Here is a 70,998-nt window from a genome sequence, read left to right as displayed (position 1 = left end):
GGCACCGCCGGCGGACTCTAAGAACCTCTCGGGCTTGAACTTGTCCGCCTCATCCCAGACGCTCGCGTCGTGAGTGATGGCCCACATGTTGACCATGGCAGTTGTCTGAGCGGGAATGAGCATCCCGTTGCTGAGCTGGACGTCGGCTGTGGAAAGGCGGGCCCATGAGAGAAGCGGACCCGGCGGGTGAACCCGAAGCGTTTCCTTTACCACAGCCTGGAGATACGGAAGGTTTGCCACGTCAGCGTCCGTTACGCTCCTTGCATTTCCCACGACAGAGTCGAGCTCCTCCTGCAGTTTGGCTTGCACGTCTTGGTTTAAAACAAGCTCCGCCATCGTCCATTCAGTTAAGAGCGCCGTAGTGTCAGTACCACGGAAAATCATCTCCTGCACAAAAGAAAAAACAAAGAACCCCAAATAAGTAAGTGATATTACGACAATGCCATCTTTGAAAAGAAAGCAGTGTCATGGTAGAAAACGAACCCATAAAACAGCAACCATATCATCCTCCTCGAGCTTTTCTTCGCCTTCGAGACCGAGTAACACATCGACGAAATCTGCATTATCAGCCATCTTACTATCAGAGCCCTTGGCCTTGTGGTCATCGATAATCCCCCTCACCAGCTTCCTGACACGAGGCACGAGGGCGGCGCACCGCGCGTTGATGCGATACGGGTCGTATACGTAGCTCAGCCACGGCAGGAAATCAGACCAGTTGAAAGCCCCCAGTAGCTCGAATCCTTCCTTAACCATTTCCTTCAGCTCCCGCGCCTCGATGCTATCGTGCGACGCGTCGTACCTCTTCCCAAATACGCTCCCCATGATATTGTTTAGAGCCGCTGCCTGGAGGTGCTTCCTCAGCCCCACGAACCCACGCGCGGACTGCTCGTTCGCCACGCCTGAAAGCATGGCAGCGCAGTCTAGTTGGCGGCCAGTCTCGTGGGCTGAAATGCGCCTGGGAGCGAAGAGGTGGGAGGATGCGATCCTCCGGAGGAGGCGCCAGTAGGTCCCGTTCGGCGCGAAACCGATGGCGCGGCTGAACATGAGCTTCTTAGCCGACTGCTTGAGAGGGCGGTCAGCAAAATAAGGGGACGTGAGGATCTCTTTGGCGGTTTGAGGATCGGATGCCACGACAACAGGCGTGGAGCCGAGGCTGAAAGCCATGAGCTGAGTCGCGGCTCTGCTGGTAGCCATGGATGCAAGGGTGCGGTGAGCCAAGCCACGGCTGAGATCGAAGAGACTACCGATGATAGGTAGACCACGGGGACCGGGTATGGAAACACGGCCCCTTTGGTTCCTCCCGTTTTTCCAAGCAATACCCCCGACGGCAAAAGCCCATGTGATTAGGGCGAGGGACAGAAAGGTAATTATCACAGACAGCAGCACAAAGCCATCGCACAAGCTCTTGGTGCCTATGAAGGCTGGGAGTGTAAAAACCCACCAGCTTGTGTCCTTCGAACCCATACCCAATTCCATCGAATGATAAAGCCGAGAGAGAGAGAGAGAGAGAGAGAGAGAGAGAGAGAGAGAGAGGGAGAGGGATGGAGGTGAGGTGAGGAGAGGTGAGGCGGAGTGCGGTTTTTATAGTGGGTTGCCGATTCTTTGTTAACCGTGTAACACGTGAGTAAGTGTTGCCGTGACCATGAGGCCCACAGCTTGATGTAGTATTGCACATCCAAGCCGTCCATCACTTTTTCCAGAACATTTTATGAAGGCTTTAGAAAATTGAAGTAGATCCCAATCTAAAGTGCACCACACAATGGGGATTGAAATCTTACCATTGAAAACTACGTGGGGCTGTAAAAGTTTTCGATGAAGCCATCATAAGTGTGTGTTTCCCTGGCCCTCGGCCAACCTTGATGTATGTGTTTTAAATCTGCACCATCCATCAATTTTTCCAGCTTGTATCAGGCTATGGACCCAAAAAGATGTGGATCCAAATCTGAAGTGAACCATACAGCAGTGACTGAACGTCCACGATTAAAAATTTCTCGGGATTACATAAGTTTTCAATGAGGCTGATATTTTCCCAACATATAAGTCTATGTTATGTTATCAACGAGGAAAAAAAAACATTACACGTTATCAAATGGTTTGAAGGGAAGAAAACATTAGAATGGGCCCTTCGATGATTTTAAGGGTAGATGTTTGATCACCTTTCATGGTGGATGTTCGATCACCACGATTTCCTCTAAGTATTGTCCACCTCAACTTGGATTGACTCATTTTTGAGCTCATGGCTAAAATAAGCCAGTAAAATGGATGAACGGTGTAGATAAAACGCGTGCATCATGGTAGGGCCCACAGAACCCACCTCTTCCGACCTCGCTCTAGAGGTGTTACAATCGAATCCGAGTCCATTGAGCGCCAACAGACAATCCCTAGCCGTTTGATCTCTAAATTGATAATCATATAACGTTCATGCATTTATGATACCGGATCAGACTCTGTGGAAAGGAAGAAAAACTATGGTCCATGTCTGTGGCCCATCTACGGTGGAGCTAACCTCTTTAAAGAAGTGGGTCCCACTCCCACGCTCATCTACGTGGCCCGGCTGCTGGGGAAGCGGACTGGTTGCAGATTTCGCGGGAAATCTTCGTCCAACACCACCAGTATCGCTTGACCGGAATACGTGGGACCCCTTGACTTATGTGTTCTATCTACGCCGTCCATCTGTTTTTACAAGTTTATTTTCGAGCACAAGCCCACAATTTAAGCATATCCAAAGCTTAAAGCAGACCATATCACAGGAAACGAGGGATAATAGTGTCAACCGTTGAAACCTTTCAACAGTATCGTTATATTTATTTGCTATCTAAGGCCACTTGGAACGGGAACGGGATGAAGCGCAATCACAAATATTAGCTTGATTCAAAACTTTTATGTACCTCCATTAGTTTTTATCAGTGGGAATCTAATCTTTACTATTTTACTAGTGTATGGTCCACTTAGACTCTCCGTGAACTTCATTTTTACCTCATCCTTAAAATGAGTCAAAAGAAAAGATAGGTAGATAGCTTGGATAAAACAGATACATGTCTCAATAAGCCTCACAAAGATGGTAACAAGGGATATTGGTGCCTCCACCGCCTCACCCAACATGGTGCGGCCCTTACACAGTGGTGACTACTTTATTTATGCATTCTATTTCCATGCTGTTCATCTATTTTGCCGATCATTTTAAGGTAAGAGATCAAAAATAAATTATATCCAAATGACAGGTGGACTATATAGGAAATAGTGGAAATTAAAAGCCACACCATTAGAACTTCCTAAAGCCTATGGTACGATTTTCGTAAATTTTATTTGCCATCCAATTTGTTAATAAGATAATATAAACTGGCATTCATAATCTTTATTTACCAATATCCAACTTGTCATAAGGTCACATAAACTTGTATTAAGAAAAAGAAATAAATCAGCTAGATCTAAAACTTTTGTGGCCCCAAGAAGTTTTTAATAGTTAATTACAATTGTGTTTTCTATGGTTTGGCCAACGTGAGATTTGGATTTATTATATTTTTGTGCTCAATCCATTTATTCATATGAAAAAAGGATGGATGGCAATGATATAGAATACATACATAAAGGTGGGCCCCAATGTAAGCACCGCACATAATTCGCTCTCACAGTCTTACTTGCAATATCACAATTTGAAAATGCATATGTGGCATATAAGTAGTCAATTAGACTGCCCAAATTATGGTAATCAGTCTATACATTGAAACAACAATTATGTTTATTTAATTATCTGGAATATCAGATTGGTGGACATTTAATCAAAGGTTATGATTGTTCAACCGATCAGAAATTGGGATTGTGACTTGGCTGCATTGCTTTTGCATCGTTTAATCAGTTTTATTTGAGTTAATGCATGTAACGCAGAGAATCTATGAGTGCAACTTTGGTACTCTGGCAGAGCCTATGGATGATAAGCGGGCGCTTATTTATAAATTACATATGCGGCAAAAAAGTAATTGAAGCTACACTGTCTAAATTTTGGGTCTCAGTTTATAGGTCCTGTGAACCGGACGCGGATTGCGTCCTACCCCTGCCCGGTAATCCGTCCGGGCAGAGCTCTGTGGGGCCCATCGTGATGTAAGTATTTAATCCATGCCGTTGATCATTTTTCTCAGATCATTTTAAGATATGGAGGCAAAAATTAAGCAGGTCCACAACTCCAGTGGACCACACCAAAGGAAGCTGCAGTGATAATGACATCCACCGTTGAAACCTTTTTAAGGGCCACCGTGATGTTTTTTTACCATCCACCTATTCATAAGGTCATGCGGACGTGGATGAAGTGAAAACACAAATATCAGCTTGATCTGAAACTTCTCCGGCTCCCAAAAAGTTTTTAATGGTGGACGTTCAATCCCTACTTTGTGGTCCACGTAAGATCTGTACCTGCCTCATTTTTTGTTTCATATCTTAAAATGATCTGAGAAAAATGATTAACGGCATGGATAAAACATTTACATCACGGTGGGCCCCACAGAGCCCTGCCCGGACGAATTACTGTCCGGGCGGGGGTAGGACGCAATCCGCGTCCCCTGTGAACCAAAATCTACCCCTATTTGATAATCTGGCCATAGGATTTGCTATCATTTATCGGACGGTTAAAAATAAACAAATGCCCACGAATCAGAGGATAGGATTCTTCAACCAATCTATTTTTTGGATTGTAACTCATATACGTTGGGTTCCGCGGTATAGTCGGTTTAGTTCGAGTCAACATCTGCCAACGGTACAAAATCATAGTTCCTGCGTATCAAACGTCATAATGTGCCAGAGTATCAAATAACTTTGAAGGGGAGTTCCACGTGGATCGAGGGGACAGAGACGGGGAAAGGATGGTGTTTCACGTTGAGGTGGCGCATGCAATCGTAATGAATGAATCCATAGATTTCTGCAGAGAAAACAGCGAGCGAGGGAGAGTTTCCATCAATATTTTATGAGAGAGAGAGAGAGAGAGAGAGAGAGAGAGAGCGACGTGAGTGTGTTATAGGCGAGGAAGAAGGATGGAAAACGCTTATTGCTGATTAAGTAACGTATTAGGATGGGAGCTTTTACGGCTTTAACGTCAGAGAGAGAGAGAGAGAGAGAGAGAGAGAGCTTTTACGGTTTTAATGTCAGAGAGAGAGAGAGAGGAGTAATTACCATTAAGACGGGTACGCCTTTTGGTGTTCTCTGTCACCGTTCCAGTGGTGGGCCTCACCATTTGATGATCAGAGCCATTGCTATCGAATGTGGACATTTTGACTGTCCTTTTCTTTTTTCCTTTTTAGTTTATTCATTAACAAGAGAAATGCCATTTATTGCCAATGTGCACACGTGTCGTATCTGGGCAACTCAACCAGAGGGCACCACTTTCAACCCTTTCATCGGCCAAAACTATAGACAATTTTAAGACAAGATAACCAACGGTCTCTATTCACTAAGGCATGGCCAATCGATGGTGGAGGATTCACATACACCCAACACAAACATCTCCAAAAGAACCCTTGTGCTCCTCACGTGCATAGACCCAGTCTTCTTATTATTCAAAAAGGGTTAAAGAGACCTACCTAACAGTAGAAAGGCAAGCCAAAGTAGCTATGCTTGGAAAGTTCCGCAAAGCTGCAACCCAAGGCCATAGGCAGTTGTTGGCTGGGTTGTACCTAGCTGTGGTAAAAAGAAAGAGAGAGAGAGAAGGAGACGCTTTGTATTTTATCACTTAGTTGTATTAGTTCAAGTAATCATTGAGAAAGGTGTGAAATCCCTTCTCAAGGTAGAATTTCCATGAATAATTAAGGGCTTGTTCAAGGTGGTGAATCCTCACCTTCTGTACTGAATTTCAAAGAAGCTTCCAATCCGGAAAAAAACACTTGTTTGGTTTATTCAAATTATTCCGAGCTAAAGCAAAACTACAATAAAAAGCTATTCGAATATTATTTACATGTATCCATTATAGCTAGTTTCGATGGGAAATGTACGGATTGCAAGACCTCGCCCCCGCGAAAAAACGACATATGTACCTGTTAGCTAGATGTGGGTCAGTAGTGAAAAGCAAAGATTTTTTTAAGTGAAGTAACGCTTTCACCGTTTTTACAGTAAATCCATATCTTATTGGCGCACATGGTGCTTCTTTATTAGGCCACATCAAGGCCGCATGAAGATTCCTGCAACCACCAGTTGCAGGAAATCTGAGTTCATTTGGATGCAACATTTCAAGAACTAGCTTTCTCCGTAAGAAGAAATGATTTAGTTGGCTAAGCATATAAAAACCTTCTCATGCACCTAGTTGGATTTGGACATTGGCATCCATTTTACCTATTTGGACTTTCTATTAGCTACAATCCATTCATTTAGCCAATTAGATCCTTTCTCCTCCATAAAAACCTGGTTTCTTTACAAGATCTTGGTTGCATAAATCTCACTTGTATAAAGCTCAGTTTTAAAGTGCTTGGACGTTACAATTAAAATGAGAATTTTTGAACACTCATGTTTAAATCACATGCTTGGGTGATTGTTAAAGAGTTAAGATAAAAACGATAGCCATGATTTGCTCGGTGTAAACCATTGTTATGTCATGTCCCACGATGGATGTACAAAGAAGAATAAGAAAGAAACTAGTCCCACGTGATCATCACGTGGGCTAAACTGGTAAAATGACAACATGAATAATTTAAAGGAAATCAGCCAATGATTCACATTCTATGTGCATGCGTGCCCTGCCTGATCATCACAATCTATGAGCTTTTTGAATCCTGGTTATGTTTCCACAATCCACAATTCATACGATGGAACTCACTGTAGATGGAGGAGATCGCAAAAAATAAAAAAAATAAAAAATAAAAGAAAATCTTTAATTGAACTATTCAAACCGTTAATCATTTAAATCTTTTTCTTACAAAGTTAGCCTTGGCCCAGCCCAACCATGCATGCCAAGGCTTAGGGGACTAGGGCAGAGTATCAAATTTTTTCTAAATTGATATTTGGAACCTGTTTGTATCACCCAAACAGAGATTTTGAACCTAGATCAGGCCGAATGAGCCTGATTTCAGATCTGGACGTTTTTGTTACTGGGTTCAGCTAGATGACACGTTGGATCGGTCCAACCCATTTGCATCACTAAATTTTTTTCTGTAATTATTTTTGTTTATTCATATTTCTTTTTATAATTTTGGATGAAAGGTTCTATCATAGCGCCAAAAGCAACAAACCAACTGCTTACTAGTTTTTAAGGACGAAAGCAGCGCTAATGATTTTTGAAGCATGGTAGAGCACATCCCTCTCATTATCATCATCATCACCACCATCACCATCATCATCATCACCACTCATAATCCACATCATCATTCATGATCCACACATCATTATCATGGTCCTATAGCTTCTGTTAAACTTTAAATACACAATATTCATTCAATGAGCAATGTGGATTGCCATCTGGTCTGCATCCGGCCCATCCTATTTATTGAATCTCTCCATCCAAGTGAGTCTTTGGTGATCCATCTAGAACGTCCGATTTGTGGCCCAGTTATTAGACGTGCCATAGCCATCAAAACTGGCGTCTGTTCGAAAGTTTAAAACCGCCCAATCTATCACCTATCTTTTTGATGGTCAAGAAAAATATAGACCCAAGATTTACAGTAGGCAATAACTTCAAACGGTTAGAAACATCTGGTTCCTGCAATTTTTTTATCCCCTTTTTTCAGGACATCAATCCATAAAGTGTGAATCAATTAGTCAGCTGGGATGACATCAATACACATGGAGTTTCGATAGTTCCACATATAACATTACTTTTATTTCCTTTCATATTCTGAATTTGAATATTCAAAGGACATAAGAAAATATTCTAATTAAGGTTATAAGTATTTTAAAAACTTATAGTGTGACTAGTGTCCAATGTATAGCTCAGATCTTACTCATAAAAAGTCATCAAACATATTGTATTCTATTTGTCATAGTGTTTGGCCAATTTTACCTTTATAATAGTAATATGTGACTGTAGCAAACATAAAGTTGAGATTTCACCCATGGAGCACCATGGCCAATGATATATTATAAGCTTTTTAGTTTTCTTCAAGTGTTGTTTTTGTATTTTTAATTCTTTCATGTGTACTCATATCTCTTCCTCTTTGTATGTAGCCCACATGAAGTCATTTATTAGGATGCATAAGTAAAAAAATAATAATTTGTAGGGCCCACAATGATGACCACATAACATCCACCTTTTACCTTTGTTTTGATGCATCGTGCTATCATGTCAACCCAAAAATAACATTGGTAGACTTGGGTCATAACACAAGAAATAGTGAAAATGGGTCCTTCACAATTAAAATCAATTTACAAGTTGTCTCTCTAATGTAATCCATACCTTTCAATTTATCTCTCATCGATTTTTCTCTCCCCTCCTCTCTCCACATGTGCCTGGCATGTGCCATACCTCCTGTAGCTTTAGAAGGCACTTTATCTAGGAAAATAACACTAGCAACACAAAAATCCTCAATGGAATAGGAAGGGCATGGGAAAAAATCTACCCACTCATGCAAGTTGCACAGCAATATTTCTCATATGCCTGAGCATTTGCACTCAATGCGTTTTCTTTTTCCCACATTCAAACATTGCATGCATATGTTTGCAACCATTTGCGCACACGTCATGCACCTTATATATATAATTATTAAAGTCACCACAGACCGACTGAGAACAATAGCACAGAAAATAACTTTTTAAGTAAATATAGGTTTTTAATTTTAGTTATTTGATACTCCAGCAGCACATGATGCCTGATATGCAGGCATGTGTAACAGATTAACTCAAATTGAAATGACTAAACTATAGAACCCGCTGTTGCAAACTCATGGTCATGTTGCCAAAATCAGATAGCTTGAGCATTCCTAACCTGAGATTGGGGGATGCTTGTTCGTTGAAAGCTGTTGGATATTTTTCATTTTCTATCAATCCAATAATCAAATAAATGCAATTTTTATTTACAATATACATCTATACCAGGACTGATAATTTGGACAGTTTAATTTGAATTACTTGCACACAACCTATGTAGGTTCTTGGCTTGTTCTAGTTTGGGGTTGAATTTTCACTTACGGTGGGAAAAAAAATGAAAAGAAATTTCTTATGCAGGCTTGTGTATTAAAGCTCACAAGCACTATATTTCTTGAAACACTACAGCAATAAGGAATAGTCAAATCAACAAACAATCAACACTCCCAATTCCACCATGCCCATTAATCCAAGGTTACAATCATCCAAACCAACTGATTTTGAAGCTATGCCGCATTCCTGATTTGAAGACTCGGATAGAACTGAGTTAAATGAGATTTGGTATTACCCAACACGGTCCAAAATGACAACTTACCCTCAACTCAGTCTTTTAATCATGCTTGTATGCTTATAAACCGTATCCTATGAGAAACAACCACTTGCTCTAAAAGCTCCAGCCAATACTCCAGCACTCTACTTAGAGTATCAAACAACTCCTCGGAATTAGGCGTTTCAATGGGCGGGCCCTGGGGTTGGCTTCCGTTGTATTTTGAACTGTTGGGGTCAGGCCTGACAGGCCATCCCTATTCAAAATTGTGATTTTACCGGGCCTGAGCCCTGCCCATTGATAGACCTACCTAGAATGAGTTTGTGACAGGTGGGGACCGGTTCTGCTACAGGACTGTTCCAGCCAAGGTCGACCCTATCATTGAGGCTAAAATGGAGCATAACTTGGAACTATGATGGATGGGCCGGCCCAAGCCAAGTTTGCAAAGCTAAAAGGAAATTTGTAGTAGCAATGTACTTAATACTGGTAGGCTCAGATGGGAGATTTTGCAGAGTGCACGCACGCATCCACACACATTATTTCAATCTAGGGGTGGGAATGGAACCCGCATGGGCTTGGTCCAGGTCAGTCCCAGTACGACCCAGTTATTAGACAGGCTTCTGTCAGACCATTTTCTAGAACCTAGAGCTAAAAACATAGGGAACAGGTCTGCTTTCAGTCTCCAGTCAGTCAGGCCTTGATAGAGATCTTGAAAAATCTAGACCTGTTCAGGCCCATGATTAACTCACTCTCTCTATCTTATTGTGGCTGACCCGGGCCCGAAACTGGATAGGAGAATCCAAACCCAGCCCGCAATGTAAAACGTAGGGCCGTGATGATTGTGCATTGCCCAGGCCCGAGACCAGGCACCCACTTTCATGCAGCATCAGGGCATATTTCTCATAACCCCTCTAGTGGTCCAGGTGGATTTCATATAAACATTACAGTGGGCTCACTAGAGCCATGGATCACCCCTCACATTAATAATATCCATGCAAACCTATGATGAATCAAATATGAATGATTTTTCAAATCAAGAAATTTAAAGTTTCATCCCACTTAGTACCATCTAATTTCATGTGCAAACACTCCCTAATGGGCTGGGCTGAGGCAGACTTTTGCTGGGATGTTGCAGATGGTCTTAATATCCATGGGGCCTGATAGTTCAGCCTAAGTCCGGCCCAAAAGCCTGATAGGCTAGGCCATTCACAAATCACAGCCCATCTTAAAAATGAGACAAATGGACAACTCAATCCCGTGCTGCACGAAACGGTCGGGATGGAGACAGACACCCGAGCCTTTCCTGGTCTGATGTTCATATACCAAAAGATCACCCGTATAAGAAGGCTTCAATGGTTGGCATTCAATTACTACTGTTTCTTGTGGTGTGGCCCACTTGACTCTTTCATCTGCCTTTTTTTCTTGCCTATCACTCTTAACTTGAGCGGGCTAAACTGATGGACGGAGTGAATTTCACTTGGACGATTGCCTTCCCTCCCTAATAAACCATTCATGGATCTGGTTATACGATAGGTGAATCTAGACCATCCATCTTGCCACGCCTTAGTACGGATGGGTAAATGTCACACACATCGTTCTACTCCTATGAGTCTATTTGTGGGCACGGTCCAGATTCGCTCTGGAAATGTCAATTACTGAGATGCCAGAATTATTCAATCAGAATGGTTTTTGTATCACGAGACATCCATGATATGTTACCACAAATTGGACGGTCCATGTTCACCGATCTTTACAGCTACGTGCAATGTACAGTCGCAACAAACCATGACCTATCCGTCGCGCAACTTACCCAGAGTCGCCCTTGCTTGCTATCCGCTCCCTGGCACAGATATTTCCGGAGAAAAAAACGTCCGATATTTTCCACTATTCGTAAAACAATGGCAGAAAATCCGATCCGTTTTGGGATTATCGGATGCGCCGAGATAGCAAGAAAGGGGAAGCGTATTGGCCGGTGTACCATACAGCAGCTATATAGCTGCTGTAGGTACGTGTCGTGCGAAGACGAGCACTAACGCTCCTCGAGCTCCGAGTTGTACGAACGGTTCAAAGGAGATCAAAGTTACATGGGCTCCACGGTGATGTATTTATTATATCTACACCGTTCATCTATTTTTAGATATCATTTGAGAGCATTATCCAAAAAATGAATCATATCCAAAGATCATCTGGAACACACTATAAATAACAGCAGAGATTATGATTTTCACTGTTAAAAAAATTTTAGGCCCACCATAGCGTTTATTTTACATCCAATCTGATAATAAGGTCAAAAAGACCTGAGTTAAGAGTTGCATATTGATCCAAAACTTTTTAACGGATCAAAAAGATCTGAGTTAAGAGGATAAACAAATTTCATATTGATCCAAAACATCCGTGACCCAAAAAAGGGTTTCAATGGTAGACGTTCAATCTCCCACTGGTTTTTGTAGTGTGGTCCACTGGATAGTTAGATCTGTCTTATTTTTTTTTCTTAAGCCTTAAGACGAGCTCGCCAAATGGATGGGCGGTTTGGATATAACATATACCTCGTGATCAGACCCACATAACTTGCTGACGTCAATACAGCAGCTATGTAGCTGGTGTCAGGTGCACCAGCCACTCTGCTTCCCAAGAAAGGTAGCAAGAGCCATAACTCTCGCTCCCAACTCCACCCTCTCCGCCGTCGACAGCCGTTCGATCGACAAGGCCAGGTGATTTGCGGCCCAGAACGGGTTTCCGGACTCCGTCAAGATCTACGGTAGCTATGACGCGGTACTCGACGATCCGTCCGTCGACGCCGTGTACGCGCCTCTCCTGACCAGCCTGCACGTGCGGTGGGCGGTGTCGGCAGCTGAGAGGAAGAAGCACGTGCTGCTGGAAAAGCCGACGGCCCTGAACGTGGCGGATCTGGACCTGATATTGGATGCTTGCTGGTCGAGTGGGATCCAGTTCATGGATGGCACGATGTGGATGCACCACCCGAGGACACAGATGATGGAGGAGGCGCTCTCCGACACAACGCGTTTCGGGCAGCTCAGATCGGTAATAAATTCTAAATTTTCGCCTCACGTGGCACACACGTAATAGATCCGGACCGTTTATCTGCTGTGAAATACTCTGGATTGAGATCCTTCCTAAAATACACCAGACATTTGATCCTGGCCACTGATTGGATAATTTATGGCGATCGGGCGGTCAGAAAAAATCGATGCAATGGTCAAGATAAGTGTTACAAAGATCATCTAACGGCTGATTCATATTTTGTCTCTGGTAATGGTGTCCTCTATGGGTCGGCTCCAATAGTATTGAGTTTGGACTGTGTTGTGTGCCTTCAACTAGTATGTGAGGATGAAGAAACGAATAAGGGAAAAGTGCAATGCCCTTTATCCTCGGCTCGTATAACTTTAAGAAAGCGCTGCCAAGTGAAGGGATTGAACAAAGAGGCCAACGCCGCAAGATAGCCACAATGACTACTCATTTCAATCCCTTGATACACGAGCCCGAAGCGCTCGTGTCCCTTATCAAGAAATGCGGGTCCCTCAGGGAACTGAAGCCCATCCAGGCCCACATGGTACGGACTGGTCTGGACCATGACCCTTTTCTCACAAGCAAGCTCATCGAGTCCACGGCCATCACCCTAACCGGCCACGTTTCCCATGCCCAGCTCATCTTCTCCAGGGCCCACCAACCAAACACCTTCATGTGGAACACCATGATCAGGGGTCACTCTCTCACCGATGCTCCACTTAACTCCCTCTCTCTATACCAGCGTATGCACTCGAGTGGGGCTCAAATCAACAGCTACACGCTCGCGTTTGTGCTCAAAGCGTGCTGCCGCTTGCTGAGGTTGGAAGAAGGGAGGCAGATCCATGGGCAGATCACGAAGATGGGCCACGATTCTGAAGTGCCCATGATCAACGGCCTGATTCGGTTGTATGTGAGCTGCGGGCGCGTCGATTCTGCGAGGCAGGTGTTTGATGTAATGGCTGAGAGAGATTCCAATTCGTGGAGCGTCCTGATTGCTGGGTACGCGCAGAATGGTGGCCCACATGAGGCGCTTGCTCTTTTTAGGGAAATGCAGATCTCAGACGTTGATATTGATGGGTTCACCCTAGCCAGCGTTGTGGGCGTTTGTGGGGAGTTGGGGGCCTTGGACTTGGGCAAATGGGTGCATTCTTACATTGATAGGAAGGGCGTGGAAATAGATGTTGTTTTGGGGAATGCTCTGGTGGACATGTACGCGAAATGTGGGCTATTGGATAAGGCCCATAGGGTTTTTCAACGGATGGATGAGAAGGATGTTTTTGTGTGGTCCACCATGATCGGAGGGTATGCCATACATGGGTATGGCAAGAAAGCTCTGCAAGTGTTTGCAGACATGATAAGTGCCAACGTAAGGCCCACTTGTGTCACATTCACCAGCGTGTTGTGTGCATGCAGCCACTCGGGACTGATTGACGAGGGCCGCCGATGCTTTGACAGCATGCGGTCCGAGTACAGGATCGAGCCCCAGATCGAGCACTATGGTTGCATGGTCGATCTCTTCTGCCGGGCGGGCTGCATCAACGAAGCGCATGACTTCATTTCTAGCATGCCGATCGAGCCAAACGCGGTGCTGTGGCGAACATTGCTTAGTGCTTGCAAGGCCCGTGGCCACACAGAGCTTGGAGCCTACATAAGCAGGAAGCTGCTTGAGCTTGATCCTAAGAGTGGCGAGAATTACGTGCTGGTTTCTAACATATATGCTTCGCTTGGGAGATGGTCTAGTGTAAGTAAGATTAGGACTTTGATGAAGAATAGGAAGGTGAAGAGAAGGCATGCTTGGAGCTCTATAGAGGTGAATTTCACACTCCATGAATTTGTGATGGGAGACGACTCACACCCAGAAAGCAATGAGATATATAGGATGGTGGATAGGATGGCCAGGAGGTTGAGAGAGGCAGGACACGTTGCAGCCACTACTGATGTGTTGCATGACATTGATGAAGAGGAGAAGGAGCATGTGCTGGGTCTCCATAGCGAGCGATTGGCCATTGCATATGGGCTTCTTCGGACGTGCAAAGGATCACCCATTCGGGTTGTGAAGAATCTTCGAGTGTGCAGCGACTGCCATTCGGTGACGAAGATAATCTCAAGCATTTATGAGAGAGAGATCATCATCAGGGACCGAGTTCGGTTCCACCACTTCAAAGATGGGAAGTGTTCCTGTGCCGATTACTGGTGAAACCTTTTTCAATGTTTTGCTATAGAAGTACACCTACAGCAGCATGGTATGAGAAATGATGTGATCCGTGTTCATGTGATTCGAAGCTCACATGTGCAAGTCCGATGCGAGTGCTTGCAACATCAAGATGATAAATGTGCTATCATCTCCCAAGCATGAGTACCTGGAAGCCAATGCGATTGAGTTTGAATGTGAGAACCGTTTGGGCATTACCCAAATCGGAGTTTGCCTATGAATGCAACCAATGATAATTTTGTTGATTCTCACCCCACCCCGAATCTTGTTTTGGGGTAAGGCCCTGTTTGGATTGGTGGATTCCAAAAAGTAAATTATAAAGGCAAATTTCACACCTGAAAATATTAGGAAATTTTGTAGATTTTTTTTAAAAGGTTGTTTGTTTTAATTTCCATTACCATTATACGTCTTTAATAACATGTGAGATGGTCAGTAGTTAAAAGGTGAAACCTATTTAAAAAAGTGTGGAGACGAAGATGATCGCTCTTTTGCAGGAAAATGGAAAAAGCCTCTGTTTAGGAAACAGGGTAAATGGTCCGATGTGAAGATGTTTTCATTGAAATTGAGATACTGGTCAAACACACCCAGTGGTATAAAAGAAAATCAATGCATTTGTATGAAACTCGATTTTTTTTTTTTTTTCACTTCTTAAACAAAGCTAAACGGTTATGGAAGCATTGAATTCCAACCCAATATTAGACTATTGCTACTAATACTATTAGCTCATCCAAACACATCAGAAATCTTTTAACTGTTACTATCATTTTATCATAGAGCTATAGATTAGATAACACTCCCACAGTAATCATGATTGCTGAATGTTTTGCTAATCACAACTCTACTGGCTTGAATCTGAGCCCGATAGATTTTTTCACAGCATCCAAGACTAGCTGGGTCTTCCTACTAATCTGAAGCCATTCAAGATCCAGGCCACACCTGGAATCTTTGATGCTCATCCCTAGGTAGAGCTCTAAGAAATCTGCACCAGATGTGAGGAAGAACAAAGCAGACGTCCCCTCATAAGGAATGATGAAGTCCTGCAGGCGGAGGGATCCAGCATTGCCGTAGAGATTGAGGTCCATTGATTCATGGGAGAGGAAGGAACAATGGAAAGTTGCCACCATGTTGTCCTCCCATCGGAGGGAGGACCCACATGATAGGATGACCCCACCACTACAAGAAAATGGGCCTTAGCCGACCGATGGGGCTACCCGTTGCCGGCGACCAGTTTTAACGGCCACCGTCAAGGGGTGGCCGTTATATATATATATATATATATATATATATATATATATATATAGAGTCATGCTCCCTCGCACCTACGCACGTGCGCACCTTTGCACACGTGCCATGAGTGTCAAATCAATGGTCCATGTGATGCGGAATCCCATAAAACCCCATAACACAAGTTTTCACCCCGATCTAATATTCTGGTGGGCCATAGAAAAGAGAAATCCAAATCAAGGGAGGAAATTGTTTGCATTTTTCATGGCCCATAAAAGTTTTAGATCAAAGTAAAACTTGGACCTAGAGGGTTTCAGGAGGTGCTACTTCACATGAACGGTTCAGATTTTTGATCCACATCACATATGATGGGTTCTCGAAAAAGTTCGTACGAACTGGTTTGCAGGTGAGCCTCTCTCTCTCTCTCTCTCTCTCTCTCCTCGGCCCTCTGTTGCAGTTCAGCCTTCCGCTACTCGTGAATCTCGGATTCTCAAGTATGATGTAAGGATTTTCCCTTCTTGTTGTTGCTTTCTGCAATTTAGAATACCTGATTAGGAATATGCATTGTCGAATCCTTAATTAGGGATTTGCATTGTCGAAACCCTTTTTAGGGTTGGCAGCACTTTTTGAATTAGACATTAGGGGTGGTGATGGGTTAGCAATCAGGCTAAGATAGTATTTGATCAATCTGTGGAGCATTGAAGATGTCAAGGTGAAGTTGCTGTCTCGAGCAGCTCCGCCGAGTCCGTCTTGGGTAGCATCCGTAAACTTGAAATTCAAAGCAGCTGAGTCAATTCTGTTAAGTTCGTAAATTCTTTCATTGAAGAGGAGAAATGTCCTGGCTATGTGTAAGAGAGATTTGGGCCATTCATCATGCCAATCCAACCATATATACTCCCTTGTCAATAAATTATCCCAATCATTGGGTGAGCCTAAAAAAAGGGTATGAACGAGTTGATCAATGGTCCACATTCATCGTAGATGAGTGGTCCACTTGATGCCTGCAACCAAGGTGTCCCGTATCCGTTACGATACGGCTGTATCGGCCGATACGTAACGGTAACGGCCGATTACGGGCCTTGAAAAAAAAAAGAAAAAAAAAAAAAAAAATACTTGTTTTCCTTTCTTTTCTTCTTCTTCTCTTTCTTCTTCTTCTTCCTCTTCCTCTTCTCGAGCAGCTGCGGTCCCGCTGCGGCTGCGGCTGCGGCCTTCTTCTTCTTCTTCTTCTTCACTCCACCCATGCTGTTGTGTTGCCCCCATTCTATTCTTCTTCTTCTTCTTTTTCTTCTTCTTCTTCTTCTTCTTCTCTCTCTCTCTCTCTCTCTCTCTCTCTGTTCTTTCCCTCTTTCCCTCTTTTTTCTTCTCTTCTTTCCCTCTTTTTTCTTTTCAGTTTCCCTCTCCCATTTTTTTTTTTTTTTTGCAAGTGTACCACACGCCAGCTTAGCTGCTATAGGTACATGTCACGCTAAGACGAGCGCTGACACTCCTCGAGCTCCGATTTGTACGAACGGTTCAAAGGAGATCAAAGTTACATGGGCTCCACAGTGATGTATTTATTATATCTACACTGTTCATCTATTTTTAAATATCATTTTACAGCATTAGCCAAAAAATGAATCGTATCCAAAGATCGTCTGGACCACACCAAAAATAGCAGCAGAGATGATGATTTTCACCGTTAAACAATTCGTACGCCCACCATAAGATTTATTTTCCATCCAATATGTTCATAAGGTCAAAAAGACCTGAATGAAGAGGAAAAACAAATTTCATATTGATCTAAAAGTTCTGTGATCCCAAAAAGGGTTTCAATGGTAGACGTTCAATCCAGTGTGGTCCACTTGATAATTAGATCTGTATTATTTTTCGTGTCAAGCCTTAAGACGATCTCGTCAAATGAATGGACGGTTTAGATATAACACATACATCATGATCAGAACCACAGGACTTACTGACGTCAATACACAGGTACACCAAGTGGGTAACACGTTTTGTACACGTGCCGCGTGGCCCCACCATAATGTATATATTTTATCCATGCCGTCCATCCATTTTGCCATATCATTTTAGATCATGATCCAAAAAATTAGTAAGATCCAAATCTCGTGGACCACACTATAGGAAACAGTGGTTATAGAATGCTCACCATTAAAAATTTCTTTGGGTCCACTGTAATGTTTATTTTTCATCTAATCTATTAATTGGGTCACATTGACGTGGATGAAGGGAAAACACACATGTCAGCTTGATTTAAGACTTTTGTAGCCCCCAATAAATTTTTAATGGTGGACGTTTAATTATTGTTGTTTCTTATAGTGCAGTCCACCTGAGCTTTGGATGCCTCATTTTTGGGCTCATGCCCTAAAATTATTTGGCAAAATGGATGGACGGTGTGGATATAACACATTCATCACGGGTGGGCCCAAAAAACTTTGACACTTGTGCTACACTTCATAATCTGAGTCCCACCTAATTCGGGCCCTTAAAAAATTGTACACTAGACATATATTAACTTAAAATTTACCAATTAAATTATGGACTACAATTGCTAACTCACAATACCAAAATCAAATTGTTTAAATAGTTTTAATTGTTAATTTGTGGACTTTTATTTTTTAACATTAGGCCTTTTGATTTTTTTCATGATTCATTATCCAATAAATGTCCACCAATTCATAAGTGGGATAATGGCAATAAATTGCATGAATTTGAGGCTGATTTGGAGCATAGATTGGTCCTCCAAGTCAACCCCAAATTGGCAACGCCATCTATCTGAATTTAATTTCATTTTTTTAAAGAACTATTGAGGAGAAATGATATCAAGTTGTTAAGTATATAAATTAGATATTTAGAAATTTAAATATATGAATTTTGTATTCAAATTCAGGTTACCTGGTTCAAAAATTAATCAGACAGTCCCATACAACTTCTCACCGAGTGGACCGTTACGCCACCATAAACATGTTCCAATTTATAAATGAATGCACATTTGGAATGTTTAGAATATTCCGGATTTAATCTATATTTTTTTATTTTTTTTGGCAAAAAAAATAAAATTGCACCGTTACAGGCCGTTACGCCTCCATATCACCGTTACACCCCCGTATCCGTATCGGTATCGGAGGGCACCATTACGCCAACCGATACCGATACGAGACACCTTACCTGCAGCCTGATTTTTGGACCATGGTGCATACACGTGGGGCATGCCTGATGAACAACCTGGATCTCCTATGAGCCACATTGGAATGTGTGGAAGGAGTAGTGTTTTGAATCTTTCCACAGTTTTGGATTTTTTTTGCCGTGTTTATTTAGCCTGATGAGTGATACAATTAAGTATGATATTTATAAACATATAATAGCATTCCAGATAAGTACAGAGCATCAGTCCGTTGTGTCCCACTGTATGCATTGCAAAGATGCGGGCCACGTAGGGGTGGTAATGGACCAGGTAGACCCAACAGGGACCCAAGCTCAGCCTGAAAATGGCTATAGCTGAATGAGTGTGGGTGTAGGTTTGGTTTTAATTTGAGCCTGATTAATAACTGGACTGGGAATGAGCTTATGCTTGGCCGACCCAAACCCAGCCATGTAGAACAGATATGCAGTCCTTGAGTCCCAATTCTTTTCTTCTTCTTCTTTTTGGTCTTCCTTGAAATTTCTGATAGCCCTTTACCAACAGTTACATTTATCACATGGCTATATGTGAATAAATGTGATCCAGCTATTCCATTGTTTCTGAAATTTTCAGAATACACCAAGGAGAAGTCATCTGCCGAATCAGCCTTTAATGACCCTTTTAGGACTCCTATCATTTGACTTCCTAGTTAGAACAAAGAAGCCCCCAATCCTAGAAATCTTATAATCTCTTCTTCCAAAAAATTCTAATTTCCATGATGACAAACATGATTAGTCTCAACAGCATAAAGAAGCACATTTTAAGTGCTTGCAAATAAATATTTGATAAATACTATGGCTGAGACTTGGCCTGCCATTTTTTCACACTGTTACAAGATCTGTAAATTTTATAGCTGATTCTCTTGCTAAAGATGCAGTGTCTAAGCCATCTCTTGTAATTGACAACAGATATCCACTGTCTTAATGGATAGTTGGCTTTTCTCTTAGTTTTAAGAAGAAAAGTCTAGTAGTCCATAAAAAATTAACAAGTAAAATAAGTTTCCAGTGTTTTCAATTGATTTGGTTAATAAATTGTTATCGTCCAAGTACCTTAAAACAATGCGCTAATGATGCCATACAGTTCCATGAATCAGCTCAATCTTGACACCCTAAATAACCTCTAGACTTGTGTTTGACATGCCAACAACATTTAACCAAGACCTGGTCCTTTCCTTTTGTCTCTTCTTTATATTTTCTACTGATAATATTTTCCATTCCCCACAAAAAGAACCAGAAAAAGGAAAGGAAAGAAAAACAGACTTCAATTTCCTGTTTTCTAATTTTGTTGTACACCTTAGATTTAGATATGATTCATTTTTGGGATCTATGAGTATGTTTACATCCCTTGCTTTTTGTATAGGTTGGTATGTTGAATTTGGAAAGTGAGGACTTCGCCAAGAAAGTAGTAGACGCTACGCAAACTAGTTTACAGGTTTGCAATTTGAGACTCTTGATCACTTTTGTGGTCTTATCCTTATCTTGATTGCATTTGGATCTTTTGTTGGCTGCTGATGTTCCGTCTGCATGTTCTGGCTTGCAAATTTAGTTTAAATTTCTTTAGAACAACAACCCGTTTGGTAGAAGAGGCAACACCTCTAACTATGCTCTCTGAGCAGTAGCTCCTTTGGAGCCCGCTTTCACGTTGACCCAAGGATCTTAGCGTGGAACTACCAAATCTGCCCGTTGATTCCAAGAGTGAGATGCAGTGTTTTTTGTTTTTGTTTGTTAATCTCATTTTATTCTTATACCTATAAAGGCACTTAATTTTATGGATTTGATATTGAATTTGGTATGCTTACAGGTTAAGTTGCAAGTTATTAATTTAATGGATTTGATATTGAATTTGTTATTAGCTATCTAGATGATGAATGTCAATTACGATTGATTATGGAATTGTTTAAGTATAGGACAATCAGTTGCCCATTTGAGAATTTCTATGCAGGTCAAAACAAACAAACGATATGTAGGAGCTTCAAATTGGACCGTTCAGGTGAAGCGCCACATCCTTATTATTTTATTCTGTTTAGGCTTGAGTGTGCAACTTAGACGGTATAGTTTAGAGTATCTCAAAGTGAATGGAATCCACAGTATACTGCAAGTGTGAATGGGCCATGGGCCATGTTGTCAGCCCTAGGCTCTTTCGATTTCATTGATGGGTATGTATGAATTTTGTGAATTTTCGTCATGGGGAATCGATCGTTTGTTATTAGAAGTGAGCCATGTTGATTCTGCTGCGAGTATTGTCCACTATTTTCATAAAATTTGTGTAATTTCTGTTGCTTATGTAGGTATGAAAAGCCTGTGAAAGGAAGGAAAATCAGGTGGGCCTCATAGTCAAATCAGCGGTAGTTGTCCACTCTCAAATTGTTCTATGGTGTGCCCATATTCAAATTTTTTGCTTCTGCTTTAAGGGTATTCCACATTCAAATTTTCAGAGGGAAACAGAGAATTTTATGTATTGTTTGGGTGAATTTTGGGAAAATAGAGTATACTGATGCCATACATGACGGTTTTTGGTATTTCAATGGTTTTATGGTTTTTCCCAACCAGTTGTTTGTATGGGAATCAAGTGATTGAATGTCTATATTATTGAGCTTTTATATGAACTTTGACTGAATTAACAGAATTTTCATTTGAGGCAAATAGTCTGTACAGATGGGGATATTTTGCATTGATGAATGATACAGATCATTCGTCTGGTGGATCCCAATGTGAATGTTCAACGGATCAGAAATCTACCCTGTTGAACAATCAGAGTCATCTGATCGGTGGACTTCCTCGAGTTGCATATGCATATCTCTAGTTGCTGCGTCATTTCATCTACAATTTGATGTTTACAGATGTTTCTGCATCATAAATACTGGGAATGTGATTACAATTCGATCTTTGCTGGCCTACAATTTGATCTTTCCTATTAACTAAATTATGTATTTCAAGGTTATTTTCTCCATCAACGAAAGGCAGAGATGACAGATTCCCTGAGAAAGGTCAGTCTTTTTCATACGAGACTAAAGAGCAATTATGTACAAATGCATTTATGTAGAATGTTTCTTGTTGCTTACTTTCTGCAGGTTCATATGTATGTAGATTCTCAGGAAAAGGTTATAGCTCAGTATCAGGTAACACCATTTTAATCCGAGTTTTTGGCTTTTGTTTTGTTTTTGTTTTTGTTTTGTTTTGGCAACCGGAGATGATTCTTTCAGAAATCTGCTAGTATTTTTCTCTCCATTGTACTATCACAATCTAGTTCAGTAGTGCGGCCAACTGCAATGTAGCCAAACTAAGCATCTACAAGCTAATTTAGTTGTGTTTGGATGTGCCAAATTGGGGAACCTATCTACACTTTCAGCTGAGCCATTTCTCTTGCTTATGTTCTCTAATGATTTAGATCTTAATACAATTATCTGTTCTATGCAGTGGAAATGGTCAGAAGGCAAGCTTTATTTCTAGGTGACTCAGAGCTGCAGCAACTGCTTCACATCTTCAGGTACTTGTTGAAGAACTGCATTATGGATTAAAAAATGGTTGTTTGACATAAATCATGTATGAAATGCTTGTGGGTTATCCACCATTTTACTCCAATGAATCAATGTCAACATGTAGAAAGGTAAAGATAAGATTCAGGATATTGTATTCGTGTTTGTTTTAAGTTGATATCTTAAGACATGTTTCTATCACAGGGAAAGAAAAAACTGGAAAAGGACTGTAAGAGTTCTTGTCAAGCATGGTGAGAGAGGTCTTGCCAAGCAATCTTCTACATTCCAATGGAGACTCATGGTTTCCTCATAGCCTTAGTTATAGATTTCTGTCCTGTATTCTTTAATCCAAGAAAATTGGTAGTCCTGTTTTATACCTATCTTCTCTTTTTGATTGGTGTTGCCAGGGTCGCTTAGATGTAGCAAGAGTTGCAGGCTTAGGTGGACTAACTACCTTAGGCCTGGGATCAAACGTGGCAACTTCGAGGAGGAGAAGATATCCACCTTCAAGCTCTCTTGGGCAATAGGTAAAAACACCATATCTTTTTCAATCTTTATATACCCATCTAAGGGCCCAAATGACTGTTTGATAACCAGGAATCCATTTAAAGTAGAATAGGAATTCCTAATCTTTATTTGATAATTATTTCCTAAGGTACTACTATGAATGGATTCCAAGAGATTTCATTTTTAGTGGTGTGTATGATTTACAAGTGAAAATCTTCAATATATCTTATTATTGAGATTGACTTTAAATTTTGTGGTTGAGAAATTTAGAATTGGAAAAGCCTAATTATTATCTCATAAAATCTATATTTTTCTTTACAAATCAAACATGAGAAGTGATATATATAAAGAAAAAAAAGATGGACATGTAAATATAAATTCCCTTTGTATAGATATGGATGAAATGATTTTTGTAGTCTCTGAGAATTTAGATACTTATATTTATGTGAATTTGATTGAATTCAGATGCACTGCCCTAGCTTCTTATCTCCCTCAAAGAACAGACAATGATATCAAGAACTACTGGAATACGTACTTGAAGAAAAAGCTTAAGAAGCTCCAAACATGTGTGGATGGCCATATGAGTAATGGGACCTCAGGCCCACAGCCTATCTCCAAGGACAATGAGAGAGAAGGCTCCAAACTGACATTAACACGGCTAAGCAACTTCTATGTGAGGCCTTGTCCATTGAGAAATCAGGCCTTCTTTTGGACCCAGAGGTTAGCCATAGCTCCCAATCCCACACCAGGCCACTCCAAGCATCTACCTATGCATGGAGCACAGATACTGTGTCCCGACCGTTTGAAGGATTTTTTATTTAACAAGGGCCTCGGTGAAGTTGTTATTTTTTAATTTTATTTAACGTGTTCTTGTAAGTGATTTAACCCATGAAATGAAGCAGGTTGATGGGCATGCATTACGCCACGTGAACGGCCGTGGAATGGAATAAGGCCATTTCTCAGTAGTGGTCCAATATGGGCCTAGGCTTGCCTTTTTATTTCTTGGGCCTTATCAAGTGCTCAGAAATAGATTGGTCCACTCACAGAACTGATGAAATGCATTTGGTATTATGCTATTTCAGAGTGCATCTTACAGTGTTCTGTTTTCAGGGATACGTTGGGATCACTGTAGATGAATCACCCTTTGATATTTGGCCTTTCTCTCTTGAGTTTTCACCACTAATGTATTTTTCTTCCATGTGTTCTAAGCCATAACAGAAGATGGTTCAGATCTTTGAATATTGGATATCCACCATCCCTGGCGAAGGCCATTATTTCAACACTTTGGATTATCAGACCTTGGCCCCCACATTCACACAATCTGAATCTTGATTATCAGACCTACAGTCCTATGTATGGGGCCCACTGTGATGTATGCATGACATCCAAATTACTGGTATAAAATATGTAAAATAATAATAATAATAATAATAATAGGTTTCAATCAAATATAAACAGTAGCCCTCAAATATACTGGCATATACCGGCATTTCAGTAGACATTTACTGGCCGCTTGTAGGGGATTTCCTGGCGCTTTGAGAAAACACCAGTAAAAGTGTATTAACCACCAGCAAATGTTACACTAGGCGGTGGCTAGCACAACTGCCTGTAAAAGACAGACCGCTGGCAAAGCCTTTACCGACCGAGCTTTTGCCGGCAGTTTTCTGATGGCCGGTAAAGGTTTTATCGGCGGTTTTCTCAGTCTTTAGGCAAAAGACAGTTTTCATGTAGTGCACGTTGGTTGAAATCGACCGTTGGAAAGCAGCAACAATCTTGGGTAACTGGTAGTCAGTGGCCCACAATATGGCTCGAATGCAATACCAGCCAGCATCTCCAAGAGCACCAAGCGCGTCCATGTCTGGCTTTCCCCGTATGTCATTCTCAAGGAATTCTTTGGTAGCTGCATATGTGGATGTGCTGTGGATCTGGTTTAAGATGGGAGGTTAGATTATGATATATGGTTTGCTTAAAATTTTCAAATGGAGCGGTAAAGCCCACTGAAAAAGGAGTGTTCCATTGTTATATTTAGACGTCAGGCAAGGCTTGGGTCCGGATCTAATTTCAGGACCCATTAAAATATAAATTTTGAATTGTTTCGGAAACCGATTGTGGTTTACTAGGCCACATGCATGTCGGAAAGCCCATTTGGACACCACGAGTTTCAAAGTGGTCACATGTGTGAAATCTAATCCATCCATTAGGTGGCCCTGGCCATGCAAATGCCCTCATTTGACCCAGACCCAAAACCCAACGGCCTACCACGCGGGATATCAAACGCGGTCCAATCTAATGCAACCCAATGGGCTATCTCGCCGGATATTAAACCTGGTCCAATCTAATGCAATTTTAATGTCTTAAATCCCACGTGGCAAGCCTTTTTAAAATTTTAATATTTGAAAAGTATATTTTTAAATTCAAATTTTTGCTTTTAATAATTTTTTCTGTTATGGGAAAATCTAGAGCTTGTCCCAAGTTGTAGTTGACTTGTAGTGCTCTCCGAGTAGCGGGGTCCGATGAGGTGATGCTAAGCTTGACTTAATCGAGTCCGCTTGAAGTAAGCTCGCACTCAGCCCCGATATGCAGCGCCAAATCGAGCAGCAAGGGCATGGACTTTAAAGTCGACAAGTCAGCTGGCACAGAGATGTGACCCACGATCCTATTGAAGAACCATCCCCAGTAACGGTCGGCGCACGATCTTAGAATAACTGCATAACTGTTTACAATCAGCACACGTATTGATCGTCGTTAAACGACAAGATCGTGCTAAGAAAGACGGACACGTCCGCTCCGATTGAAAGGTATAAATAGCGATTAAATACACAAGGACAGGTACACAATATCTCACACCCTAAGTCCCTATTAGACTACTTAGACCCAGATACCTAGCCTGACTTTGGTATCGGAGGGTCCCCTACTCTAGCCAGGGTCTCCTTGGTCCTTCTCCTATGCAGGGCTTAAAGGGCTCGGAGCGAGTGTTCGGAGCTTGGCGAGGGTGAACCAGATTTTTGCAACAACATTTTCAATTAAGAATTATCTCTATTATTATTGTTATTTAATTGTAAGTTATCCCTAACTTTATTAGGATGCATATATAAGAGAGTGCAATGTAATCTCTATGGTAAAAAGAAATAATAACAATTCTTCTTCCTAATCTTCTCTATTTCCATTCTCAATATAAGTTTTCTTTCTTATTATTATTTTTTCTTCCTCACATGTTAAGGCACACAGCATTTGATATTAAAAGGGTACCAACCCATCATGGCTACAATGTAGTAATTTGCTATCCAGCTTGAAATTCAAATTGTAGCCATGGTGAAACTAATCGAGAAGCTTTGTCAGCCAACAACAAAACACTTTTCAAGACCACCGAGCTTAAGGAATAATAAGCTATTTTGGTTGGATTTCAAAAGAAGAACGACTATAATTTTGTAGAGTTGAAGGACACCTTATAGATGTTGGGGATTTGTGTTGCGGACTCACACAGATATAGATCTAGAATAACAATCTAATAGCGTCAAGCAATCACAAGATAACACAAAGATTTAACGTGGAAAATCCTTATGGGAAAAAATCACAACACAAAGCGACAAAAATCTATTATGAAATAGAAATTACAAGAGAGAGGACTTACCCAATTCGAACAACCTCTGATAACCCTAAAACCCTCTTAGGAACCCTTGGAAAACTTTTAAAAAGCCTTAAAATATTTTAGAATAGCCCTAGGAACCCCTATATATAGTTTAGGAAACTTCACTTACGCGCTTAGTCCGAAAAAGTCTGGAAACTGCCTCAAATTTAAATAGTCCGCGCAAGATCTACGTAACCTCGACTGGTCGAGTCGAGGCCTCAACTGGTCGAGGGACCCCCTCGACCGGTCGAGCCATCCCCTCGACTGGTTGAGCGGCCCGAACACCAAAAATAATAGCACGCTAGACTTTGAGTTGAGCGGCTCACTCGATCAGTCGAGCCAGGCTCTCGACCGGTCGAGCAGCGCCAGATTAAAAGCATTTGACAACAATCTCCACCATGCCTTTAATCTTCAACCGTGTATCTTGTTGCCCTCTTCTCTTATCTCTGCATGATATCATAGCTTCAATCAACGCTTTTCGTGCACACTCCATCCTTCTTTTACACCATCGCCAAGCCCAGAGAAGTTGTACATAACTTGAACTTCTTTGTAGGAATGACCTTGGTGAGCATGTCTGCTGGATTCATACTGGTGTGAATCTTCTCCAGTGTTACACCACCTTCCTCAACCACCTGTCGGATAAAGTGGTGACGAACATCATTGTGTTTAGTACGTGAGTGATAAATAGAATTTTTAACCAAATTGATAGCGCTCTCGCTATCACAGTTAACCGGCACGGCCTTCTGCTAAAGTCTCAATTGATTTATCATGCCTCTGAGTCAAACACATTCTTTAAACGCTTTCGTCACTGCCATATATTCTGCTTCGGTCATATATAGAGCCACCATAGACTGAAGCTTCGACATCCAACTGATTGCTCCACCCACTAGTACAAACGAGTATCCTGAAGTAGACTTTCTAGAATCCACACTGCTCGCGTAGTCGGAATGAATTCACATACCCTACCAACTTTGTCCCTGTCTTCTCAAAAGTTAAGACATAGTCTTTCGTACCTCGAATGTATCGAAGTAGCCATTTCACCGCTTCCCAATGTTGCTTGTCGGGATTTGACATGTATTTGCTCACAACACTGACTGCCTGTGAAATATCTGATCTCGTACAAACCATGACATATATTAAACTATTAACCGCATTCGAATAAGGCACATTAGACATAACCTACTTTTCTTCATTGTATTTAGGACATTGTTCTGAGGAAAGCTTGAAGTGAGCTGCGTGGAGAACGCTCACCGACTTTGTTTGGTCCATCCCATACTTGATCAACACATTTTCAAAGTATTCGGCATGTGATAACCAAAGACTGCTCTTCTTCCTGTCTTTATGAATATCTATGCCGAGAACTGTCTTTGGAACCTCCAGATCTTTTATCTCAAATGTCCCTGATAACTGAGTCTTCAGTATGTTGATTTCAAACATATCATGACAAGTGATCAACATATCATTAACATACAGTATTAGGACGATGAATTTTTCATCACTCAGTGTCTTGTAATAGACGCAGTGATCGTATTCACTCCGAGTAAATTTTTGACTCACAATGAAAGAATCAAATTTTTTATACCACTACCAAGGCGACTGTTTTAGGCTGTATAATGACATCATTAACCTGCAAACTTTTTTCTCTGCCCCTTTAACTTCATAGCCCTCTGGTTGCTTCATATAGATCTGCTCTTCCAACTCCCCATGCAGGAATGTAGTCTTGACATCCATTTGTTCCAGCTCAAGATTGTATTGGGCAACCAGTGCCAACACGAATCTGATAGACACCTGCTTAACCATCGGCGCGAATATCTCTGTGAAGTCGATTCCTTCTCTCTGAGTGTAACCCTTCGCTACTAATTTAGCTTTATATCTATCATGTTTCCTTTTGAATAACCACTTTCATCCGATCGCTTTTCAGCCCACAGAAAGCTCCACCAGCTCTCATGTGTGATTTTTGTGCAACGAGTCCATCTCATCGTACATAGCCGCCTTCCACTTTTCTGCATCAGGTTCATTAAGAGCCTCCTTAATAGTAGACGGGTCCCCCTCATCTGTAAATGAGGGTGTATGTAATATTAGAGTTGTTCCTGTATCTTGCTGGTAACCTACGATCACGCGGTGGATTCCTTCTCACAGGTGACTGCTCCACCTGATCCTGTACGTCTGTTTTCGCATCTGTCTCAACCTGAGTATTATCTGTGTCAATCTGGATGTCTACGATCACCCTTTCTGGTTCCTCTTGCTCCTTTTGATCATTCTTACGAAATAGGGAGCTTTCATCGAATCTGACATCACAGCTAGTGATGACCTTGCGTGTGACTTTGTCGAATAACCTACAACCTTTCACACAAATGCCATAGCCAACAAAGATATACTTTTTGACTCTATGGTCTAGCTTATCTCTCTTAACTGACGGTACATGAGAGTAAGCCTCATGACCAAATATGCGTAGATCTGAGTAGTCGATTTTCTGATTACTCCATACTTCTTATAAGATTTTACATTCAATTGCTGTTAAAGGAGACCGGTTCACCAAATAACAGACCATGTTAATAGCCTCAGTCCATAGGTCCTTGCCCAACGTAGCATTATTTAACATGCATCTGGTCCTCTCTAGGAGAGTCCGATTCATTCGCTTAGCTACACTATTTTGCTCGGGCGTGTGGCGCACTGTGTTGTGCCTGATGATCCCTTCATCCTTTCAATAATCATTAAACTCAGTGGAAGTAAATTCTCCACCATTGATAGTATTTAAAACCTTTATTTTTCGCCCTGACTGTTTTTCCACCATTGCCTTCTATTTTTTGAATATGGTGAAAACTTCGAATTTACGTTTCATGAAGTAAACCCAAACTTTCCTAGAGTAGTCCTCAATAAATGAAACAAACCATGACGACCCCCCAATGGAAACTTCTGGCAGTGGCCCCCATACGTCAGAGTACACATAATCAAGCACTCCCTTACAAACATGTTTTCTATATTTAAAAGACAATTTAAATTGTTTACCATATATACAATGCTCACATATATCTAAATCAGATTTTTTAAAAAAATGGAATCAAACATCGATCAGAAAGTACCTTCATGCCCCGCTCGCTCATGTGGCCTAGACGAGCATGCCACATACGTAGAGACGTGGAGTCTACAATAGCTGCTGCTACTCCACCTGCTGAAGTGCTCCCAATCAACTTGTAAAGGTTTCCGCACCTTTGCCCTCTCATAACCATAAGTGCCCCCTTTGAAACTTTAAAGACACCATCAATACCGGTGAACTTGCACCCTATAGTCTCAAGTTCACTGATAGAAATCAGACTTTTCTTCATATTAGGAACGTGCCTGATGTCAGTCAAGGTACGCTCCATCCCATCAAACATCTTGATGCTCACCGTACCAATAGTCACAACATTACAGGCATTGTCATTGCCCATAAAAACTTGTCTACCATCGCATTCTCTGTAACTGGCGAACCAACTCCGATGAGGAGTCATGTGATATGACGCTCCTATGTCTAGGATCTACTCATCTGCATGATTGTCGTGAACATGTTCGATCATGGACACAGACAGAACATCACCACCACTTGTTTCTTCATCAGATGTGATAATATTGGCCTCCTTGGAAGAAGTCGTTGAATTTTCTTTTTTCGCTTTAGAATTTCTACAATCCTTCTTCATATGTCCAGACAACTCACAATTCTAACACTTTATTTTACTTTGCTATTGCCCTTGAATTTGGATTTAGGTCTTGAAGATCTTGTACCTTGCTCAGAATCTCTGCCCCTCGTAATCAGTGCATTAGAAGATGCTCCCAAGTTACCGTTTAGCTTTCTCATAGTCTTCCCTTGAAGGGCTGAGATAATGTTGTCAACGCTTAGGGTTTTATTTGCGGTGCACATCATGTCCCTAAAAGACTCATATGATACAGGAAGAGAATTCAACAATATACATGCCTGTTCTTCATCTTTGACTACTTCCTCCATATCTAATAATATGCACATCAATTTATTAAAGTTGCTGATATGGGTTTCTATATCTCTACCCTTTGTTATCTTGAAGGTATAACATTGTAGCTTCAAGTGTAGGCAATTTTCAGAGGACTTTTTTGTATAAATGTTCTCTAACTTCGCCTACAAACTAGCCGCAGTTTTCTCCCTCGAAACATTATAGAGAACCTCATCTATGAGACATAAACGGATAGAAGCTAAAACATTACTATAAAGGTTTTCCCATTCATCATCTTTCATGGTAAATTTTCGCTCCTCAAGAGCCTTAATCTCGCCTTGCTTGGTTAACAGGCAAATCATCTTAACCTTCCATAACTCAAAATTATTTTTTTCTGAGTACTTCTCAATATCAAACTTGCCGTTTCCCATTATTATTAATCCTGCAGATTCAGATCCGTGCCCCAACGATTGCTCTGATACCACTTGTTGGAGATTTGTGCTGCGAAATCATATAGATCTAGATCTAGAATAACAATCTAATAACGTTAAGCAATCACAAGAGAACATAAAGATTTAATATGAAAAACCCTTACGGGAAAAAGCCACGGCACAAAGCGACAGAAATCCATTATGAAATAGAAATTACAAGAGAGATGACCTACCCGATTCGAACAATCTCAAATCTCACCCTTGCTACACTCTTTGATAATCCTAAAACCCTCTTAGGAACCCTTGAAAAAGCCTGAGAATACTTTAGAATAGTCATAGAGACCCCTATTTATAGTTTAGAAAACTCCACTTACACACCTAGTCTGGAAAAGTCCGGAAACCATCTCAAATTTACGTAGTCTGCGTAGGATTTGTGTAACCTCGACTGGTCGAGCCATCCCATCGACTGGTCGAGTGGCCCGAACACAAAAAATAATAACATGCTGGACTTTGAGTCGAGTAGTGCTTGACTAGTCGAGCGGCTCACTTGACCGGTCGAGCAACGTCAGATTAAAGGCATCTGACAACAATAGACACTTTTATAACTTAACATTGGCAAGACAACCATGTCATCCCCAAACACTCCATCAACCCCCATTGTTGCCCACACCTTCATCAGTTCTAATCACATCATAACCGGCTCCTTTTCCACTCCACGAACTAAATACATGCAGGTGGATTTATCCTGCTTAACTGGGGATGATCCACTCAACTGGATTTATCGGACTCAACTTTTCTGTAGCCATGAATCCATGAGCATAAGAAGATCCACTCAACTTTTCTTAAGATCCATGGGCCTGATAGTTCAGCCCAAGTCCTGCCCAAAAGCCTGATAGGCCATTCACAAATCACCGCTCATCTTAAAAATGAGACAGATGGACAACTCAATCCCGCGCTGCACGAAACGGTCGGGATGGAGACACCCGAGCCTTTCCTGGTCTGATGTTCATACGCCAACGAGGCCGTTCATAAGATCACCCGTATAAGAAGGCTTCAATGGTTGGCATTCAATTACTAATGTTTCTTGTGGTGTGGCCCACTTAACTCTTCCATCTGCATTTTTTTCTTGCCCATCAGTCTAACTTGAGTGGGCTAAACTGATGGACGGAATGAATTTCACTTGGACGATCCCCAGGAGCATTGAATTACGGGAAACTAGCGTCCCGATTGCCTTCCCTCCCTAATAAACTATTCGTGGATCTGGTTATATGATAGGTGAATCTAGACCATCCATCTTGCCACGCCTTAGGACGGATGGGTAAAAGTCACACACATCATTCTACTCCTATCAGTCTATTTGCAGATTCTCTCTGGAAATGTCAATTACTGAGATGCTGGAATTATTCAATCAGAATGGTTTTTGTATCACTATCACGAGACATCCATGATACGTTACCACAAATTGGACGGTCCATGTTCACCGATCTTTACAGCTACGTGCAACGTACAGTCGCAACAAACCATGACTTATCCGTCGCGCAACGTACCCAGAGTCGCCCTTGCTTGCTATCTGCCCCCTGGCGCGGATATTTCCGGAGAAAAAAACGTCAGATATTTTCCACTATTCATAAAACAATGGCAGAAAATCCGATCCGTTTCGGGATTATCGGATGCGCCGAGATAGCAAGAAAGGTAGCAAGAGCTATAACTCTCGCTCCCAACTCCACCCTCTCCGCCATCGGCAGCCGTTCGATCGATAAGGCCAGGCGATTTGCGGCCCAGAACGGGTTTCCGGACTCCGTCAAGATCTACGGTAGCTATGACGCGGTCCTCGACGATCCGTCCGTCGACGCCGTTTACGTGCCGCTCCCGACCAGCCTGCACGTGCGGTGGGCGGTGTCGGCAGCTGAGAGGAAGAAACACGTGCTGCTGGAGAAGCCGACGGCCCTGAACGTGGCGGATCTGGACCTGATATTGGATGCTTGCCGGTCGAGTGGGGTCCAGTTCATGGATGGCACGATGTGGATGCACCACCCGAGGACACAGATGATGAAGGAGGCGCTCTCCGACACAACGCGTTTCGGGCAGCTCAGATCGGTAATAAATTCTAAATTTTTGCCTCACGTGGCACACACGTAATAGATCCGGACCGTTTATCTGCTGTGAAATACTCTGGATTGGGATCCTCCCTAAAATACACCAGATCATTTGATCCTAGTCACTGATCGGATAATTTATGGGGATCGGGCGGTCAGAAAAAGTCGATGCAATGGTCAAGATAAGTGTTACAAAGAGCATCTAACGGCTGCTTCATCTTTTGTGTCTGATAATGGTGTCCTCTATGGGTCAGCTCCAATAGTACTGAGTTTGGACTGTGTTGTGTGCCTTCACCTAATATGTGAGGATGAAGAAACGAATAAGGGAAAAGATGTGAATTAAGAGGGAATTGAGAAGGAAAATGAAGAAAATTAATAGAAAGAATTGTTGTTATTTAATCTAGTCATAGACATTACATTGCACTCTCTAATATAACTATCATAATAAAGTTAAGGATAATTGATGTAGAGCGGGTTGGGGACAATTTCACAACCAAGATGGAACCAGAGAAGGCCCAATAAAAAACGGAAGTGATTATGATGGTCAGAACACTAGATTAGGCATATTTTTCAAACTGGAATGAGTTGTTTGATGTGCAATATATGATTTTGGATATGAAAAGCTACTTTAGCCAACCAACCCGCTATGCGGGGCTGCCCATGTGGAATTTGCAAGATTCCACTTGATTGACGGTCCAAAGTTCATTTTAATTTCGTTTTTATTATTTATAGTAAGTTTTAGGTCAATCATAACTTTTGATCCTTTGAGCTTTAGGGCCCAACGTGAAAAGGGCTTAGAAAATTTAGGAGAATAACTTGGTTAAGCCAAATTGGACACGCTTATTATTTTTGGTCGAAAACCATGAAGCCTACTAGAAATAATGAGAGTATAAATAGTAAGTTTACTATTTATAGTAAATCACTTTTGTAGGGAGTTTGAGTTGAACTTCGATTATGAAACTTGTTCTTAGATTTGATATCACTATTTAAAGGGTTATAATCTTGTTTTTATCATCAATCAATTAATTTCTGAATTTCTTAGAATTTATTTATATTTTCCCTCATGAATTCGAGGAATCTCAGTGAGGAGTCTGGAGAAGCTCCGTAGATTCAGAGTAATTATCCTGAGGAAGACGGTGATCGACCTTATCACGTCCATCCCTGCGTCAATAATCTATAATTAAATAATAACAACTATTGCGATAACATTCAATTAATTTTTTTTATTAAAATCATATATTTTAATTTGAAAAAGGTTTGCCACATGGGATTTGATAGATAAGAATCACATTATTCTATCATTCATCAAAAGAATATTGTCCTCAAGGTTTGAAGTTAAGGAATTGAGAAAAGGGACTCGGCCCTCTCCCATGTTATGCCCTCCGAAGTCATAGGGCATGGGATCATCTTTTGACCACTCTCCTTCTGTGAGAATTAGTTGTTTCATTTTACAATGGTGGCCTCAATGGAACTGTTCATTACAGTTATAACTGATCGGAATGGTTTCAGGATCCATGAATGTCTTGGATGTAGACAATGCATCGGTAAATGAGGGAAGAAAAAGTTGTGGAAATGGTTGGATTTATTGGCTCGGGCGATTTTTTTCTTCCGCCGATCATGTCAATTTGATCACTTTGGACAAGGATGCCAGATGAAGAAGTTTAACATTGCCTCAGATATCGTCATGCATCCCTATGATGAAGCAATAAATCATAAAAGATTCCGGTAGTTTAATCATGAAGTTTATAAGATGTTCAAATTCATCTTCATATTCTTACACTAATCCAAATTGTTACAACCATATATTTTGTAGTACTGAAGTGAGCGATAGCACATTTGAACTCGTCCTATGTCCATGTCACTAGCTATTATATCTTTCATCCAATGATACGATTGAATGGCTTTACCTTCAAGGTGAGAAGCAGTCAATCCAATCTTCTTATGCTCATGGATTCATACCTACAGAAAAGTTGAGTCCGATAAATCCAGTTGAGTGGATCATCCCCAGTGAAGCAGGATAAATACACCCCGCATATATTTAGTTCGTGGAGTGGAAAAGGAGCCGGTTATGATGTGATTAGAACTGATGAAGGTGTGGGCAACAATGGGGGTGGATGGAGTGTTTGGGGATGACATGGTTGTCTTGCCGATGTTAAGTTATAGAAGTGTCTATAAGGTGTCCTTCAACTCTACAAAATTATAGTCGTTCCTCTTTTGAAATCCAACCAAAATAGCTTATTGTTCCTTAAGCTCGGCGGTCTTGAAAGGTGTTTTGTTGTTGTTTGAGAGAGTTTCTCAATTAGTTTGGCCATGGCTACGATTTGAATTTCAAGCTGGTTAGCAAGTTCCTACATTGTAATCATGATGGGTTGGTACACGTTAATATCAAATGTGTGCCTTAACATGTGAGGAAGAAAAAAAGAATAAGAAAGAAAACGTAAATTGAGAATGGAAATAGAGAAGATTAGGAAGAAGAATTGTTATTATTTCTTTTTACCATAGAGATTACATTGCACTCTCTTACATATGCATCGTAATAAAGTCAGGGATAACTTACAATTAAATAACAATAATAATAGAGATAATTCTTAATTGAAATTTTTATTAAAAGCAAAAATTTCAATTTAAAAATATACTTTTCAAATATTAAAATTAAAAAAAAGGTTTGCCAGGTGTGAATTGGGATTTAAGAGATTAAAATTACATTAGATTGGACCAGGTTTGATATCCGGCCAGATAGCCCATTGGGTTGCATTAGATTGGACCGCGTTTGATATCCCACGAGATAGCCCATTAGGTTTTGGATCTGGGACAAATGAGGGCATTTGCATGGCCAGGGCCGCCTAATGGATGGATTAAATTTCACACATGTGACCGCTTTGAAACTCGTGGTGTCCAAATGGGCTCTCTGGCATGCATGTGGCCTAGCAAACAACAATCGGTTTCCGAAATCATTCAAAATTTATATTTTAATATTAAATTTAGGTGACCTGATCTGAATATAACAGGGTCCAAGTTGGTGGATCTACTTCGCATCCAACTGGTGCCCTTTTATTTTTGACAGGTCCAAATGATGGACCCAAGGCCTAGCTTATTTCTAAATGGGTCCTGAAATTAGATCCGGACCCAAGCCCTGCCTGACTTCTAAATATAACAATGGACCCTTCCTTTTTCAGTGGGGCTTTACCGCTCCATTTGAAAATTTTAAGCAAACCATATATCATAATCTAACCTCCCATCTTAAACCAGATCCATAGCACATCCACATATGCAGCAGCCAAAGAATTCCTTGAGAATGACATACGGGTAAAGCCAGACATGGATGCTCTTGGTGCTCTTGGAGATGCTGGCTGGTATTGCATTCGAGCTATCTTGTGGGCCACTGACTACCAGTTACCCAAAATTGTAGCTGCTTTCCCAGCGGTCGATTTCAACCAACGTGGGGTCATCTTATCATGTGGGTCCTCCCTCCGATGGGAGGATAACAAGGTGGCAACTTTCCATTGTTCCTTCCTCGCCCATGAATCGATGGACCTCAATCTCTACGGCAATGTTGGATCCCTGCGCCTGTGGGACTTCATCATTCCTTATGAGGAGACGTCCGCTTTTTTCTCCCTCACATCTGGTGCAGATTTCTCAGAGCTCCACCTGGGGTGGACAAACAAGCCCGAGGAGGTTCGGGTGGCATCGCCACTTCCCCAAGAAGCTCTCATGGTTCAAGAATTCGCTAGGTTGGTGATGAGCATCAGAGATTTCAGGTGTGGCCCAGATCCTGAATGGCCTCAGATTAGTAGAAGGACCCAGCTAGTGTTGGATGCTGTGAAAAAATCTATCGAGCTCGGATTCAAGCCAGTAGAGTTGTGATTAGCAAAACGTTCAGCAATCATGACTACTATGGGAGTGTTATCTAATCTATAGCTCTATGATAAAGTGATAGTAACACTTGAAAGATTTCTGATGTGTTCGGATAAGCTTCGGATAAGCTAATAGTACTAGTAGAGCAATAGTCTGATATTGGGTTGGAATTCCATGCTTCCATAACTGTTTAGTTTTGTTTAAGAAGTAAATAAAAAATAATAACAATAATAAAAAACAATTAAAAATAAAAAATAAAAATTGAGTTTCATACAAAGCCACTGATTTACTTTTATACCGGTGGGTGTGTTTGACCAATATCTCAATTTCGATGAAAACATCTTCACATCGGACCATTTACCCTGTTTCCTAAACAGGGGATTTTTCCATTTTCTTGCAGAAGTGTGATTATCTTCGTCTCCACACTTTTTAAATAGGTTTCAACCTTTACCTACTGACTATCTTACATGTTATTAAAGATGTATAATGGTAATGGAAATTCAAACAAACAACCTTTTTAAAAAAATCTGCAAATTTTCCTAATATTTTCAGGTGTGAAATTTACCTTTATAATTTACTTTTTGGAATCCACTAATCCAAATAGGGCTTACCCCAAAACAAGATTCGCGGTGGGTGAGAATGAACAAAATTATCATTGGCTGCATTCATAGGCAACTCTAATTTGGGTAAAATGCTCAAACGGTTCTCACATTCAAACTCAATCGCATTGGCTTCCAGGTACTCTTGCTTGGGAGATGATAGCACATTTATCATCTTGATGTTCCAAGCGCTCGCATCGGACTTGCACGTGTGAGCTTCGAATCACATGAACATGGATCACATCATTTCTCATACCATGCAACTATAGCTGTACTGCTGTAGCAAAACACTGAAAAAAGTTTCACCAGTGATCAGCACAGGAACACTTCCCATCTTTGAAGTGGTGGAACCGAACTCGGTCCCTGACGATGATCTCTCTCGTAAATGCTGGAGATTATCTTCGTCACTGAATGGTGCTGCACACTCGAACATTCTTCACAACCCGAATGGGTGATCCTTTGCACATCCGAAGAAGCCCATATGCAATGGTGGAGACCTAGTGCATGTTCCTTCTCCTCTTCATCAATGTCATGCAACACATCGGTAGTAGCTGCGACGTGGCCTGCCTCTCTCAACCTCCTGGCCATCCTATCCACCATCCTATATATCTCATCGCTTTCTGGGTGCGAGTGGTCTCCTATCACAAATTCGTGGATGGTGAAATTCACCTCTATGGAGCTCCAAGCATGCCTTCTCTTCACCTTCCTATTCTTCATCAAAGTCCTAATCTTACTTACATTAGACCATCTCCCAGGCGAAGCATATACGTTAGACCATCACGTAATTCTCCCCACTCTTAGGATCAAGCTCAAGCAGCTTCCTGCTCATGCAAGCTCCAGGCCACTCTTAGGATTAAGCTCAAGCAGCTTCCTGCTTATGCAAGCTCCAAGCTTTGCATGGCCACTGGCCTTGCAAGCACTAAGCAATGTCCGCCACAGCACCACGTTTGGCTCAATCGACATGCTTGAAATGAAGTCATGCGCTTCGTTGATGCAGCCCGCCTGGCAGAAGAGATCGATCATGCAACCATAGTGCTCGATCTGGGGCTCGATCCCGTACTCGGACCGCATGCTGTCAAAGCATCGGCAGCCCTCGTCAATCAGCCCTGAGTGGCTGCATGCATACAACATGCTGGTGAACGTGACACAAGTGGGCCTCACGTTGGCACTTATCATGTCTGCAAACACTTGCAGAGCTTTCTCACCATACCCATGTATGGCATACCCTCCAATCATGGTGGACCACACAAAAACATCTTTCTCATCCATCCGTTGAAAACTTGTATGGGCCTCATCCAACAACCCACATTTCGCGTACATGTCCACCAGAGAATTCCCCAAAACAACATCTATTTCCACACCCTTCCTATCAATGTAAGAATGCGCCCATTTGCCCAAGTCCAAGGCCCCCAACTCCCCACAAACGCCCACAATGCTGGCCAGGGTGAACCCATGAATATCAACGTCTGAGATCTGCATTTCCCTAAAAAGAGCAAGCGCCTCATGTGGGCCACCATTCTGCGCGTACCCAGCAATCATGACGCTCCAGGAATTGGAATCTCTCTCAGCCATTACATCAAACACCTGCCTTGCAGAATCGACGTGCCCGTAGCTCCCGTACAACCGAAATCAGGCCGTTGATCATGGGCACTTCGGAATCGTGGCCCATCTTCGTGATCTGCCCGTGGATCTGCCTCCCTTCTTCCAGCCTCAGCAAGCGGCAGAACGCTTTGAGCACAAACGCGAGCGTGTAGCTGTTGATTTGAGCCCCACTGGTGTGCATTCGCTGGTAGAGAGAGAGGGAGTTTAAGTGGAGCATCGGTGAGAGAGTGGCCCCTGATCATGGTGTTCCACATGAAGGTGTTTAGTTGGTGGGCCCTGGAGAAGATGAGCTGGGCATGGGACACGTGGCCGGTTAGGGTGATAGCCGTGGCCTCGATGAGCTTGCTTGTGAGGAAGGGGTCATGGTCCAGACCAGTCCGGACCATGTGGGCCTGGATGGGCTTCGGCTTCCTAAGGAACCTGCATTTCTTGATAAGGTACACGAGCGCTTCGGGCTCGTGCATCAAGGGATTGAAATGAGTAGTCATTGTGGCTATCTTGCGGCATTGCTCTTTTTGTTCAATCCCTTCACTCGGCAGCGCTTTCTTGAAAGTTAAACGAGCCGAGGATAAAGGACATCGTATTCGGGCTGTTCCTCTTTAGTTTACAGTCTTAGGGCTGTCAATGGGCTGGGTGGCGCTGGAATACTCGGCCCGAGGGCCAGGGTTGGGTGTAAAATTTAAATCCGTTTAATAACCAAACTGGGATGGGCTTTGATTTAAGAGCCCATCAGGCTCATTTTGAGTCGTCACGGCCCTGGGCCAAGCTCAGGCCTAGGGTTTACTTCACAGGAAGGGTTCAGACATTTTGACTTGTTAGAATCCAGGCCGAGAGCCCTACTTCCAATGCAGGGTTGAGCCAAACTAAATGGGTAGTGGGTAAGGTTTGTGTCATACTCTACTTAGACCAACTCACCCATATAGCTTATCAATGAGATGGACCAGATGACCGACCTGACGTGGCCCAAAGCCTGAAATAAAGTTAAGAGACGATGGGTATGGATACAAACACACCGGCAGAGATGGGTGTGCCTTTATCCACATTTAATTCTTAAACCTGAGAATGGTCATGCTGGGTTGGGTCGGGCTTGGGTTCCATGAATTTTGAGTGCATTAAGTTTGGGTCAGAAGGTAATCACGGGTTGGGCTCAGGCCAAGACTCTTAGCCAATTTAGTAAATCGGGGTAGGCTTGGAATAACGTTGATGGAAAACTACTGATGCATTGACACCTCTACAAGTGGGACACATGGTTGGTAAGGACTTATCGTGGCCCCTATGGTCTCTTAGATGAGCAGATTATAGTATCTTGACCACTAATCTTGGACCATTTTAAGATGAATATAAGCTGTTGTTGTTACAAGGTTTGTTAGCTATTGCTACTAGTCTAGCACTGTCAATGGGCTGGGAATGTTCATGGTGTAGGGGCTTGGGTTGCCATATTAAATAACGGTGTAAATGGGCAAGGTAACCCGCCCAACTTAGCATTTGCTGTGGTTGGGCCTACTAGCTTGGCCCATAGGCCAAACTTGGACCTCACATACATGGCACAATCTTTTTTACACTGGCCTTGGGTTTGAATCATTTTAGCTTGACCCAATCTGATCTGGCCTGGCCCAATCTGACCTTATATTTACATGTGCTATATACTACAAATATGCAATTTCTAATCCTTGGTCTAGTAATAGCTTGTTGGTTTCGTTCCCTTGAAATGTTTATTTTTTGTGCATATATGGAGTGCTTGTTCGACAGATAGATTAGGAAAATTCAAGTAGCAAATGGGAATTTTGTCAAATTGTCCCGCGGGTCAGGTTCGGCTCAGGCTTACTATTATAGGCCTGTGCCAGGCTCAGGCCTAGCCTGGCGCGGCTCAAACCAAGCCCATTGCAACCCCTCCTATTCTAGCAATTTTGTGTATCTGATCGGGCCTGTTCTGCTTTTGGAAGCCTATCCGCTCCGTCACTAGCAGTGCGGGGTTTTCAATGGCACTTTTGTGATAGATCACATTATATATATGCGATGGTACATACATGATGGGGCACACCTAATAAATAACATTGAATTTGAACGGAATGGGTAAGTAGGTACACTAATCTTGGGTCCATTTTAAGATGAATATCAGCTGTTGTTGTTGCAAGGTTTGTTAGCCATCATTTCCAGTCTAGCACTGTCAATGAGCTAGGATTTTGCATGGTTTTTGGGCTTGGTCTGCCTTATTAAGTTAGGGCAAAAATGGGCTGGGTAGCCTGCCCGACTTAGCATTTGGCCGTGCTTGGACCTACTAGCTTGGCCCACGGGCTGAGCTTAGGTCTTGCATGCATGGCCCAATCATTTATTGCATTGGACCTGGCCTTGAGTCATTTTAGCTTGACCCAAAGCGGTTTGGCCTCGCCCAATCTGACTTTATATTTATGTGTGTTATATACTACAAACATGCCACATTGATCATGCGTAGCCAACCAACTATTCATGTTTGAGCTTGTTGGCTTGCTTCATTGTTATTTATACATTACATGAATTGACTTACTTGGTAGCCTATGTTAGTATCCGAATGGACGGATAGAGACTGATCTCTTTCTACCCACATAGCTTCCATTTTTAATCCTTGGTCAGCCAACCCATTTATCTTAAATACAGCTTGTTGGTTTCATTCCCTCGAAATGTGTATTTTTGCGCATATATGGCCCACTTGTTCAACAGATAGATTAGGAAAATTCTTAATAAAGAGGAAATTTATCAAATTTCAGGCCTGGGGTCCGGTTGGGCTCGGGCTTGCTATTCTAGGTCCGTTCCAGGGCTGGGCTGGGTCCAGGCCTAGCCTTCGGTCTTAACTGTCAGGCGGGGCCCAGGCCTGGCCTGCTGCAGCTCAAACCAAGCCCATCGCCACCCCTAATATTAGGCTCAAAAGCTGCAGTGGGCCTACTATTCTAGTGATTTTAATAATCAGATAGGGCCATTTCCGCTTTTGAAAGCCTATCTGCTCCGTCACTCCTATTATATACTTATCATGTGGTCACACGTGTAGAAGAAAGCTGGCTGGCTGAGAAGATTCGTAGTCCTCACTATACGACAAGTGTCTCCATCTGATGAGCGGATCTGCCATCTCATGTCACTGGCAGGGGACCACTTGATGAATGGCCTACATCTCACTCACAAATGCCATGAACGAAAGCCCCTGAGAAATATTAGTCCCTGCTTATCTGGTGACCCGCACGTGTAGAACCGAAAGCAGACAGTCAGTTTTCATCGTCCATCCATTTGTCTCATACACATGTGGCACCTGATGACTTGGAGATGGCCTGACTTCGGAGCCAAGGCACGTTCATTGTCCGCACCACAAAATGGATGGGTCGGATCTCCCACACTTAAAAGGCGTTGTGTCTATTTTTACACGAGGAAAACTTTGATACTCGGGCAGAGCTAGGGTAGCCAAAGCTCGGGCTGAGGCCACCAAACTTAGCTTAAGGGCTCAGCTAGCCCTTAAGATTTATGGGTGGCAATCAGAAGGGAAAATACACATATCAGCTCGATTCAAAACTTTTGTGGCCCCCAAGAAGTTTTTAACACTACTGTTTCTTATGATGTAGTTCACCTGAGATTTGGATCGGCCTCATTTTTACAATCATGAACTAAAATGAGCTGAAAAAAATGAATGGACAGTATGGATAAAACACATTACATCATGGTGGGGCTAACAAAGAATTTCCAGCACTAAAGTGGGCGTTGGAGGGGTCACTACCGAATCCGAGTCCACAGAGATCCTTACATGGAAGAAGGCCCCATGATGTGAATGTCATTGACCACTGGTCTGCGTTCCAAGTGCCATTCTTGACTAGTCACCCGTTGGGACTTCCGACCATGATAGGTGCGGGAGCGAGTCGCAACTAGTCGGTGCTCTGAGGGCCCTACCACGATGTGTGTCTTTTATTCACGCTGTCCATCCCAATCCATTTATCCATATCATAATCTCATGGCACATTCCCAAAAATGAGTTAGATCCAAATATCAAGTGGAACACACCACAGGAAATAAGTAATTTACAAATGTTTTGGGTCAATCTTATATTTGTGCTTTTCCTTCATACAGGTCTGCGTGACCTAATCAACAGGTTGGATAGCTAATAAATATTACAGTGCTTCGTAGGAACTTTTTAATGGTAAGTGTTCAGTCACCACTGTTTTCCTATGCTGTGGTCCATATGAGATTGGATCTGACTCGTTTTTCGGATAATGTCCTTAAATGATAGATGGACTGAACGGATAAAACATAGACAACATGGTGGGGACCAGAGCGCACGGATCAGTACTCAGCTCGCTTTGGCAGCGTCTGTAGGCATTCCGCGTCCGGTAGTTGCCCTGTCTAATCGTTATCCGTGTTGTCCCACCCACCATCTGAAGGAGCCATCAGATTGATGGTCCTACCATCTGTTCGTACAGCCACTGTCCCATAATGGGGCAAGTGATCACACTTTCCAGCAGACGTCACATATTTAGGACCTCCGACTCGTAAAAAGGTGGACCACACCTTGATGATCATCTGGTGCAGAAATCCAGGCCTTTCTACTTATCAAGTGGGACACAACCTCAAAATCAATGGACAGCCACTAGTATGATTCTCTCGAGTGATTTAGCCCTCCAACTAGTTGATCAGCCCCACTTTCTACACAAGATCATCGTGATGGTGTGTCCTGCCTTTTAAACGGATCAGATATCCTCCACGTGTACATGTTAGCGTTAACAAAGTGAATGGATGTGAAAGTTCGCATACAGGGGCTGTATGTGATCATTTCTCTCATTCAACGAGACACTTCACCGCCTGAAAATATTTCATAGATTGAGAAACCAATGGACAGAAACATCTCTTGTGGTCAAGAGAATACTACGCCGATGCGCATGAGGATTGATTGACGAGGTTATTCGAAGTTCACATGTCAACATATCACACGTGTGAAAGATCAAGCCCATTCATGAGATTAGGCCCAGCCATGCTAATGTATCACGCGTGTGGACAATCCAGTCCATTCATCAGATTGGACACACCATGCAAATGCCCTTACCTCAACATCCGTCTGCTCAACGTGCAAAACGACAAACACTCGCATGTTGAGTGGACAGATGGGCACTTCTATTAACCATCCATTTCCATAAAAGAAGACGTGTGGCGCACTTAATGTGTGGACCGGCAAAATTATCGTGGACCCCACCTACTGAAACACGTCCGACACTGGCATCAGCATTCCTCCCACTAAGAAGGCAAGGGTAATGAGATCGCCGTGAATTTTGGGCCGTAGCCTGTCTTTGCAACGGAACCGGATTGCTCCTGCCCCGCCCGGACGCATTAAATGCTTAATGTGTCCAGATAGGGCCTCTGTGGGGCCCACCGTCATGTATGGTTTTATCCACGCCGTCCATCCATTTTTTCATATATCATTTTAGGGTACAGTTCTAAAAATTAGGCAGGTCCAATGCTCAAAGTGGACCGCACCATAAGAAGCAGCAGCAATAATGAAACTCACCGTTTAAACCGTCTTAGGAGCTACCGTGATGTTTATTTGCCATCCAACCTGTTCATAAGGTCATATAGATATCAGTTTTATCCAAAACTTCTGCCACTCACAAGAAGTTTTTTAATGGTGGGGTTCAATGCCCACTGTGTGGTCCACTTGAGCCTTGGATCTGCCTCTTATTTGAGTTCGCATCATGAAATGGTATGGGAAAATGAATGGACGGCCATACATCAAGGTGGGCCCCACGAAGCCCTTCCTGGCCGGAATATCGTCCAGGTGGGGGCATACGCATTCCGCTTCCCTTTGCAGCGGCCTCAGGAATAAAGGCTTAATTTGCCACGGAGGTGTGTAGTGACGTGTAGGGCTGAGATGAGATGAGCAAGCATTTTTATTTTTTCTTCAAACAAAACAAAAACAAAGGAAGTGGGAAGACCCAAGAGAACCTTTCCCTTCTAATCATGCTTGCCTACTTTTGTTATGTTGGATTTTCCAAAGTTACTAAAAATAAAATAAAAAAATAAAATCAGAATTTTAGATTACGTTATTAATCTCGATAAATCCCTTTTTAAATATGTTCAAATTTTAAATCTTATATTCAAAGGCTAGGATTTATCTCATCAAAAGCCTGCTTGATAAACTGTGGAATTTGTCGTACGTTGCCAATCACCACAATTAGGAAGTCTCTTTAGATCTATCTTGCTGGTGTACTTTCAATTTGGGATAAACATCTGATTGTAATCAGAACTTTCATGAGATATCAATCATAGTACTCTTATATTTTGTTACGTGGGCCATTGCATTTGAATTTTTACTTACATTTGATCACATTTTTCTACCATTATGGTTATCTACCAAAGATTTAGTGTCCATGCAAATCAAGTGGGAGATCATACCAAATCTAAGCCATTAGAACATCATCCAGTATAATCAAAATTATTTTAACGGTTAGAAGTTAAAGTTTAATAGTTGAAAACATTTGTAAAAATAAAATTAAATTAAATGATCATCCGAGTGAAAAAAATCACTTAATGAACCCTAGCTTCAAAATTTTAAGCCATAAGTTCTTAGGAAATGAGTGAATCTCTTGTTCACCATATATGAGTCTCAACAAGTCTCGGTAGATGTGCCCAATCATACATTCTCTTTATTGGCTATATGACAACCATGTAAAGTGAGTGAAGTATATATAGTTAGGATCTTGAAACCTGGCGCACATCCTTAAATTTAAGGATTAATTCGGTCTAGTGCATTCTTAAGCCGTTTATAGTCCAGGAATGATGGGCCTCTTAGTGTAGAGACTTGACCTCGATCCACCAACATAAGCACCCAATGAGTCCAATGTCAAAATTCTATTTCAATGGACACACTCTTATGTGAGGTAGCACCAAAGTCACACCTACCCGTTGCATGTCTGATTGTACACACTTTCTATCCACACTCATCATTAGCCCCCTCATACAAAATGAATACATACAGTATTAATTAGATGTGTGTCTTATAATCTACTAGATGGTCATGGTGTAAGAAGACATTGATATCCATGATACATAACTCTTCATTAATTAGTAATTGTTTTATCCAATATCAAATTTCTAAGGATGACATGAGAAATTCCTCTCTTTTAATTGATGTTTATTTATATTGTAAGATACACCAATATATTTGTTGTATTTTCTCTCTCTCTCTCTCTCTCTCTCTCTCTCTCTCTCTCTCTCTCTCTATATATATATATATATATATATATATCAAATATTTTGATTTCTCTCAAAATTTAAAATTTTTGTTGGTTATAAGTTGTGTGTTTAGTCCCACAATAGGTTTGCCTAAGAAATTTTTCTTATATATAAGGTAAGCTTTTTACCTTGGGGCTTAAGCCTAATTTAGGGAGCATGTTAATTTGATCCTGTGAGGGCTATACTAATTGCTATAATCTATGTCATTGATCACGCATGCGCATGCACTGAGCTGAGTTGCGCCGCACCGAGTCCCTGTCACTCACACGGGTGTATGAATAGGTACTCGCTAGACTTTATTTTATGCGAGAGTATATTCGTACTTACGCCTTTTTATTTTGAAACAGTGAGATTTGATTGGTTGCACCTATTGTGTTTAAATTTAATGGATCAAACCCTTTTAAAATTGTGCTTAATGCACTACTTCAAAGTCTATATGATGACTTCCATTTCATTTTAAAAAATAATGAAAAATCTTTATGCTCTCCTGTGAAAAACCCTATTTATTCCTTTTTTATTTTACGAGTTTTGGTTGTTGAGTTTGTTGCTAAGTTAACTCTGCACTTTCGAGTTAAATCGCAAGTGATTTGAACCCGCGTACAATGAGTACACCGCTGATACCAGATTATAATCGTTATATCCTGGAAGTTAATTGCTCTGGAAATTTGTTGCACTTGGGATACTGTCCAAGAGGTGGAAATTTGATTTCAAGATGAGTGACTCTGCCTCGACTCAACTCTATAAGTCTTTTATTTTTTTTTCTCTCTCTCTTTTTTTTTTTTTTTTAAATGGGGGGGGGGGGGGGGGGTAATTTGATTCAATCAAATATTCCAATAATATTAACTTTGATCACTTATCCATTTAAGATCCATGTTAATGTAATCTATTGTTAAGATTATCTAGATTACTAGATGTCATCTATATTATCAATGGATAAGATTTATGTTGGTTTTTCATGGCATAAATCAAACATCTAATGTGCGAAAGTAACTACTCAATTTTCTCACTAAAAGCATACTGTATGTGGGGCCATGGCGGCCCAATAATCCGAAGAATTGATCTAATGAAATACCCACCTGATGAGAGCTGACTGGAAAATCTTCAAGATTGGAAGCTCCTAACCTTTCCATCATTTCACACGGAGAGACGGTCAAGGGGAATGAGAATCAATAATAAAAAAGTGTTGGAATATGCCGATGGGGGAGACTTTTGGGGGTTCCACATCACGATATCATGCGAACGGACTGCACCCCTGAAACATGTCCGCGGATGCATGGAACCTTGCCATAAAAACATTCAACAACTCCACGGAAAATCGACGTGGAACTGCAACCTTTTCTTTTTTGTCGTTTTCGTTAACGGATTTCCAAATAAAAGATCTAAATTGATCTTATCCCCTCACAGTCATTGAGGATGCCCGGCCATAACTTTAATGTCATTTTAGGGCCCAGATTGGTAGTGGTTTTAAGTGGGGCCCATTTTCCTTGATCATTGAGATCGACCTGTAAAGCTGAATGGAAGTGTCAATATCCTTTTTAAAGAGATACTATTGCATGCTCTGTCGGAGTATGGATGATTCCTACACACGAAAGCAGCCACGTGTGCGCGTAGCAGGCATCAACTCAATCCTCGCTTTTGAAAAAGTGGGACCCAAGTGGGTGGGACAGAAATTTCAATAATAATAATAATAATAAACCGATGGGATGATCCATCCTTGTCCACTAAACTGCGTTCGTTGATGACTTTCTAAGCATTAATTTGGTGGGCGAGTGATCCAAAAAGCAGGAGTATGAGTATCTGACTAGTTTAAATTTGGGAAATAGCCATCCACCGTGGTGCCAGAATTAGACGGTTTGGATTCAGTCCATGATGCATCATCTGCAACATTTCTGCCAGGAGTACGTGGGCAACAGTGCATCTTTCTAGTGATTTGCTGATGGAAGTGATTGGCGGAACACGTGACACTGTAAATGAATGGCCTAGATATGTCATGTTCACAGTGCCCCCTGCCTAATGGATTGCCTAGATATCTGACACGTGTCCTGCCCCGGATCTCCCCACGATGTTCCGCACCTTGACACAAGGGAACCTAGTGAACGTAGCAACGGCTGTTTAAGAAGTGATGTTCGTTTACAAGGTGACCACTGCAGCCTCTGTACATTTTCAAGCGCTCCGGGGGCCAATATCCCAGACATGCAACCGTCTATCTTAAGGTGCCACACGTGTCATTACTCAAAATCTGTAAAGTGCTCAACATGTCAATCTGCAACATGTGCAACATTAGCCATGGTCCTCTTCAACTGCTTGCATGTCCATCTCTCGTTGTGCTAAGGTTCACCGTATGCCACGTGCTATTGTCCATTTCAAGCACTCTACTGTGCAAATGTGTCACATTTCCAAAGTGTGCCACTGAGATCTTCTAAGTCCTCACATGTGCTAATGTGCAACATGTGCCACTCATTATCTTTTAAGTGTGTACCACATGCCCTGATACATCATCAATGTTATAGATTTTACCTTCCATCATCTTCAAGTAAAATTTAATTTTACTTTCACCTAAAATATATTTAAAAATGGAGAATATTTTTTTTCTAATCTTATATATATATATATATATATATATATATATATATATATATATATATATATTTAAAAACAATAAATGGACGCTTTTCCACCGTGTGAATTCAGAAGTTTTTGAGTACTTGTCCATTGTTTTCTATCATATGCCGCCCACCCACTTATTAGGTAGGCACCATTTATGAAGCATCTCATCATCATGGTGGGGATCAACTAATGAACGGGCTGGAGGGTGCATACACAACAACAGCCCCTGCAATAGTGCATAAGCTATGCACGAAGGAAAATAAACTTTTACACGCGGGTGAAAAACTTGTAGATGAAACCTTCTATTCTGCAGCGAATCTTGAGGAAGCAGCCTCCCGAGTGATGAAAAAAAACGACGCAATGGCGTCTGGAGGGTAAGGCAGGTACTGTGCATCCACGTCATTAAGCCGTGACATTATTATTATTATTATTATTTAAAAAGGACCAGTACCTGCTCATCCAACAAGCAAAGCAGAGTAAACGGGCCGTGAAAATGACATACCGTACCGTACCAACTGTTGTGCTTTTTAGAATAAAAATAAAGTTCAAAAATAAAAGTTATTTTTAGGAAATAAATAAATATATTAATTATTTAAACTTTCCATAGATAGTGTGTATAGCCGTCGATAAGAGAAGGGATTTTTGCTTATGCAACCAGGGTTCAAATTTCCTCGCACGCGCGCTCACGGCGCGGGCTGTAGGGTTGCTTGGGTGCTTTATTAGCACTTGGCATGTGCACATCGTCGCAAGGAGCAATAAGAGGCTTAGTCTTTTTGATACACGGTTCAAACTTTTTTAGGACATGGCTCAACTGGTATTGAACCGGGATCTACCCTAATGCTTTATTACCTTTTTTTTTTTTTTTTTTTTTAATGATTGAGAGTAATTGTGACATGATTATACATGTGGCACCTATGTCACATGTCGCTTATGTGCATACAGTTTTTCCTGTTGGATAACTGCTTTTGTCTGAATGGGTACAAAAATAACTGCCATCGGACATAAAGTCATGTCCTTTCATGGAAAGACAATTATTTGCTGTGAATGAGTATGGATTTCTTGAAGAGGCTCTTTAGCACCTCTTTAGGAAAAAATTCATAACCTTTCAATTGATATAAATCCTGGATACTATAATTCAGAAGAAGGTACTCTTAATCCTTAAGATTATATCATCTTCTATGCAATTACTCTCGATCTAATCTCTTGCTGAGTTTTTTCTGAATGTCTTAAGGCATATCAGTGTCAAAACTAGAGATCTGTTCAATACTTAAATGTGCAAATTTTCGTGTTGAAATTCAGATTGAGAGTTCATTATATCCTGAAGACAATTTGCAGATTTCGTTCATTTACACTTGTTGGAATTTCCAGAAAAAGGGCAGCAAATCTGTTTTGAGAAATTGACTATTCAAGTCGAGCCTTGAACCCGATAGATTTGATCATTTTGTTATCGTTTTCTTCTATCCTCCATTGTGTACAAGAAACACTTAAATTTCTAACATTCAAGACAGATTGTTTATCTTTTCCCAATGGAGGCAGTTCATTCCATTCAAGTTATGAACCAAGACTTTATACGACTGAATCGTTTCGACGGTCAATTCTTCTCAAGATGGCAGCACAAGATGTTTTTCTTTCTGACTACTCTCAAGTTATCCTACATTTTAGATGATGATCTGTCATCTCTATCCGAGCCAAAAGAGGACGACTCAGATCTAGTGAAGGAAGAACGGAAGAAAAGGAAGGAGGATGATTTTCTATGCAAAGGTCATATCTTAAACGCCCTCTCTAATTCTATCTATAATTCGTACCGTAAAATAGTCTCTACTAAAGATCTGTAGACAAATTTGGATCAAAAATATAAAACTGAAGAGATTAGTACTCAGAAATTTCTGATCGACAATTATGTCCACTTCAAGTTTAAAAATGATCAGCTAATTCTCTCCCAAGTAATCGAACTACAGAACTTTGTTGATGAATTGAAGATTGGTGGGATAGATCTTCCTTAAGAATTCCTGGTCAGTGTAGTAATTGCAAAATTACCCTTATCATGGTTTGATTATAAAAAGAAACTGAAACATGATGAAAGGAAGTATACTCTTGAAGGGCTTCAACAACATCTTCGTATAGAAAAAGAGTTCAGAAACCGAGACAAGAAAGAAAGTGCTTCGAAAAATCATTTCAAAGCAAATATTGTAGAAGATGACAAGCCAAAATCTCAGAACTCCAAATTTATTCCCCCAAAGAAAGATACAGAGTTTAAGAAAAATGAAAAGAAAAGGAGCAAGTGTCACTTCTACAATAAGTCTGAATACTACATAAAGGAATGTCGACACAGGAAGAAACAACTTAAAGCTCAGACTAACATGACAAAAGACCAACTTGTAGCAATGGTTACTAAAGCTAATACAATAATATCCGATGGTGGATGGTGGCTAGATACTAGTGCAACCATTCATATATCGAAGGACTGGAACATCTTCAAGACCTATGAAAGTATAACAACTAGACAAGAAGTGAAGATGGGTAATAACGTTTGTACGAACGTTGTTGGAAAAGGAACAGTAGAGCTTCAGTTTACATTAGGCAAAAGACTGACACTAACAAATGTATTGCATATACCTGACATGTCTAAAAATCTAGTGTCAGGCGATCTTCTCAATAAGAGAGGATTCAAAATAGTAATTGAGTCTGATAAGTTGGTTATCACCAAGAATGGTATGTTTGTAAGCAATAGATATTCATGTAATGGTATGATTAAACTGAATAATAATAATAATAATAATAATAATAATAATAATAATAATGTTTCCGTTTATATAATGGATTCTGTATCTTTATGGCATGTTAGACTAAGTCATATTAATTATCATTCAATGAAAAGAATAATGATCCTAGGCCTTATACCAAATCATGAAATTCAACAAGAAGGGAAATGTGATATGTGTGCCCATTCTAAAATAACCAGAAAACCATTTAAGACTGGCATGAGAAAATCATAACCCTTGGAGTTAATTCATTCCGATATCTGTGATTTAAATAATACCTTAACTTGTGAAGGAAAAATGTATTTTATCATATTTATCGATGATTTAACTAGATTTTCCTATGTATACTTGATAAAATCTAAAGATGAAGCCTTTGAAAAATTTAAGCTTTATAAGGCCGAAGTGAAAAATCAGTTGAATATAAAGATTAAAGCCCTCAGAAGTGATAAAGGAGGTGAGTACTCTTGTAATGAATTCAACAACTTCTGTGAATCAAATGGTATAATCCATAAATTTACGACACCTTACACACCTCAGCAAAATGGCCTAGCGGAACGTAAAAATAGGATATTAGTTGAAATAATCAACTGTATGATTACCTTTGAATTTGGGGGGGGGGGTGGGGGGGGAAAATTATTAACAGCAAGCCGTATTCGAAATGCTATCCCACACAAAAAATTGGATATCTCCCCATTTGAATTATGGAAAAAGAAGAAATCATATCTTCATTACTTCAAAGTGTGGCAAAGTATAGCAGAAGTCAAGATTATTGATTCTAAGAGAGTAAAGTTAGGTCCTAGAGGAATCAGGTGTGCTTTTGTGGGTTATGTGATTCATAGTCCCGTATATAGATTTCTGGTTTTAAAACAAACTTCTTTTGCTGACAAAAACATGATTATAAAGTTAGGGATGCTATATTTTTTTTAAAAATACAGTATACAAAGACTATATGAATAATCATAAAAAAATGCAGGTTGATGAAAATATAATAGAACCAATGAACGAAGAGCCTAACAACTTTCACGATAAAACTAACATTCATCCAGAAGGAAATGAACCAAGGAGATCGAAAAGGGCAAGAAAAGAAACATCTTTTGGCCTAGATTTTTATATGTTCTTTATAGAAGGAAATAAAAATGAAATAAGAAAAGAGATTACTCTACCACTAAGTATTGAAAGTGATCCATCAACACTTAGTGAAACGCTCTCATCTCCTGATGTACAGTTTTGGAGGGAAGCCATCGACGATGAAATGGATTCCATAGTCTCCAATAACACATGGTGTCTGGTCAATCTTCCACCAGGTTCAAAGCCTATATGATGTAAGTGGATTTTTAAAACAAAGTTTAATCCTGATGGAACCATAAATAAGTTAAAGCTCGATTGGTAGCCAAAGGATTTAGACAAAAGGAAGGTATCGATTTTTTTGATACATATGCTCCTATTGCTCGAATATCTACCATTAGGACTTTAATTGCTCTCGCAGCAATTCACCACCTAGTAACCCATCAAATATGTGTCAAAATGGCATTTTTAAATGGTAATCTAGATGAAGAAGTGTATATGAAATAACCTAAAGGGTTTGTTCAACCCAAGCAAGAGAAGAAAGTATGTAAACTGGTCAAATCTCTCTCTATGAACTCAAGCAAGCTCCTAAGCAATGGCACGAGAAGTTTAATCAAGTAGTACAATCTAATGGTTTTAGAGTAAACCAATCAGATAAGTGCATATATATTAAAGGTCAACTCATTATCTGTCTATGCATAGATGATATGCTAATATTTGGACCAAATGAGAACTGTGTGAAAGAAACTAAAAAGTTTCTAAGTACCAACTTCGACATGAAGGATATGGGTAAAACCGATGTAATATTGAGTATTAAGATTTATAATCTTAATGATGAAATTGCCTTAACACAATCTCATTACCTAGAGAAAGTATTAAAAAAGTTTAATCATTATGATAGTAAACCGGTTTCAACCCCATTTGATCCAAGTATTAAATTGGTTAAAAATACTAGTAGATGTAAAGCACAACAAGAATATGTGAGTGCTATTGGGAGTTTAATGTATGCAATGAATTGCACTAGACCCGATATAGCATTCACAGTAGGAATGCTAAGCAGGTATACCAGTAATCCAGGACAAGTACACTGGAATGCGATTTCGAGAGTTTTAAAGTATCTAAGAGAAATCATAAACTATGGACTGCATTATAAATCATATCCCACTGTACTTGAACGGTACAGTGATGCAAGCTGGAATGCAGATAGTATAAAATTTAAATCTACAAGTGGCTGGATATTCACTCTTGGAGGAGGAGCAATACCATAGGCATCTAAGAAACAAACGTGCATATCTTAATCTAAAATAGAAAGTGAGTTTATTGCACTTGGTACTGCTTGTAAAGAAGGTGAATGAATAAGATACCTACTGTTGGAAATCCCGTATTGGCTAAAACTTACTCCTGCCATATCTATCTTTTGTGATAGTCAAGGTACTCTTTGTCGTGCTATGAATAAGACTTATAATGATAAGTCTAGAAATGTAGGTCTAAGGTATAACTTTGTTAAAGGATTACTCAGAGATAGAATAATCACAGTGGAATATGTTAAATCCATCCTAAACTTAGTAGATCCCTTGACAAAAGATTTATCAAGAGATCAAATAAGAAGAACCACTAAAGGAATGAGATTAAGATCCATAAAGATATAACTTTCACTCTTGATGGCAACCCTACCTATGTTTTGAAATATAGGTTAGATTTAAAAGGATAAACAAGTCAAGTATGTGACTGAAACATACACTAGAAAAAGAAATTTTGAGTCTCATTTCTAAAAGTCTAGTGTTTGGTTTCTGCATTTCATAAGAGGCTGAGTACTAGCTCTTAATAGATCTATAAGCTGACTTTACTGAGATGAAGCAGAATCATCTTTGATAGATCTACCTATATAAGTAAAGAAGTGAGACCGCTTTTGAAGATATTGAGATCGTCTCTAGAATATTCATGAAATAAGGATACGCACAGGGCCAGAAATGTACGAACTTTTAGATTTCCAGTTATATATGAATAGATATGTGTTATGTGTCCGGTGAGTCATATAAGGTCCTTAGTTCAAGACTAATGGGTCACTAAGTACCTGCATAACTTTGATACGTATATACTAAAGTAAATGTTCAAATTCAAAAGATACATTTACTTATACACCTATTTATACTGATATGTCATTCGTTATAGAATCTGATTTTATTTTTGAAATTATGGGGAATTGTTGTGTTTTTTAAAATAAAAATAAAGTTCAAAAAGAAAAGTTATTTTTAGAAAGTAAATAAATATATTATTTATTTAAACTTTTCATAAATAGTGTGTATAGTCAGTCGGTAAGAGAAGGGGTTTTTGCTTATGCAATCAGTCCGCGCACACGCACGCGCGGCGTGGGCTGTAGGGCTGCTTGGGCAATTTATTAGGCTTACTTATCGCAAGGAACAATAAGAGTATTAGTTTTTTTGGTACACGGTTCAAACTTTTTCGGGTCATGGTTCAACTGGTATTGAAAAGGGATCTACCCTCATGTTTTATTACCTTTTTTTTTATGATTGAGAGTAATTGTGACATGATTATACATGTGGCACATGTGCCACATGTCGCTTATATGCATACAGTTTTTCCTGTCGGATAACTGCTCCTATCTGAATGAGTACAGAAATAACTGTCATAAGACATAGAGTCATGTCCTTTCATGGAAAGGCAATTATTTACTCTGAATGGGTATGGATTTCTTGAAGAGGCTCTTTAGCACCTCTTCAAGAAGAAATCCATAACATTTCAATTGATATAAATCCTGGATACTATAATCCAGAAGAAAATACTCTTAATCCTTAAGATTATATCATCTTCTGTGCAATTACTCTCGATCTAATCTTTTACTGAGTTTTTTCTGAACGTCTTAAGGCATATCTCAGTGTAAAAACTAGAGATCTGTTCAACACTTAAATGTGCAAATTTTCGTGTTGAAAATCGGATTGAAAGTTCATTGTATCCTAAAGACAATTTACAGATTTTCTTCGTTTGCACTTGCTGGAATTTCCAAAAAAAAAGGCGACAAATCTGTCTTGAGAAATTGACTATTCAAGTCGAGACTTGAACCCGATAGATCTGATCGTTTCGTTATCGTTTTCTTCTATCCTCCATTGTGTACAAGAAACACTTAAATTTCTAACACCAACCGCTTGTTCAGTGGCATAAAAAATGCACAGAAGAGTCCAAAAAATCAGCGACGGCTTAATTAAAACTGGAAATGGAGGCGTTCATTTATTTCATTGCCAGTCTGCCTGAGTGGGCCAACTTTCCATGAGCACATGGGCTACATGTTTCGGTTCATAATGTCTATGTGCTCCAAATTGTTGCCACTGCTGTGGCCCACCTGAGTTTAGTGAGGGGTTGATTTGGGGCCCCTTGGCCCAACAAAAGAAGGGTGTTGTATTGGATGGGCGTTTTCCATGACATGCACCCATCAAGTGGGCCTCATGCGCCATACGAGAGTCCCAACCCATGGGTTTTCACACCCTAAATTTCTTTGCTGATTGTAGTTGGCAAAGCACGAAAACTGTCCACCGATCAATTGAGAGAGAGAGAGAGAGAGAGAGAGAGAGAGCGCTGATCACCTAGAGGCCCATTTCAGCCATCAAATGGCTGAAGGTATTCTTACCCCCTTATTTTTCATGGCTGAAAACGACTGGTGCTGATAGGTGATCGATTCCCAAAAAAAAAAAAAAAAGAAGAAAGAAAAGGTATTTCAAGGATCAAAGGATAGTAAACGAAGAGCTGTTCTGTCATACATGTTCCTCTGTACAAATCCAAATGGAGCAAGAAGAGAGATTCATTCAAACAAATCATATATAATTTAATTGAATAAGGAGGAAAATGAAAAATTACACGAGGTAAATGTGAGAGCCAGGGGCATCTTTGATTGCCTTTCCCGGTGCTACAGGCACATTCCATTCGATTCCGCATTCAGACAATTCTCAATCTGTATAAGCGCCTGCAAAGAAATTATTCAGAATGAGATTCCGTAAACACAAAGGATGGTGTTTGGATGCCCCCGACCTTTCCAACCTGAAAAAAACTTAATATCATGTTTCAGGTTGGAATTGGGACATCCCAATGTTGAGCTGGGGCGTTAAAAAAAATAATAAAAATAATAAAAATTTTAAAAAAAAATCCCTCATAACATGGTTCCCGGAGTATGCAATACCCCAAACATACTGCTGGGAATCCGCCATCATCTTCTGATTTCAGGTGCATCCAAACACACCATAAATTTTAAGTCTGAACCCCTCGTATGTAATGGAGAACGGAAAAGAAACAAGGCTGGCCAAATATTTCCAGGAAAAGCATGGAAGTATGATCAAAAAATTACCTCAATAGCTATAGCAGTTGGAGTGATGACACCTACATCCACGTGACCTTGTTTGGTTGCAATATCTGCATAGTGAATGCATCAACTTCTCAGCTTTCACCAAAGATGGAGCACTACAGTTCATATAGCTACCCAATATTCTAGAGCACAACAACTTTCAAGGACCAACAATTAAAGGGTTCTTTGGAGCTGTGCACGGGATATAACAGCATAAACTATGTCCCACAGAAAGAACAGCTCAAAATCTGTAGTTTCGAATTTAATCTCCAGCTGGGAAGCTTATAAGAGTACAAATTGGCAGCTGGAAACATGGGCGATCCAAGAGAGAAGAATGGGTGGTAATTACAAGACCATTGCACCCTGTACATGAGTACCATTGCCTTGCCTTGTTTAATGTTTAAAATGATTGGTTAGGAAACAATTGGAAGAACCTTAATGGGATTGGTTCTGTGACTTTAGAGGAACCTATCTACTATGCTTCTGCAGTAGAGCATAAAATGGAAACCACATTTAGGTGGGATCCAATCTCAGTTGGGATAAGAACAGGAAGTTGTTATCCCAATTGGGATTTTGGCAGAGCATGTCCAGCGGTTCCCAGCCGCCACTAAACACAGGAGCTTCCAAGCACCTCTTGAATCTACAAACATCATCCTCATATTTACATTTGGGTTCAATCAACTGTCAATCTTATGACCATAACTTGAGAAAACAAGAGAAGAACATCGCAATCACTCCACATGTTTGAAAACATACATTGAAGGGAAACAGTGGCATCAGCATTGGCATAGGCTTCTCCCCTTTCGCCAAATAGCGTGGTGAGCCGCGCGAAGGCCTGCACGGAAGTTTAGAGAAAGGGTGGTCAATACAATAATTAGGTCATATATTGATGCTTTGTGGCAAAACACTCTTGCTGTTTTGTGTATAATTCATTAATTCCGATCTACCATTCACTAACCAGCCACTAGCAAATAGCATGAGCAGTATCTGCTAGGACATGATCTGGACATCTGGTCCCTTCAGAACTCAGTGAAATTCAGATCTGTTATACCTAACCAGTGCAACAAAACAAACATATTTAGAATAGCAGGATATATATGGGCACCTTTGTGTAAGCATCGCCAGATTCTTGGTGCAAAAGAGGACGAGAATCAGTCCCTACAGCAGCAATCCGCCTTGCCAAAGCTTCGAGAGGCACATCTAACCAAACGGTGACTCCTTGTTTCATATATCTCCTGGCAATTCCAAACCATGGGTGCTTGTTAATATAACTCAAAATAAGGCTGTGTTTGGTTGCAGCAAATATCATGATATTTCATGATTAATCAATCTAATTTGGTGTGAAATATCGACTGAATGTAGCTTAAGTTGCAGGGCTGAAAATACTGTGAAAAGCCAGACAAACTACTACTTCGTTAAGCCATTACCAGTTGATTGGCCGTATCACTGCACCACCTCCAGTTGCAACAACAAGTCGGCGCATCGAAGACAAGTCCCGCAACACCTCACTCTAAAAGATAGAAGAAGAAAAATCATTACAAGTGCCTCCTACAAAGGACAAACTGTTTAAAAAAATTGTAAAATCTCCAAGAATATGACGGGGTGATGAGCATTGATTGTAGCATTGGTAGTTACTGATTCTTCTTCTTCTTTTAAGAGTGGTGGTTATTGAATATCAGACGTGCTATTTTTGAAGATTTGAGGCAACGAAATGGAGTACATGATGTTGTTTACAGATGCATAGGGAAATTAAGCATCCACTGGAGTATATACTGCAGTAACATCCTTGAATGGTAATGATAGAGATCCTGGGATGCTAATGAGCCCAACAGCATACTAGTGTTTAAATGATCCATAAATTGAAGCAACACTAGAAAATGTTCCGATGAACCAACTATAGCTTTCCCTCCAAAGAAAATATCATTTCATATATACAAACCAAACTATTAATCATGAACCAACTTCAATGATGTCTATCCAGTTCCCTCCAAAAAAAAAAAAAAAGATCTGTTATATAAACTAGCGTACAGGACTATGTTTATCATCACATTGTAAATCAGTTATAAAAATATAAAACTAAAGGCGAATGATGAGAGAACACAAAACAGTATGGGACCAAACATTCTCAAGCAATGCATGCATGGAAATAATTCCCTTTGGAAGATAACAAACCCGCATGACTGCGGGTGCAATTGTACAGAGAAAATGGCAAGCAATTGAATTTAAAATGACAAGCATACTCGTTAAGTACCTCATTATCTCTAAAGAAAGCCTCACTATACTGTTTAAAAATTTGTGAAACAGTAGTTCCACCCACAGCCTGCTCGACCAACTTGTCACTATAACACCCACAGACATCATTGGTAATTGTTAGTCATGGTTCCTTCAGAAGGTTCCCCCAAAATCAAAAGGCAATACTAACATTTCAACCCATCGTGAATATTTAGGTACAAACCTGTCAAAGAAAGAATAACCTAACGCTTCTGATAAAATCTTTCCAACTGTAGTTTTTCCAGAGCCCATCATTCCTGCATTCCATGTACCGCAGAGTTTAACCATTTTGATAATTGGTATGATACATTCCTTATTAACTATATCTAACACGAACTACAGACTAATCCCTCCTATCATTAAAGTAGTGGTAGGTAACTTTGTGGACAGGAGACTCACCGACAAGATATATGCACCGTCCATTTAAGTATGGCAAAACATCTCTTGCCTTCCTCTGCAATTATATGAAACTTCAATCAGATGAACAGAAAATATTAATAGTAATAAATTTACAAGCATGAACTGATGACCTAGTTACACACTTTCAACCTGCAATATCCACCAACATGGGATCAGATACAAAGCAACAATAATGTCAACCAAGGAACAAAGTTTCCGGTATCTTTCCTCACATCAGACTCAAAAAGCAGTCACCAAGGGCATCATTTCATACCTTCAAGATCAAAGCTTCATCAACGGAAGTATAAGAGCTCTCTGATTCCACTGCCGGAGCTGACAAAACATAATTACAGAAATTTTAGTACAATTTCAAATCAGAGCCAAATTTCATCAGTAGAAATGAAAGAGGTACCCAATTCCTATGAAGCTGCTGCAAAAATAGATGTAAATGAACAGAAAAGAGGACTTTCAAACTATAATAAAATTTCCATATGACTTCTGCAGTCAACATCTGCATCGGAACGATGCGTTAATTACTTAGGTGAATAATTATTACCCATTTACAAGGTAATTACCTGTGAGATGAAAAATCAAACAGGTGCTAAGAGATTCTCTAACCACTACTTGAAGATCATATGGATTTCCTACAAATTGAACTGGTGACTTGCCAATGTGCTCTCTACAACCACTTACATCACTGACCGGCAAATTGGTTTCTCCACCTGTCCAATCAGTGAAATTTTTCTACAATAGCACATCTATGGCCCAAACAGATTATTGGTTCCAATCACAAACTACTGTCTCATGTGCCCAAATTTTCTACAGTAAACAGGAATATTAAGCCGGCACTGCCTACAGGTTCGATTTCCAACCGTTACATAAGCCTAAGTCATCATAATAGAAAGAAATGCCATATTCTGTTCAACCCATTGTTGGGGGTCTGTGAGGATCACATTTCAGCAGTCTTAAGCCGTTCATTTATGCCAGCTCTATCATGGGTGGGTCATGCTCCGATATCCCCACATCGAATGATCCTACCGATCCAATAGGTGGCTTGTGAATGAACAACTACAACCAAGGTCCACATCTGATGAGGCCTCAATCCGATGGTTAGGATCATCAGATGTAAGATAATTTTGGAATCTCCCTAATCCAAGACCTAACCCACTGCATAAACTGTTCCGATCATTAGAACAAGCACCACACTTGTACAGCTCGTCAGACCAAGTAAATTGCCCAGTTGAACATCATACACTTCCTCAAAAGGAACTCCTACCAAAAATATCATTTCCAAATATAAAGCATGACAAGGCAACAAAAATGCATTGGAAACAATCTCACTGCAGCAAATCTTGGAAACTACCGCAATTAAAATCTAGTTCTAAGCAAAAATCCAAAATTTATGATTATTCAAAACTACTGCAATCAAATTTGAAGTTCTAATAAGAGTAAATCAGCCATAAAATTCTGGAATTGAATTAAACCAAACGAAATACATCGCACGCAACGGGATGCTTTTCATACCAGCGGCTTTCTCATACGAGCACGAAATCTTCGAGGCAACGGGCCTGGATTGAATCGAAACGCCGCTCCGCGACTTCAAATCCCGCAGATTGAGCTTCTGAAGGCTCCTCTCCTCAGTAGATAATCGCAAGGAACCGTTCGGTTTCTTTCCGATCCTCTCGAAACCGATCCATGGGCAAGATTTCAAGCTCAGAGCACTAGAAGTCTCCATGCTTGAAAAAAATTAGGAAAACGAGATTCCACAAAATCGATTGCGCTTACTGTTGGAAATCCCGTATTTCGACGAAATCACTGCCGCACATCGAAATCGAAAGATCAGGCATGATCGACGGTCGTTGTGAATGGAGAAATCGGGCTTTTGGATATCTGATTTTCCAAGTGAAATGGAGATCTCAGATTAAAACCCTAGAATGGAGAGATTGCAAAGGAGGCGTGATTCTTGCGACATTGCGGGAAGAAGTGCCGACAATTTATATATAAGCATAAGAGGGGGACTGGTTAGGTGAGGGGTGCGCAGGATAAGGAGTAGAGGCGCAGGATAAGCGAACGGGTGAATAACGGGGAAGTGGCAACTTGGGGTTTTCTGGTTTTTACGGATATTTATAAGCGCGAAGGAGGTTTCCGACGCAAGTTCGTTTGCCTCTGTCGCGTCTCTAGTCTCTGCGTGTATCGCAGTCGACTGGGGTCCACAAGATGATTTTTTAGATGATCTTAAGGGTCCATATTACCTAATTTATTGTATAAAGAACAAATAATAAAATTTATTTGAAAGAATGTTTTTTACCATCAGCATAGGTAAATGAAGTTATAACAAAGAAAATAAAATTTTCAATGGTTCAGATTCAACTGTAAAAATCAAAGTTTAAAACCATTATTGAAGAGTGATTATGGGAGAAAGGAGTCTATACGATACTAACTAGAAAATGGACAGTTCAAATCATCGTAAAATCCTATCATGTGTCCCTCCAGAGATGCCGACGAACACTGTAGTGTATGTCGCGACAAAGGCAAAACGAACTCTTCTGACGTCGTCGAGAAGTGGCAGTCTAAAATGAGGACTACGAGTACGAGCCGCGCATCCGCAGGCATCTACTAGACACGAGCGCCCTACACTTGCCAAACCGCATGCTTCAAGGACATCTGGCCGTCCATCAGCTGCGGCCCATTTTGGTCCAAAGGTCTGGTTGGGCCCATTGATCAGAGGAACCCCAAATTTACCTTGAACACGGACTATTTGTCACTATTCTAATGTTCTCATGTGGTTGGGCTACATCCTATGAAGCGCCCCTAAGTCGCGCGCGTGTGGGTTATGACATTTACAAACCCCGCCTACGTTTCTCTACACGCACCTTTGCATGCATCGCACGTGCCATCCAGCGGGGCATCCTGATCGTTACTTAAGGTGCCTCCACCGTAGAGATGGCAATCTACAAAAATTAGAGCGGTTCGCCCATGACAAAGGTCTCACATTTCCATTTAGCATGTACCGTTCGAAATGTTTCTTTTTTTAAACCGTCCGTTCCTTTTGCATAAAGGTGGCCCACCTGATATATGTACCAGCCAGAGTTCCATGTACGGTTATCTCTACGGTGGGGCCACGTTATGCACAGCTCAGATGTCCCCAGAAATCTAGTTAGCACGCGCCAGGGCTGCTGCGTTTATATTTGCGTGTGGATATGATAGGTGTGGTAGGGCAATCAAGCAAACGTCGTAAATTTTGCTATTTTTATTTGGTTTTTTCTTGGTTAAGATAAAATGTCGTTGAGTGGACGGTATTATGACATAATCATTAACTTGTCGGAAATACCCTGAAGATAATCATATTTCTCTTCCATTGGGTAGCCAACCACCCCTCCTAGCAAGCGTGCCAATTTGGGAAACCGTGTGAGATGGTTTTCCCTTGTGAACGCAGTCACCATATTAAATGCTTAGAAAATTAGGCACCAACACCTTAAGAATTATTGAAAAGTCCTTAAATTGGGAAAACCTAGTTATTTAGTTATTAAGTGTTGATCCTAAAATCTAGTTCACCCTTTGCAGAGCTCCAAGCACTCAAACCGATCCCGGTAACCTACACAAGAAAAGGACAAAGGAGACCCTAGTTAAAGCAGAGGACTATTTGATGCCAAAGTCAGGTTAAGAATATGGGTCTAAGTAGTGTAGCTGGTGCTTAGGGTATTAGATATTGTGTACCTGTTCCTGTCGATATATTCCATATTTATACCTTTTGATTGGAGTGAACATGCCTGTCAATCTCGACACAATCTCTACCATTAGGCGAGAGCTATGCGTGCGCTAATGTCGACCGTTACTTGGAAATCGTGTGCCGGATGTTGCTCAAGACATGCGTTACTAGAGTTTACTCTTTAGCATAATCATCGGCCATGTTCTCATCTAAGCCGAACCTGAAATCTAAGCTTCACTCACGACCGTCCAAGCTCATGGGCGAGTTGTTCTTGATCGGAGCTAACGGATCGGATGTATAATGGCTTCTTCTGAGTGTGTAATGGCTTCTTCTGGATTCCAAGTCGGTGCCAAAGCTCTACAAAAGAACTTGACAGCCCAACCTAGACTGCTATGACTAGGTTGGTGCGGATGAACTACTATCAATCCAAGTCTCTGCTCGTCGACTTCTTCAAGTCGACCTCTGTCGGGTTCGGCTTGAATTTTCCCATAACATTAAGTATCATTGAAAACTCCTAATTTAATTCAGTTAAATTAAAAAGTGTTAATTAAGATTAATTTTTTAAAGTTGTAGTATTAGTAGAATTAGTAAATAAAAACACTTAAGTGACCAACATTTTGTTACAATCATGTTTGAGGGTCTAGTTGAATGCTTTCATCAACTCAGAAGCTTTTGAAATTATTGGTTTAACGTATGGTATTAGACGGGTGCTTGAGTTTGTAAAAATGGCAACTTACCTCAGCTTGGAAGGCGCTTTAGATAAACTGATTGCTTATATCATGTTAAAAATGCTGCTTGAAGATGGAAAGGATGACCCGGAATGTATGCCCCTTTGGGTGAAAATAGCTACTGGACAACCAAGCACAGCCACATTGATAACGAAAATGGTTAGGCTACCTAAGAAAGAGGCTATAAGTGCCACCACAAAGTGGGCCGCGGTAGACTTTCACTGCAAAGTCATAGTGGTATGTTATGATCTGGTTTAAGGGTCCATCAATGTCAAGGCTTTCGGCTATTGATTAGGTTCTTATCACAATTTAAGTTAACCATTTTTCTAGCCAATCCACTTAATTCATACATTGAGGTTCATTTGGGTAAGACGAATCCTTTTTAGTCTGGGCGACTACATGTTTAAACCTCTTAAAGAAATTAAGTCCCTTACACGTTTGCGAAGTTGAAACGTATGCTTAGAGTGGAGGGACGTGCTCCACGCATGGTGTAACAAACATATGCTCAAAGAGTTATTTCTAGCGAGGTGGCCACTTGACAGTAGGGGTGCACATGGAACCAATAGAACCGGGGAGCCGGACCAGAACCAACCAAACCGTCAGGTTTGGTCCGGTTCTAGAGTGCACCGGTTCTGGTTTCGGTTCCAAAAATTAAAGAACCGTTTAATTCGGTTCGGTTTCAGTTTGGGGGTATGTAGAACTGATCCAAACCGTGGATCCAAACCGTGAATCCGAACCGTGGAACCAAACCGTGGAACCGAATTTGGAACCGTGAGTTTGCAATATATTTTAGTTGTATATTTGACTCATGATTTATGGTTTACAATGCACCCTTTGATTGTTTTCACGCCATATACAATATCTAAATCATTTATCAAATAGATCACAACATGAATGGACATGGGCTAAATTATAAAATAGAACATATAATTGGACAGGATTATAAAAAGCCCAAAACTGTGGAACCGAACTGGTTTTCGCGGTCCGGTTCTGGTTCGGTTCTAGGGTGCTAACGGTCTGATTTCGGTTGTGAAAATCCTAGAACCGTAAGGAACGGTTCAGTTCCGATTTCACCTCAGAACCGGATCGAACCGAACTGTGTGCACCCCTACTTGACAATGCTGTGTAAGCCCCATCAAAATATACGTGTTTTATTCATACTATTTGTTGATGCAAAAATCTGGTTGCCCTTCCCCATGGCTACTGAACCTGTACAAAGAACAAACAAAGAAGACCCTGGCTTGTATGCCAACGACACTCAAATGACGAAGTCAAGAATCTGAGTTTAGTTGGATACACAGGGGTTAGGGCTAGAAATTGTACGTACCTCTTGCTTTGAGGGCTTTCCCTTTTATAGGTGGGAAGAGGCGGTGATGTAGAGGGGGTTTATCCCCATTTCGGCAGGGATAGAATCTTAGTAGGATTCTGGATCTGCACGGGCGGATTCTTCTAGACTGTTAGTGAAGAGATACACATTAGGGTTGGTTTCTGAGATCCTTGGCGCGATTAGTGGGCTGGTTGGACGTCGCATGGTCGAGCTCAACCTAACATTGGCCACAAGCTCAATTGGTCGTGCTAGGTAAGGCCTTAGCATACCGAGGTAGGGCATGGCCTACTTATTGAAGTCGGGCACAGCTTATCTATCGAGGTTGGGCATGACCTATTTGCTAATGCCTGGCTCAATCCTTCTATGGGGACCAAGCTCGACCTTGAGTTAAGGTGGAGCATCTCCTCTGGCTAGTCTGCTGGTGAGGGCTGGACCATTTAGGTTCCACCTACAGCTTGTTGGGATCCTTGACCTGGCCTGCCGATAGATGGGCAACACATTTTCCTTATAATATTATTTATCTATCTTTTCATAGCATTTTAGGCCATAAGTCTAAAAATGAGATAAATCCAAATTTCAAGCGGACCACAACATAAGAAAAGAAAGGTGATTGAATGCCCACCATTAAAAACTTCCCAGAGCCTTCATTTGTCATCCAAACTATTGATCACGTTATATACTTGTATGAAGGGAAAACACAAATTTCAGCTTCATCCAAAACTTGTGTGGCTCCTGAAAAAGTTTTTAATGGTGGGCATTCAATCACCACTATTTATTGCCGTGTGGTTCACATGAGACTTGAATCAGCCTTAACTTTTTTAGCTCATACACTAAAATGATATGAAAAAATCAGTGAACAGTGTGGATCAAACACATACATCTTGGCATGGCCCACAGCATACCGTAGCTGACAGCATCAGTAGGCAATAGGCGTCTCAAATGGACCCCTATGCGGATAATCGGATAATGGTTCGCTTTCAGCTCCACTGTGCGCAGATTATTCCATGAATTATCTCATAATTTAGGAGTTCGTTTTGCCTCCCTGGCGACTGAGGAAACTAGCATGTATCACCCCACTAGTACCCACATGCTGAGCGGTCCAATGATCTGAACCGTCCATGTTCAGGCTCACCTTCCTGTACAGGCTACTTTAATAAAGTTATGCTGATCACATGACTCTAACCATCATTACCTGTAGATGAAATTATAAAATAAAAACAATTTCGGAATGGCTCATATTCAATTCGCAAAATTAAAGGTCAGAGTCATCGTGGAAGCATGATTACGAAGTAATCGCCTATTTGTGGAAAACCCAATAACATAGATGGTTCAAACCACCATGGACACCGATATTGAGCTTTTTTTGTTTTCTTTTCTATTTTTCCTTTCTATGTTTATTTTTTCAATGGGTTGGTGGACAGTAACTGAGTTCTCTTCTTGAATTTCCATTTGCAGGTTAAAATTTGAAAGGCTAGGATTTTCAGGAGATTTTGGAGCATGCATGTCCTTAGGTTGCAACGGATTCCAGATGATTGAACCAAGGGCCGCACTCGAAAATGCAGGTATATCAAGCATGTCAATTGGTCCGAGTCTTATTCCTCTCATTTAAACTCATTGGACTAGAGAATTTGGTCACCAGACCTTTAGGACATTTAACTAGCTTCAAAAAATGCCAAAAAACGTTTGCTCTCGTGGACTTCGTGCAGATACAGGTGCTTTAGGCTCCCCTGGATGTGATTTCACCGTGTTTGAACTGTGGCTAAAAAACTAAGGCTGATTCAACACTCAAATGAGCTACAACACCGGAAATAGTTGACATGGGAAGTCAAGGCATTGCTTATCCCACGCTGGGGATGCAACGCGGGCAGGTTGGATTAGTGGGGGGTCAACTTAAGCCCCTCAAGCTCAACCCTACCTCAACATGACCCAACTAGCAACCTGACCTACCTGAATTCTACCCTAAGGCGTGCAACCTGAATTCCTGTATGCTTAAACCTTTTTTATTTTTTTTTACACACGCACACACACACCACACACTCATGCTAGTGGAATTTCACCACTTATGGATACTTGAACCCTTGACCAGGTGTTGAAACTCCCAAGAGTTTACCACCCCAGCAAGAGAAAGGATCCGTCCTGTTAGCTTGTTAGTACACCTTTTGCCAGATCACACTTCACAGTTAGCCACCCCCACTAGGGAATCGATGCCGGGACCTCGGTGTTGATACGAGGCATCTTTCACTCAATCTACCCCTTGAGCTATGCATCTGGGTGTGCCTGTATGCGTAACCTGATCTGACCCAATGAGCCCACATTTAAACATAGGTGATTATTCCCACCTTACTCAAATTTGATTAATCTGAATTAAATCTGATTTCAAAATTATTGTTGCTTTCCAAAAGGTCCTTGATGACTCGACCTATCCCACCAATTCGGCCATCTGAACCAACTTGCAGCCCAAGTCCACCATGGTTTTTATATGTCATTTTAATCTTTTATCTGACACAACATGTCGGGATGAACTGTTCTAAAAAGTTAAGGATGTTCCAAGGCATACGTGGGCTAGAAAATGTGAATTTAAAAGTTTTACACATGATTTTAGGCTATTTTCAGCATATGTGAATTACTAGCAAAAGGTTTTTGCTTTATCACCCATCCATCCGTTTTAAGATAGAAGCCACACGAGGGGAAAATGCTGAGAAATAACTGCCCGCAGTTGAAATCTTCTTTAAAGTCCAACTTGATATTTATATACCATTCAAATTTTTTGATGTTTATATAAAGTTAATTTCATTGCAATGAATTGAAAATATAAAAAACTTAGTCTGATATAAATTTTATGTGGCCATATGAGTACTTCAATGACAATCATTCAATTCCCATTATGTCCTCTCATGTGGATCATTTGAGTTTTGGATTCACCTAAACTTTGGTGTCCTGTCCTAAAATGAACTGTCAAAATAGATGGACCGGGTGGATTTATGGCAAACATTACTGATGCCCCACATAGCTTCCAAGTATATGAATTTGTAAAGGTTTCAAGCAATCCAATGTCCATTCCTAGCAGCGTAACCCACCAAAATCTCGTATTTCTCTGTATTTTAAGATCAATTAAAAAAAATGTGATGCCATATGATTAGGAGGGGTGAATCTAATGCATATTGTCCCACGTAGCCGCCGATTAAAGACTAGTCTATACCCCACGCGCCTACGCGCGAGTAAGGCTAGTGCAGTCCTTGCAAGTACAGCTCTTCTCACCGACACTTGCACGCGTGTAGATACCTTCCACCAACAAACGAAGTGGACCAGATTGGGTAGCTGAGACGTGAGAGAGAACTCATGTCACACGTGTTAGTGAAGTGCGTGTGTGGCCAATTTGATGACAGACAGGCCACATACATGTACAGTATACGCAGGTTTCCATTGATCAGTTGCGTAGTGAGTAAACTCTGTAGGGCTCACCCGGATTTATGTATTTTATCCATGCCGTCCATCCGTTTTACAATCTCATTTCATGCCAAAATTGAAGCATATGAAAAGCTCAAGTGGGCCACATCATAGAAAACAATGTAAATTAAACACCCACCGTTGAAAACTTCTTCTAAGCCATGAAAGTTTTGGATCAAGCTGATATCTGTGTTTTCCCCTCATCCATGTCTGTGTAATCTTTGAGCAGATTGGATGACAAATAAACAACACTGTAGGCCCTAAAATCATATGAAAAAACAGATGTATGGCATAGATAAGATACATGCATCCATAGTGGGTCTCACGGAGTTTACTCAGCACGCAATCTGCTACACATTCAGCTGAGGATCCATTTTGTAATATATGGCGAACCGAACTTAGTCGGTTGGTGGCTATAAATAACGTTACCGAGAAAATAGAGCAACCGTCCACATTCCACTAAAATAAGTGTAGCATTGGGTATTTCAAACCGTACATTTTTGTCTATGGTAGAGCTCAACAGACCAATTGTATGATTAAATGAACCATGAAGCGATTGGCCCTTACACCAAGACACAGATATTTTTGGGCTGGGGCTGTGTGGGGCCCACAGATATGTTCCTGACAATCCACTTCGTTCATCTGTTTTTAAAGACCATAATAGGACAAGAACCTAAAAATAGGCAGATTCGGAACTCTGGTAGGCCATATCACATGAAATAGTGGAGATTAAATGAAGGGGTGACAAGTTTTGTATCAAGATGATATTTGTGCCTACAGTTTATCTGATGGGTGATAACCCTATGAACGGTTTGGATGAAGGTTTCATCGGTGTACATTTCTATTTCCATGGTTTTGCCCACCTAAAATTTTGCTCTGCCTGAATTTTAGACTCCTGTCCCATAGCTGGTCCTTCAAATCAGATGAATGAAGTGGATTTGTCAGGACATATCTCCGTGAGCCCCCACAGGGCTCCAACATATACATCTTTCTCTCCGTGCCTAAGGTCACATGCAATCCACTTATACACACACAGGCCACGGTGGAATTTCACCACCTATATATGAATACTCGAACCCTTGACCAGGTGTTGAAACTCCAAAGAGTCTACACCCGTGCAAGATTAAGGATCCACTTCCAACGACTCATGAGCCCACTAACAATAACTGAAAATCACATATTTTTTGTTCAAAGATGCTGGTCACCCATCGTATAGTTGCTCCATGATGATTGTGGGTACAGCATAAATATCATGATAACCCCGCATAACTCATATTTATAGGGAATTACTATAGCCTTAGGGTTACATGATATAAAGGCAAGGTAATGTTTGTGTTACATCCATTCGTATGATTATTTTAGGAGATGAACCCATCTATTAGGGAGATCCAAAACTTACGTGGGCAATGCAACAAGAAACAATGGGACTTACCAGGAAGGTTTCAACCCTGAATTTGCCATCCCCATTATTTCTTACGGTGTGACCCTCATGTTTGAGCTCATGTCCTCGTCACAGTGGCCACACTGACATGTTACAGCCAAGTCGCGTCTGCTGATGCAAATTCACAAATGAGGGTGAGTTTTGGTCTCTTAAATGTAAGGGTATTTTGGTCTTTCAGAGGAGGGACATTTTGGTAAATGCATCTGATGACAAAGTCATTTGGATAAGGAGCTGAGTAGGTGGGCGAGACCCTGCCAGGTCGACCCCAACTACCACCAACCTCTCGGTTGGTAAGAATTTGACACGTTCGAACTGAAGGTTGAGAAATTTCAATCTACTCGCAACACCTGTCCACCTCCTGTACAGCTCCTCCATGAGTTCCTCAACCCATTTTAGAACAATCGGAACCGTTCCTCTGGTGGTCCACTTTGAGGAGCTTCCAAACATCTGGCAACATCACAACTATCTCATTAATTCCTCTCAGATAACTAGCATGAAAAGGTTGTCCACATTAAAAAATGGATCCAACTACCCGATTGTCAGGAAACTCGCTGCAGC

The 70,998-nt window shown here is 41.0% G+C and overlaps 7 protein-coding genes across 26 annotated transcripts in view; 2 read left to right on the top strand and 5 right to left on the bottom strand.

Annotated features, from left to right (window-relative positions):
- The window catches only part of LOC131232212 (cytochrome P450 78A7), a 2,016-nt gene extending 503 nt beyond the window's left edge, over positions 1-1,513 (bottom strand). Inside the window, exons 1-2 of the mRNA XM_058228417.1 lie at positions 484-1,513; positions 1-387 (exon numbers count right to left, since the gene is read on the bottom strand). The exon at positions 1-387 is cut by the window's left edge and continues 503 nt beyond it. Of these exons, the coding sequence (XP_058084400.1) occupies positions 1-387; positions 484-1,476 (1,380 nt within the window). The 5' untranslated portion in view covers positions 1,477-1,513. The remainder of the gene's footprint in view (positions 388-483) is intronic.
- A 10,442-nt stretch (positions 1,514-11,955) lies between these two features.
- LOC131232100 (transcription factor MYB58-like) lies at positions 11,956-23,571 on the top strand. Of its 20 annotated transcripts, XM_058228416.1 has the most exons (9): positions 11,956-12,361; positions 20,320-21,115; positions 21,248-21,280; positions 21,897-21,946; positions 22,031-22,078; positions 22,377-22,446; positions 22,640-22,686; positions 22,843-22,962; positions 23,408-23,571. In XM_058228416.1, the coding sequence occupies exons 2-9, from the start codon at positions 21,078-21,080 to the stop codon at positions 23,419-23,421; spliced, it is 420 nt and encodes a 139-aa protein (XP_058084399.1). In that variant the 5' UTR covers positions 11,956-12,361; positions 20,320-21,077; the 3' UTR covers positions 23,422-23,571. The 20 variants fall into 20 exon arrangements, 1 of the variants encoding a protein (XP_058084399.1); XR_009164761.1 differs by lacking the exons at positions 22,640-22,686; positions 22,843-22,962; positions 23,408-23,571 and having other exon boundaries at positions 11,961-14,833; positions 20,320-20,391; positions 20,902-20,949; positions 22,377-22,447; XR_009164767.1 differs by lacking the exons at positions 22,640-22,686; positions 22,843-22,962; positions 23,408-23,571 and having other exon boundaries at positions 11,961-14,833; positions 20,320-20,391; positions 20,902-20,949; positions 21,248-21,333; positions 22,377-22,447.
- LOC131238003 (uncharacterized oxidoreductase At4g09670-like) lies at positions 15,389-25,016 on the bottom strand. Its single transcript, XM_058236133.1, has 2 exons — positions 24,524-25,016; positions 15,389-15,731 (listed from the first exon to the last, which is right to left on the bottom strand). Exons 1-2 carry the CDS (start codon positions 24,796-24,798, stop codon positions 15,389-15,391), a joined length of 618 nt encoding a protein of 205 aa, XP_058092116.1. The 5' UTR covers positions 24,799-25,016.
- Positions 25,017-32,509: 7,493 nt separating this feature from the next.
- LOC131232084 (uncharacterized oxidoreductase At4g09670-like) lies at positions 32,510-36,992 on the top strand. The gene is made up of 2 exons (XM_058228415.1): positions 32,510-33,042; positions 36,291-36,992. The coding sequence occupies exons 1-2, from the start codon at positions 32,581-32,583 to the stop codon at positions 36,903-36,905; spliced, it is 1,077 nt and encodes a 358-aa protein (XP_058084398.1). The 5' UTR covers positions 32,510-32,580; the 3' UTR covers positions 36,906-36,992.
- A 746-nt stretch (positions 36,993-37,738) lies between these two features.
- LOC131238002 (putative pentatricopeptide repeat-containing protein At3g49142) lies at positions 37,739-38,212 on the bottom strand. The gene is made up of 2 exons (XM_058236131.1): positions 37,927-38,212; positions 37,739-37,785 (listed from the first exon to the last, which is right to left on the bottom strand). Exons 1-2 carry the CDS (start codon positions 38,210-38,212, stop codon positions 37,739-37,741), a joined length of 333 nt encoding a protein of 110 aa, XP_058092114.1.
- A 108-nt stretch (positions 38,213-38,320) lies between these two features.
- Positions 38,321-39,067, bottom strand: LOC131238001 (putative pentatricopeptide repeat-containing protein At5g40405). The gene has a single exon (XM_058236130.1). It carries the CDS (start codon positions 39,065-39,067, stop codon positions 38,321-38,323), a length of 747 nt encoding a protein of 248 aa, XP_058092113.1.
- A 17,445-nt stretch (positions 39,068-56,512) lies between these two features.
- Positions 56,513-61,899, bottom strand: LOC131232068 (shikimate kinase 3, chloroplastic). The gene is made up of 10 exons (XM_058228414.1): positions 61,313-61,899; positions 60,063-60,121; positions 59,789-59,843; positions 59,574-59,646; positions 59,370-59,457; positions 58,546-58,628; positions 58,224-58,353; positions 57,875-57,953; positions 57,122-57,186; positions 56,513-56,743 (listed from the first exon to the last, which is right to left on the bottom strand). The coding sequence occupies exons 1-10, from the start codon at positions 61,521-61,523 to the stop codon at positions 56,687-56,689; spliced, it is 900 nt and encodes a 299-aa protein (XP_058084397.1). The 5' UTR covers positions 61,524-61,899; the 3' UTR covers positions 56,513-56,686.
- Positions 61,900-70,998: the final 9,099 nt, after the last annotated feature.

This window comes from Magnolia sinica, chromosome 2, assembly GCF_029962835.1.
Source record: "Magnolia sinica isolate HGM2019 chromosome 2, MsV1, whole genome shotgun sequence".
Classification (NCBI taxonomy): Eukaryota; Viridiplantae; Streptophyta; class Magnoliopsida; order Magnoliales; family Magnoliaceae; genus Magnolia; species Magnolia sinica.
Note: the sequence above shows the minus strand (reverse complement) of the source record. Positions and strands in the feature narration are given on the sequence as shown.

Excerpts from the sequence above, each read along its gene's own strand:
- LOC131232100 (XM_058228416.1), top strand. The coding sequence starts at position 21,078 with ATGTTGTCAGCCCTAGGCTCTTTCGATTTCATTGATGG. Across the intron at positions 21,116-21,247 it reads TCTTTCGATTTCATTGATGG|GTATGAAAAGCCTGTGAAAG; the intron begins GTATGTATGAAT and ends TTGCTTATGTAG. Across the intron at positions 22,687-22,842 it reads AAGAGTTCTTGTCAAGCATG|GGTCGCTTAGATGTAGCAAG; the intron begins GTGAGAGAGGTC and ends TGGTGTTGCCAG.
- LOC131238003 (XM_058236133.1), bottom strand. The coding sequence starts at position 24,798 with ATGGACGCGCTTGGTGCTCTTGGAGATGCTGGCTGGTATTGCATTCGA. Across the intron at positions 15,732-24,523 it reads TGTGCTAGCCACCGCCTAGT|TGGTGGGGTCATCCTATCAT; the intron begins GTAACATTTGCT and ends ATTTTCTTGTAG.
- LOC131232084 (XM_058228415.1), top strand. The coding sequence starts at position 32,581 with ATGGCAGAAAATCCGATCCGTTTCGGGATTATCGGATGCGCCGAGATA. Across the intron at positions 33,043-36,290 it reads GTTTCGGGCAGCTCAGATCG|ATCCATAGCACATCCACATA; the intron begins GTAATAAATTCT and ends ATCTTAAACCAG.
- LOC131238002 (XM_058236131.1), bottom strand. The coding sequence starts at position 38,212 with ATGAAGAATAGGAAGGTGAAGAGAAGGCATGCTTGGAGCTCCATAGAG. Across the intron at positions 37,786-37,926 it reads CCATTCGGGTTGTGAAGAAT|TGTTTTGCTACAGCAGTACA; the intron begins GTTCGAGTGTGC and ends AACTTTTTTCAG.
- LOC131238001 (XM_058236130.1), bottom strand. The coding sequence starts at position 39,067 with ATGGCTGAGAGAGATTCCAATTCCTGGAGCGTCATGATTGCTGGGTAC.
- LOC131232068 (XM_058228414.1), bottom strand. The coding sequence starts at position 61,523 with ATGGAGACTTCTAGTGCTCTGAGCTTGAAATCTTGCCCATGGATCGGT. Across the intron at positions 57,954-58,223 it reads CTGGCGATGCTTACACAAAG|GCCTTCGCGCGGCTCACCAC; the intron begins GTGCCCATATAT and ends ACTTCCGTGCAG. Across the intron at positions 56,744-57,121 it reads CAACTGCTATAGCTATTGAG|GCGCTTATACAGATTGAGAA; the intron begins GTAATTTTTTGA and ends ATTTCTTTGCAG.